At 43.3% G+C, this 72089-nt stretch overlaps 1 protein-coding gene across 2 annotated transcripts; it reads right to left on the bottom strand.

The window, feature by feature from the left end:
- Positions 1-29371: 29371 nt before the first annotated feature.
- GPR20 (G protein-coupled receptor 20) lies at positions 29372-70381 on the bottom strand. Of its 2 annotated transcripts, none has more exons than XM_060771739.2 (2): positions 70285-70381; positions 29372-30967 (listed from the first exon to the last, which is right to left on the bottom strand). In XM_060771739.2, the coding sequence occupies exon 2, from the start codon at positions 30965-30967 to the stop codon at positions 29915-29917; it is 1053 nt and encodes a 350-aa protein (XP_060627722.2). In that variant the 5' UTR covers positions 70285-70381; the 3' UTR covers positions 29372-29914. The 2 variants fall into 2 exon arrangements, with proteins under 2 accessions (XP_060627722.2, XP_060627723.2); XM_060771740.2 differs by lacking the exon at positions 70285-70381 and adding an exon at positions 55055-55144.
- Between the last annotated feature and the right edge of the window lie 1708 nt (positions 70382-72089).

Below are 72089 nucleotides of genomic sequence, written 5' to 3'. Positions count from 1 at the left end.
TACTAATTATGGGGCCTGCTGGTGACACAGCAGGTTAAACTGCTGAGCTGCTGAACTTGCTGATTGAAAGGTTGGCGGTTTGAATCCAGGGAGCAGGGTGAGCTCCTGCTATTAGTCCCAGCTTCTGCCAAGCTAGCCATGCAAATGTGAGTAGATCAGTAGGTACCGCTTCTGTGGGAAGGTAACGATGCTACATGCAGTCATGCTGGCCACGTGACCTTGGAGGTGTCTATGGACATTGCAGGCTCTTTGGCTTAGAAAGAGAGGAGTACCACCCCACAGAGTTGGACATGACTAGACTTAATGTTGGGAGAAACCTTGACCTTTAAGCATCCTCAGAGGTAGTGAGGTCACCTTGCTACCTCTGAGGATGCTTGCCATAGATGCAGAAGAAATGTCAGGAGAAAATGCCTCTAGACCATGGCCATATATCCCGAAAAAACCTACAACAACCCAGTGATTCCGGCCATGAAAGCCTTCGACAATACACTTGACCTTTACCTTTACTACTAGTTATAAGTAGCAGTCCTTTAGTCATGTATTTGATTGCATGTTGTTTAACATGGAATTTCAGCACCAGGATCATGTAGCACAATCAACATGTACGTCTGTGACCGAGATCCTACTTCAGAGTTGCCTAGTATCAATTTCTCCATGTGAGGTTTACATATTGAATAGATGATGCAATCCTTGTGTAGAATGACAATAACAAAATACCATACCAATGAGTTATGGCCAGCCCCTCCTTAACCATAACATGGATGGCAAGGGATCTTGATGTCTTTTTATATTAAGAGTTACGTGGTTGTCTCCTCGAATGCCCCACCTTGGGTTGCAGGGCATTTAGTACCTGTTTGTGGCCATGTGAATTGGTACCACCATTGAATTGAAACTATGAGCTCCTTTTGCTCCTCTATGTGCTTTTTTTGCATAACTGTGAGCAATGCAAAACCAATAAAACCATTAACTAAACGTAAATTGTTGTAATGCGCAAAAAAAAAATCACTTGTAAACATTGGTTATTTGCAAACCTCCAATATGTGACTGGAGTTACTTGGAGTTGTATGATTCAGCAGTTGTATTTCAGTGTATTTATTGACCCAGAATGGGGCCCCATCTTCTTGAATCAAATTAATCCTCACTCATATGGCTGCTCAATGGCTCTCTTGTCTGACTTTCCCCAAAGGCCTCTGCGCTTAACGTCTGCTTGTCTGATGCTTGTTTGACCAGATAATTTGACTTCAGAAGGTGATCCTTGGCTTCAATTAGTATTTCATCTCCAAGTTTTCCCCCTTTTCTCTTCCTCTTTCTCCTCTTTCCCACTGCTGTGTATGTTAGTGTGTGAGAAAAAATGGACACAAATGAATGTGAGGTATATGTGCCTTTTGCAGACTCACCAATATGTCCAAAAACCAGAATGTTATCTGCAGCCTTGAGGTTAAAAACACTTGTTTCCTATTCTAATCAGTGCACATTAAAACACTCAGAATAATGTCTTACATTAGTGTTATGCAGCCTAAAGTGTGGTATTTTTGAATGGCAAAATCAGAATTGCCCATATTGCTGTATACCTGGTTCCCATTGAGGTTATGAAAGTTGAGAGTTTAATAATAATAATAATAATAATCATCATCATCATCATCATCATCAAAGTATGGATCGTCGATTTCGCAATCCCAGGTTAGCAGCAGGATTGAAGAGAGACAACTGGAAAAGCTGACACGATATGAGGATTTAGAGATCGAACTGCACAAGCCAGTAAAGGTGGTCCCAGTGATGATCTGCACACTGGGTGCAGTGGCTAAAGACCTTGGCCTGCACTTAAACACAATCGGCGCTGACAAAATTGCCATCTGCCAGTTGCAGAAGGCCACCTTACTGGGATTGGCACGCATTATTCGCCGATACATCACACAGTCCTAGACACTTGGGAAGTGTCCGATGTGTGATCCAATTCAATAGCCCGCAGAGTGTCTGCTGTGGACTCATCTTGTTGTGCTTCTAATAATAATAATAATAATAATAATAATAATAATAATAATAATTTGGAGCTAGTGGGTTTTCCAATGAACATACACAACAGCAGAAATCTAGAAGATGGGCAACTAGAAAAGGGTTGGAAAGAACTTTCCTGCTTCAATGCATCTCCTCAGTCAATAAGTGTGTGGTGAACTTTTCTTCTTTGGAGTTTTTAAACCAGAGGCTGGATCGCCATCTGTCAGGACTGCTTTGATTGTGTATTCTTGCCTGGTATGAGATTGGATGGTATGCAATGCATCTATGAGTAGTCAATGAATGGAAGTTTTCCATTGCCCAAATGAATGAAACCATTGAGCAAGGTGGTCCTCCTCTTAAGTCCTCCTCTTAAGATAACTGTTGACATTAAGAGTATTCCAGCTTAACCAATTCATTCTTGTTCATATTGTGTGTATATCTAAAACTCTCAGAAAAAAACATTTAAGATGCAAAAGAGTTGCTGGAAATAAGACCTACCATCCCACAAAGCCATTGAAGGACAGAAATGATCCTTGCTGCACTGGGCAGCAAATGTACTTATTTTGCAACCAAATATTTATTGTGTTGGATATGATGCAGACAAGGAGTAAAAGAAGCAGGAGAGATCAGTAGCTTCCAATTAGTGGTGGGATAAATCTGTCCTCAGTTTAATTTCTTGAAAGGCTAGCCAAGGTGCTGAATCTTATTTTTTGCAATAGGTCAGTACCTTGGATAGCTCCATTGCAGTCTGTACAAAATGCAGTATGGATTTGCTGCTTTGCAAACATGGAAGCCTCTAGTCTAGACAGCAATAAAGAAAGGCTTGCAAGGAAACATGTTGGCTTTATTCTCACACAACTGCCACAAAGGATAAATGTGGGGTTAGCTGAGGCTGCTTTTCTATTGTGGACAGAAGAGACTGTTTGCAACTGATCCATCCTTTAGCAAACTGTTGTATCCCAGAGCAGGAACACCTCTGTCTTTAAACACCAGTAAGCAGTTTATTGAAGGATATATGTAAACAAAGCAGTAAAAATGATAAAAACAGTATAGTCCAAGATAGTCCATAAACTTCAAGGCACAAAGGTAAATACACAAGATCCAAGGATGCAAAATCCAGAGAACAAGACAGCATGGAGATCCAATACATGAAACAGGAACCTGGCAAAACTTGAAACATGAAACTAGAAATCCATTTGGAAACAAGACTGTCATGAAGCTCCAACATTGACAAGACTGAGCTAAAACCTTTCCTTTACATCAATATAAAGCTTTTCCTGGCCCAAGAACCAAAAAGAAAGCATCCCGTTTGCTCTTACAACTAGATAAGGATTTCTTATCTTTCTTTTCCATCACATGGATTGACCATCACCAATCCTGAGAACTCTGTCTCAGTTTACAAAAGTCTTGCTTTCTATCTTTACCCTCATTAAATTCTACACCTGACAAATAATCCCCAGAAGACAGTTTCTCAGAGAAGGACTGCTGTGGGCCTCTCCCAGGAATTTGACCTTGTGAATCTGCAGGAGAAGCACTCTGTTCATGAGACACCTCTCAGCAAGGCCTGGGCTTGGCTCAGGCTCAGAAAAGTTCTCATTCCCATTGACATCAGACACAGGCCCAGGAAACCCTTCATTGTTGTGACTCAGCTGGAACCACAGACTGATAGTGTTGAGACTCAGATGGGCTCTCAGTTACTTTGACAAGTATGATGGGATTCAAGTTCACAATCAGGTTCAAAATGTTCCTTTTGTAGACAATAAGGAACAGGGTGTGCAAGTTCAGTTTCCCACAGCAGGGAATGATGTTTTTGATACTGAAACTAGCCAGGTACAAATAGACTCAGAAAAGGAGGACAGTTCTCAGCCTGATAGTAGGCAGGAAGGCAACCAGGCTGACACTAACGAGCAGCCCGACCTTGATGAAATGGGAATCTTAGATCGGGCTGACCATTTGGAATTCAGAGTTCGAAGGAGTGTGAGAATAGCTAATAAGAAGGAGGCCAGAGGCCAAGGTAACGGCTTCATGTATTGCAAAGAGTATTAAGCAGTGTGTTTGAAAACAAACCTTTGTCAGAGCAACTTTGCACTCAACCAAGCAGCTTGTGCTCGTTTGCCTGGATTATCTTGTAGTTCTTGTGTCTATGGTCTTGGGACTTTGTCATGTTCTCATGAGATTTCATTTTGTTGGTGCCTCTTGGAATCCTGCTTTACAGTGCTATGTTGTATTGATCTTTTGTAACATTATTTGCTTTTAAGAACTTTTTATCTTTTACTTTTCAATAAACTACAAAGACTTCAGTCTATGTGCAGTTTGGTGATTTCAGCAAGGTGAATCTACTTTGTGGTGTGACATTCATCCCCATTGACATCAGACACAATCACAGGCTGAACTACAACACAAACATGGAATTTAATTGCTGTTCTGTTGGGAAGAGAAGTCATTCCAGAACTTTGTTTACTGGGCTTCTTTCCCACATAACTCCCTTTGGGGACTTTGGGAAGAAAAGTGGTTTGCAATTGCTAGGAAGCCTGCAGCTCCTCAGAGGGATGTCAGGATTAGGAGATCTGAAACAGTGATATAAGTACTGGCAGAAAAGGCTTCCACCAAAGAACAGAGGTCAGTTCATGTTGGAGTGCTTGGCTACAACATAGAAAGTCAGACTTTTCTCTTTTTTTAGCGGGAGAGTACACACATTTTCTATTTTCAAATATTTTGAATCTGTGGTTTGTTTAATCCATGGATGCAGAACCTGTGGATATGGAAGGCTCTAGTAATAATAATAGTCAGAGGTTTAACTTCTCTGGTCTGTTACAACTGGAATGCCAGAGCTGCAGCTTCGTGATTCAGGGTAAAGATTTTTCTAAGCCGATATGATCTCTGCTTTCTGGCCTATTCCCCTGAATGGATGCCTGTCTGTCTGTTCCCTTTCTCCAGGCCATTTTGCTTAATGAACAGGATTGCATCTGATAGATGGAGCCATGTGATTGTGTAACTGTCCTTGTGAGGATGCACATAGGAGTTGTTTTTGTCGCAATCCCTCTTTGCCTCTTATGCTAGCCTCCGGAGGGAGTTTATTCTGTAGGGATACAGCTGTTGCTGCAAAGGTGGACGGGGACGGCACTTTAATCTCTTAAGACATTTATGAAACATTGGATCATATCAAGATCCGGGATCCGTCATCTGTAAGAAGTTTATTGCTTGATTGGATTGGTGAGGCTGAGCTGAGCCCAGAAAGCAGCCAGACTCTCCCAGAGAGAGAAAGACTGGCTGAGTCAAAGCGTCAATTGATGCCAACAATGTGATGCCAATGGGATTTTGGCCTGCATCAATAGGAGCATAGTGTCTAGATCTAGGGAAGTAATGCTCCCCATGCTCTATTCTGCTTTGGTTAGACCACACCTGGAATATTGTGTCCAATTCTGGGCACCACAATTCAAGAGAGATATTGACAAGCTGGAATGTGTCCAGAGGAGGGCGACTAAAATGATCAAGGGTCTGGAGAACAAGCCCTATGAGGAGCGGCTTAAGGAGCTGGGCATGTTTAGCCTGAAGTAGAGAAGGCTGAGAGGAGATATGATAGCCATGTATAAATATGTGAGAGGAAGCCACAGGGAGGAGGGAGGAAGCTTGTTTTCTGCTTCCCTGGAGAATAGGACGCGAAACAATGGCTTCAAACTACAAGAGAGGAGATTCCATCTCAACATGAGGAAGAACTTCCTGACTGTGAGAGCCGTTCAGCAGTGGAACTCTCTGCCCTGGAGTGTGGTGGAGGCTCCTTCTTTGGAAGCTTTTAAACAGAGGCTGGATAGCCATCTGTCGGGGGTGATTTAAATGCAATATTCCTGCTTCTTGGCAGAATGGGGTTGGACTGGATGGCCCATGAGGTCTCCTCCAACTCTTTGATTCTATGATTCTATGATTCAATTTATGGCAATTCTGTGAATGAAAGGCCTTCAAAAGCTCTTGTCATCCACAGCCAGGCTCAGGTCTTGCAAAGTCAGGGCTGTGCTTTCCTTGATTTAATCAATCTGCCTTTGATAATAACAACAACAACAACAACGACAACAATAATAACAATAATAATAACAACAACTAGACACTTGGAAAGTGTCCGAAGTGTGATCCAATACAACAGCCAGCAGAGTTATCTTGTTTGCTGTGGACTCATCTTGTGTTTCAAATAATAATAATAATAATAATAATAATAATAATAATAATAATACTTTATTTATATTCCACTCTTCTCACCCCGAAGGGGACTCAGGGCAAATCACAGTGCACATTCATTCAATGCCGCTTTGTATAGACAATACACAGGCAGACAGAACAGAAGGAGGTGTGTTGCTTCGACTCAGTGCCCAGCTGTTTTGGAGCCTTGGAGGTTGTGCTTGAATCCAGTCACAGGGGGTGCTGTCGCTCCATCCTCTATGACGAAGAGCCATAAGGACTTCCACCTTCCATTTGATCGCCCAGTATTTTCTGATCTTCTCTCTTTGTGGTGACAAAAAACACCTCCCCTGCTTTTAGCAGTACCCAATTTCTCTAATTACAGCTAAAACTGTTTTCGAACTGCTTAGGTAAACACTGAGCAGGGCTGACAGTTGGGTGCTCATGCTGACCCAGGGCTTCCAACCTTTTGGTTGATACACCTTATAGTTTCTGGTGATTTACCAGCTGTGCTAAACCTCCATATGCAAAAAAAATAATGTTATGGTTGGGGGTCACTGCAACATGAGGAACTGTATTAAGGGGTCATGGCATTAGGAAGGCTGAGAAACACTGGATTAATGAATTCAAATTGCAGGAAAAGAGATGTAAACATTGATGGTCAGAGCTATCCAACTGTGGAATATGCTGGCTGGGGGTGTGGAAGAGTCTCCTTCTTTGGATGCTTTTAAAGAGGGCTGGATGGCCATTTGTCGGGAGTGCTTTGATTGTGTCTTCCTGCATGGCAACATAAGGTTGGGCTGGATGGCCCTTGGGGTCACTTCCCACTCTACGGTTCTATGAAAACAGCACAATGCCTTGGGCATCCACTTGGTCTCAAACCGAACAAGAAGCCAGGCTTAGAGTGAGTAGCTCCTAAGAGCAAGTGCCGCTCTCTGCAGGAAATGCCAGTGATCTCCATGAATCTGGCCTCTTACTTTCCACTTCCTTAGATCTGAATGAGTTACATATCTTTCCGACTGACCTCTATGCTTCGGCTTTTTGCGGCAGGCCCATTTGAGTGCTTTCTTCCTTACAGGTAGCTGTGACATAACCAGCCTTTCTTCCTTCTTTATGTAACAGGGTTATGTTTTGTTGACATCTGTTCTTTTATCCCGACTCATTAGCCAAGGCCTTTCTGTGTTATGGGTGTTCTTTTCTCTCTGCACTGTTTTGTCTTGACTTTGAAAACTATGAGGAAGTAGAAATGTTTGCTTTTTTTCTTTTTATGGTAAGGAAATTACTCCCCTAAAGAGACTCCGGGGTCAGTTACACAACAGATGTAGTTATTAGTTGCTCTGATTCCCCTTCAGGGGAGATAAAGCGGGGTATAATAATAATAACAACAATAATAGCAACAACAACAACAACAACAACAGAGGGCTTCTGCAAGTGAAACAAACGGTAGAAGAAGAGAAACACGCACTGGCAGATTATGTGAAAGGCAGTCAAGAACCACCATTGAAGGAAGTCAATAGTAGAAAACTGCTTCAAGTGCAAAAGACAAAGAGGGAATACCGTAAAAACACAATCCAGAGGAGAAGAGAAAACTGGCAAAAGAAGGCTCTCCACGGACAGTTCCTGGGAAAAATTGGGAGCCAAATTGACAAGGAAAAAACATGGATGTGGCTCACAAATGGAACTTTGAAAAAGGAGACAAAGGAGGGCCTGATTCTGGCAGCCCAAGAACAAGCCATACGAACCAATGCCATCAAAGCCAAAATTGAAAAGTTGACGATCCCAAGTGTAGACTCTGCAAGGATGCAGATGAAACAATAGATCCTCAGCTGCTGCAAGAAGATCGCACAGACAGACTACAAGTAAAGGCACAACACCGTTGCTCAGATTATTCATTGGAACTTGTGCCACAAACACCATCTGCCTGCAACAAAGAACTGGTGGGATCACAAATGAGAAAATGAACACGTCAAACTCTTCTGGGATTTCCGAATTCAGACAGACAGAGTTTTGGAGCGCAATACTCGTGACCTCACAAACGTGTTAAAAAACAATTGTCAATGTCGCAATCCCAGATGACAACAGGATTGAAGAGAAACAACTGGAAAAGCTGACACCATATGTGGATTTAAAGATCGAACTGCAAAGACTCTGGCACAAGCCAGTCAAGGTGGTCCCAGTGTGACTGGCACCCTGGGTGCAGTGCCTAAAGACCTTGGCTTGCACTTAAACACAATTGGTGCTGACAAAATTACAATCTGCCAGCTGCAGAAGGCCACCTTACTGGGATCTGCACGCATTATTCGCCGATACATCACACAGACCTAGACACTTGGGAAGTGTCCGACGTGTGATCCAATACAACAGCCAGCAGAGTGATCTTGTCTGCTGTGGACTTATCTTGTTGTGTTTCAAATAATAATAATAATAATAATAATAATAATAATAATAATAATAGTATCCAAATGAGTGGATCCACAAGCTGGTATATCAATGAGTTTAATTGATTGTAAAACAATGGCAGGATCATAAGAAGAGGCCGTACGTGACATGCCGAGGAAAAGATCTGTCTCTTTAGATTAAGCTCCAGGCTTAATGCAATGTTAAACATATTTCTCTCCTCTAGCACAATAGTGTTATTTACTATTGTGCTAGAGGAGAGAAATACATTTAACGCTACAGAGCTTTGCCCTCCATTGCTTATCAAAGCATTAGCTTACATTTAAACACAGAATACTAGTTCGGCCGAAGGGCAAAAGGAAGCAGGAAATTGTTGTTCGTTACGAAGTCGGCTCTCACTTACAGCAACTCTATGGATGCTAGCTCTGAAAAAACCTTCTCCTGCTTAGGTCTTGCAAATCCATGGACGTCGTTTCAATTCCTAAAGCAACTAAAGCAGTGATTCGCAACCTGGGGGTTGGGACCCCTGGAGGGGTTGCAAGGGGGGTGTCAGAGGGGTCGCCAAAGACCATCAGAAAGCACGGTATTTTCTGTTGGTCAAGGGGGTTCTGTGTGGGAAGATTGGCCCAATCCTATCTGTGACGGCACGAGTGGCACCACCTATGTATAGAACTGTTAGTTGTTAGACTTAAACTGTTGTATCATGTTTAATCCTGCCCCCCTTTTTACATTGCTTGTGTACAGTTGTATGGATTGGTTGCTTGTAGCTGGCAATCAGTACTGTTTGGCTCCACCTCTTCCTGCAAGAGGGGAGAACTTCCTTTCTCTTCATTCTGCCTTCAGAGGTCATACCACATGGACGTGAGTAAAAGACTTCATTCTTAAGGACCCTGATTTAAGTTACCTCTTAGCACCAGTTCTGAGGTTTTTTACCCTGGGGACTCATGCTTTATGTCCAGATCGTCCTGGATAACATTGAGGAGACCCCAGCGCCTTCACACCAGTTCTTTTGACACCAGAGGAAGATTCTGAGTCTTCAAACATAGGCCATCTGAACTGGGGTTGTGGTTTGCTCCGGCATTCACAACCATTGAGGAAAGAGGAAACTTGGTGAGGCTTCTCAGCTTCAAACCTCTTGGACCCAGGACTAATAGAGACTGTAGAATATGTTTTTCTTCACCCCTCTAAGGTTTTCCAGCTCATTGCTTTGAAGAAATGACTTTGTGTTCAATAAAACTTATTTTGAGCAATTTACAGCGTTTTGGGTTTTTGGGAGTTCCAGTTTCCTATAGGAGGGCAAGAAACAATCCCCTGGGGGAAAGATGCCACGTCCATCCCTCCTTTATTGAGGATAATAGCCCCCAGGCGCGACGGCACACTATCATTGGTGGGGTTCAGAATGCTCTTTGATTGTAGGTGAACAATAAATCTTAGCAACTACAACTCCCAAATGCCAAGGTCTATTTCCTCCAAACTCCACCAGTGTTCATGTTTGGGCCTATTGAGTATTTATGCCAAAGTTTTGTCCAGATCTATCACTGTTTGAATCCACAGTGCTCTCAGGGTGTAGGTGAACTACAACTCCCAAACTCAAGGTCAGTAACCACCAAACCCTTCCAGTATTTTCTGTTGGTCATGGGAGTTCTGTGTGCCAAGTTTGGTTCAGTTCCATCGTTGGCGGAGTTCAGAATGCTCTTTGATAGTAGGTGAACTATAAATCCCAGCAACTACAGCTCCCAAATGACAAAACCAACCATCACCCAAATCCCACCAATATTCAAATTTGGGTGTATTGGGTATTTGTGCCAAATGTGGTCCAGTGAATGAAAATACATCCTGCATATCAGATGTTTACATTATGATTCACAACAGTATCAAAATTACAGTAGCAATAAAAATAATTTTATGGTTGGGTGTCACCACAACGTAAGGAATGGTATTAAGGGGTCACAGCATTAGGAAGGTTGAGAAACACTGAACTAAAGGAAGATGTGGTCTTCTCTCCTTACTGCCTATCATCCTAGTTTTTTGTGCATTCAAGTCATTTCCTCCTTATGGTGATTCTAAGGCAGCCTAAAACAAGGTTTTCTTGCCAACATTCAGTCAGAGGTGGCGTGCTTTTGTCTTCTTTTGAGGCTTGTCCAGTGGTTGCCCAGAGGGAAGAGAAGGAGAAGAATTAGGAAAAGGGGAGGAAGAGGAAAAAGAAGAGGAAGGAGAAGTGGGAAGAGAAGGAGAAGAATTAGGAGAAGGGGAAGAAGAGGAAAAAGAAGAGGGAGAAGAGGGAAGAGAAGGAGAAGGAGAAGAAGAAGGAAAAGGGCAAGGGGAATAAGAGGAAAAGAAGAGGAAGGAGAAGAGGGAAGAGAAGGAGAAGGAGAAGAATTAGAAGGAGAGGAAGAGGAAAAAGAAGAGGAAGGAGAAGTGGGAAGAGAAGGAGAAGAATTAGGAGAAGGGGAAGAAGAGGAAAAAGAAGAGGGAGGCAAAGAGGGAAGAGAAGGAGAAGAATTAGGAGAAGGGGAAGAAGAGGAAAAAGAAGAGGGAGGCAAAGAGGGAAGAGAAGGAGAAGAATTAGGAAAATGGGAAGAAGAGGAAAAAAGAATTGGGAGGAGAAGAGAAGGAGAAGAATTCAGAGAAGGTGAAGAAGAGGAAAAAGAAGAGGAAAGAGAAGAGGGAAAAGAAGGAGAAGGAGAAGAAGTGGAAGAAGATGAATAATGAAGGGGGAGGAGAAGAGGAAAGAGAAGAAGAAGGAGAAGGGGAAGAAGAGGAAGGAGAAGAGGGAAGAGAAGGAGAAGAATTGGGAGAAGGGGAAGAAGAAAAAGAAAAGGGAGGCGAAGAGAAGGAAAAGAATTCAGAGAAGGGGAAGAAGACGAAAAAGCAGAGGAAAGAGAAGAGGGAAGAGAAGGAGAAGGAGAAGAGGAAGGGGAAGAAGATGAATAATGAAGAGGGAGGAGAAGAGGGAAGAGAAGGAGAAGAATTCGAAGAAGGGGAAGAAGAGGAAAAAAGAGGAAGGAGAAGAGGGAAGAGAAGGAGAAGAAGAAGGAGAAGGGGAAAAGGGAAAAAAAAAGAAGAGTGAGGAGAAGAGAGAGTAGAAGAAGGGGAAGACTGTTTAGTGACCACACAGGTGCCACTCCCTTCCAAACCAGATTTTCTCTGAAATCTGTCCTGTTGTTTTCAAGGAAGCTCACTTTCAGTTAACGTCTTAGTTGTGTGACATTGCATGTGATTTTGTGATTAGTGATGACTAATACTGAGACATCTGCATCATTTGCCCTGCAGGTGTGGACACCCAGGTGAACTTTCCATCTCTTTTTTCCTTGTTGCCTTTGGCTATTGAGTGGCTGGTATTGACTGCCTGACTACCTGACTGACTGATGTTCCACCCTTCTGGGTTGTTGTAGGTTTTTTCGGGCTATATGGCCATGGTCTAGAGGCATTCTCTCCTGACGTTTCGCCTGCATCTATGGCAAGCATCCTCAGAGGTAGTGAGGTCTGTTGGAACTAGGAAAAAGGGTTAATATATCTGTGGAATGACCAGGGTGGGACAAAGGACTCTTGTCTGCTGGACCTAGGTGTGAATGTTTCAACTGACCACCTTTCTGCTTACATGGAACTCTTGGTGCTCACACCATTGCTTAAAGGCATGAACATCTAACAAGACTTGTATGGATACTGTGCAGTGCTATAAAGAGAACTAGATAAACTCTCCTTGGAAGCCAAGATGACCAAACTGTGGCTGTAGTAATTTGGCTGAAAAGTGGAAATAGGTTGTGGGGAGGGAATCATAATCATGGCAACAACGTCATAATCGTCGCCTCAGTGGCCATCGTCTTAGAGTCGCCATGAGTTGGAAATGAATAATAATAATAATATATTTTTATTTATATTCTACTCTATCTCACCAAGAGGACTCAGAGCGCATTACACAATACATATATAGCAAACATTCAGTGCCATTATACAATTAACAAAGACAGATAATACACAGACAGAGGCAAGGCTTCCCTCATTTCCGGCAACTGGAGGCTGTGCTCGACTCAGCCATGGGAAGTTGCTGTTGTTCCATCTTTCCACACCGATGAACCTGTTGTTCATGGGTGCCTTCCTGATTGTCTTCAGGTGCGCCTTGTACCTGCCCACCTGTACTCAAGATCAGAAAACAGGACAGGAAAAGAGATTTAAAGATGGGCTCAAAGCCAACCTTAAAATGGCATAGACACTGAGAACTGGGAAGCCCTGGCCCATGAGCTCTCCAGCTGGAGGTCAGTTGTGATCAGCAGTGCTGTAGAATTTGAAGAGGCACGAATAGAGGGCGAAAGAGAGGAACATGCCAAGAGGAAGGCGCATCAAGCCAACCCCAACTGGGATCGCCTTCCACCTGGAAACCAATGCCCTCGCTGAGGGAGAACATGCAGATCAAGAATTGGGCTCCACAGTCACCTACAGACCCACCCTCAGGACACCAATCTTGGAATGCAATCCTACTCGGATAACGAGGGATCGCCTAAGAAGAAGAAGAAGAATTATAGAGTTGGAAGACACCTTGTGGGACATCCAGTACAACCCCCACCAAGAAGCATTGTCGTCAGATAGCCAATAATGAGGAATGCTGGGAATTGCAGTCCATAAATATCTGGTTGGCGCCAGTTGAACCCAACTACTCCCATAGAATCAATTCACTGGGAAGGTCTCATTGTTGGGCTCTTGGGAGGAACTCTAGGAGACTGAGAAAGGCAAACATTTCCCACAACTTTGATGCACCAATCCTGATTATCCTCTGTCATTCCACTTTATTAATTACGTTTCATAAGTCCCAGTTTCCTCCCTGCTTTCTCAGCTTACTTCAGTGCTGCAAACTGAGTTCACAATGCTAAAGTAGTTGGAGGGAGAGAATAGGAAAGCATGGCACCTTGCTCTTCCCAGGAGGCTCAGCCAAAACCAAACTGCTGCAGCCTCTCCTTTATTAATAACTACTGCAGGACTGAAGACTGACAGGCTGGAGGTTTGAATCCGGTAGAGCACAGATGAGCTCCCTCTGTCAGCTCCAGCTCCCCATGTGGGGACATGAGCGAAGTCTCCCACAAGGATGGTAAAACATCAAAACATCCGGGCATCCCCTGGGCAACGTCCTTGCAGACGGCCAATTCTCTCACACCAGAAGCGACTTGCAGTTTCTCAAATCGCTCCTGACACACACACACATGCACAAACTTGACCACAGACTGATGTTACTTCTCCTAGTTTTCCATCCCTGAAATGTTGGAAGGTATGTGAGCTACTCTGTTGTGAGGTTATAATGGAAGAGCATGCTAGATGTTGCTTTATAGACTACAGCCTGGGGGATGCCGAGTGTTGTATTCCAAAAACTGCCACTATTGTGGATAGACTCTGGGATGTTTTCCAGGCAATCATATCAGAATATTCTGCAGTTACAGAATATTCTGGACAACAATAAGACATAGCAAGGATGTTTGTTTACATGACCCAGCAAACATTTTCAGAGTCTGGAGTAGAAGCAGGTGCTAGTTGTGAAAATTATTCAGATGGCACCATCTAGTGGTCAAGTGAAGAATAGCAGAGAGGCTTGTAATGCATCCAGAGCTTGTCATTAAGTATGGAAGGAAGAATCAAAGAATCCTGCAGCATTACATTCCTGAAAAAAAAAAAAAATTCCTGAAAAAAATGCCATTCAGTCTTGTTTTAAAGTCCTTCAAAGAAGGAGATTTCTCCACCTTTCATGACAGTCCATTCAACAACTCACCCTTCATACATTGATTGATGGCGTGAAAATGGATCAGAGAGCCAGATAGAGTGTTTTCACCCTCAAAACATTGAAATGTTACTTTTGGGGATTTCAGCTCCCAGCAGCCACATTGCTGGCTGGGGATTCTGGAAGTTGTAGTCGAAAAGGTTACAGTTTTCTGAGCTTCCTTCCATGCATGTCAACGTATCCCAGAGACACGCCCCTTTTATAGAGAAGAGACCACATCGATGTTGTAGAAGTAATGCAGTTTGACACCATTTTAACTGCTGTGGCTCAATGCATTAATATAGAAATGCCTGTTCTTTTGCACTGATGTGTCTAGGAGAACGTAATAAATGGTTGTTGTTGTTGCTATGGCTCATAGTAGATGCACCTGATGTTGCAAGGTGTTGAAAAAGATGGTTAAAAGACCTCACTACCTCTGAGGATGCTTGCCATAGATACAGGCGAAATGTCAGGAGAGAATGCCTCTAGACCATGGCCATATAGCCCCCCAAAACCTACATCAACCCAAAGATGGTTATATTCCTGGAATAATCCCAGTATGTTTTGGTCTAGCAATATTTACTTCTTTAAGAGCTGTTAAAAGAAAGAAAAAGGCTAGAAAAAAATTAGAGCAGGGGGCAATTGCACTTTTCCATATGCACTTTGCCATGGACAACAAGTTAAACATGAGCCAACAATGTGATGCGGCAGCAAAAAAAGCCAATGGGATTTTGGCCTGCATCAATAGGAGCATAGTGTCTAGATCCAGGGAAGTCATGCTCCCCATGCTCTATTCTGCCTTGGTCAGACCACACCAGGAATATTGTGTCCAATTCTGGGTACCATAATTGAAGAGTGATGTCAACAAGCTGGAATGTGTCCAGAGGAGGGCGACTAAAATGATCAAGGGTCTGGAGAACAAGCCCTATGAGGAGTAGCTTCAAGAGCTGTGCATGTTTAGCCTGAAGAAGAGAAGGCTGAGAGGAGACATGATGAGGATAAATAAACCGAAAATGGATTTCCTAAAGTTCCTGCTTGTTATGGAATCAAACCAATGCGGAGCACCTTTTTAGGAGAACTTGATGTCCACTTCATTGTTGTAATTTCATACTTTTCCACCTGAGGAATACTTAATTTTGGAGAACTTGATGTCCATAGCATTCTGTGAATTTCATATTTTTTTCTATTTGAGGAAGACTTAATATAGTTGAAATCGATCTGTGAATTGGAAATCCTCTACCTGAAAATCCTCTGCTAGGAAGTGGAAGCTCCACATATCAGTTTCATTAGAGAATTATCTGTTTATAGATTTTTGGATTGACAAGCTTCTACTTACAAGAGAGTAAGGACTTTACACCCTCAAGGAGAAGTCTTCTTGCAAAGTATATTTGTATTGTCGAAGGCTTTCATGGCCAGAATCACTGGGTTGTTGTAGGTTTTTTTGGGCTATATGGCCATGTTCTAGAGGCATTCTCTCCTGACGTTTCACCTGTATCTATGGCAAGCATCCTCAGAGGTAGTGAGGTGACAGAGGCTGGATGGCCATCTGTTGGGGGTGCTTTGAAGGCAATTTCCTTTCTTTTTGGCAAAATGGAGTTGGACTGAATGGCCCACCAGGTCTCTTTCAACTCTAGGATTCTATGATTCTATGATATCAGATTTGTGCATTATGAGGAAACTAGTCCTAGATACTTGGAAAAGAGTGAAATATAATAACAAGAATCACAATGGTGAAGATGTTGGAATGGAAAAACCAATTTGAACAATTTAGGCTTCATTAGGGCATTCTTAAAGACTATCATATGCTGAAACCTTTCGAGGCCTTTTTCTTAGTATACTTTAAGCTTAGGCTATAAGACGTCCTTTTTGCAATCTATTTACATTTCTGATGTTCCAAATCCGTGATGTCTAATAGCTATGGATTGACTAACCAGTGGTTGTTTTGACCAGTTTCTTCCTCTGAAATATAGCTTAAAGTAGCTGTTATATTCACTGGTGGGTTTCCATCCAAGTACTAACTAGGGCTGATTTGGCTTAGCTTCCAATGTAAAACCATTTTGAAATTTAGACCTAACAGAATATGTATTTTGGATTTTGCTCAATGAACAACAAAGCTAACCCTGCATTTTCTTCTTGAACAACACAGGATTTACAGTTGCTTAAAAAGGGAACTGCATTAATTTGTTTAAGCTAATTTGAGGGACGGAGAAACACAATTGTGCTTCCATTCAGCAGAGGGCACTGATGTACATTTCCTGAGTCTTTTAGCAGCTAATATCTCAAAATTGTGCAAGTCTACAGCCAAGGAAGCCCAGGCTTTCCTGTATCTCTCAACTTCGAAGCATGTCTTTGCTTTTAATTTGTATGTTGCTTGGGTTTGGCCCCATGTAAGCTGCCCCGAGTCCCCTTGGGGAGATGGAGGCAGGGTAGAAAAATAAAGTTGTTGTTGTTGCTGTTGTTCTTCTTCTTCTTCTTCTTCTTCTTCTTCTTCTTCCTCTTCATGGCAAAACTATCTCTGAAAAAAAATTGCCAACAAAAACCTATGATATGAGGGTTATCAGGAAAGTATCATTGTATCATGGTATCATTGCCATGTAGTAGGAAGCCAGCAGAAGCGAACGAGCAGTGCCAGTCGTCAGTAGCTCATCAACTGGCGTTGTGGTGAAGGTTAGAGATGAGCATCCACATTACGTTTCCCGGCAAGTGCGAAGTTCACGCTGTGATATGCTACCTAAATGCTAAGGGCATGAACACCGCTGCGATTCATTGCAAAACCATTTCAGTTTATGGAGAGGATGTAATGTCAAGACAGCATGTGATAAAAGCCCCCAGTGGCGCAGTGGGTTAAACCCCTGTGCCGGCAGGACTGAAGATTGACAGGCTGCAGGTTCAAATCTGGGGAGAGGCAGATGAGCTCCCTCTATCAGCTCCAGCTCCTCATGCGGAGACATGAGAGAAGCCTCCTACAAGGATGGTAAAACATCAAATCATCCAGGTGTCCCCTGGGCAACATCCTTGCAGACGGTCAATTCTCTCACACCAGAAGCAACTTGCAGTTTCTCAAGTTGCTCCTGACACGAGAAAGAAAAAGTGATAAATGTCTACGGAATATATTGTGAGACCATGAAGAAACTTCACAGAGCATCCAAAACAAATGTCATGGGATGTTGATTGCGGGAGTCTGTCTCCTTCATGACAATGCGCATCCACAAACCACTAATGCAACACAAGAGTTGTTAACTTCATTTGGTTGGGATGTTTTAAGCTACCCCTCTCAAATCCTGATCTTGCACCCAGTGGCTACCATCTGTTCACTAAACTGAAGGAACACCTGGGTGGAAAACAGTTTCCCAACAACGATGAGGTGAAAATTGAAGTGATGAACTGGCTGAAAAAGGCGGAGGGAAATTTCTATGACACAGGCAGCAAATACTCATCCCATGGATAACAAAATGTATTGAACAGAATGGTGATTATGTGGAAAAAATAATTTTATGCCGATGCTACAACCTATGTAAGTTTTATTAAAATATGTTCATTCTTTGTAACTTTACTTTCTGGATAACCCTCGTAGATTCACCTTGGGTTGAAATGACTTGAAAGTACACAATGACAACAAGCAAATTTCAATATCTGATAAGAATTACATTACATGCAATGCAAGGGTGTGTAATCTTATTCCATGGGACATTCAGAGTCTATGGAACATACCATTGTTTCCACAATATCTCCCACAATTTGGTTCATGGAGAAGTAACCTTGCCAAGATAGCTTGCAGAGGTGGCTCAGGAAAGGGGATCCTACATTATTAGAGTAGTAAATATGCTCTGTCTATGGAACATACCATTGTTTCCATAATATCTCCATCCATTTGGTTCATGGAGAAGTAACCTTGCCAAAATAGCCTGCAGAGGTGGCTCAGGAAAGGGGATCCTATATTATTAGAGTAGTAAATCCACTCTGCATTTTAGTCCAGACTTCGAAACTCAGGCAAGGTGTAGAACAGGCATGGGCAAACTTGAGCCCTCCTGGTGTTTTGGACTTCAACTCCCACAATTCCTAACTGCCTACCGCCTGAGTTGAAGTCCAAAACACCTGGAAGGCCAAAGTTTGCCCATGCCTGATGTAGAACAGTGGTTCTCAATTTGGGGTCCCCAGATGTTTTTGGCCTTCAACTCCCAGAAATCCTAATAGCTGGTAAACTGGCTAGGATTTCTGGGAGTTGTAGGCCAAAAACATCTGGGGACCCCAGGTTGAGAACCACTGATGTAGAACCTATTGGGGTAGCCTTCAGCACCTTGGATAGCTCCTGACTTGGGATAGTCTTATTGCTTTATTACTATGCATTGTAATAGGCCAGTACTGGGTACATTTTGCATTCCAGTGCAAAGTGGGATAACAAAACCACACACCTTTACTCTGTGTAACAGTTAAGGCTTTTGGCCTGCATCAATAGGAGCATAGTGTCTAGATCTAGGGAAGTAATGCTACCCCTCTATTCCGCTTTGGTTAGACCACACCTGGAATATTGTGTCCAATTCTGGGCACCACAATTCAAGAGAAATATTGACAAGTTGGAATGTGTCCAGAGGAGGGCGACTAAAATGATCAAGGGTCTAGAGAACAAGCCCTATGAGGAGCGGCTTAAGGAGCTGGGCATGTTTAGCCTGAAGAAGAGAAGGCTGAGAGGAGATATGATAGTCATGTATAAATATGTGAGAGGAAGCCACAGAGGGAGCAAGCTTGTTTTCTGCTTCCTTGGAGACTAGGACGCGGAACAATGGCTTCAAACTACAAGAGAGGAGATTCCTTCTGAACATGAGGAAGAACTTCCTGACTGTGAGAGCCGTTCAGCAGTGGAACTCTCTGCCCCAGAGTGTGGTGGAGGCTCCTTCTTTGGAAGCTTTTAAACAGAGGCTGGATGGCCATCTGTCAGGGGTGATTTGAATACAACATTCCTGCTTCTTGTCAGGGGGTTGGACTGGATCGCCCATGAGGTCTCTTCCAACTCTTTGATTCTACGATTCTATGATTCTAAGGCAATATTGCTATGGGAGGATAAGCAAGATGGCCTTCCCTTTTGTGGGACCCCAATTACACTTAAGTGGCTGAGGGGGAAAAGGAAGGGGCATGAGGCTTGTTAGGAGTTGTGGGAATTGAAGTCCAAAACACCCAGAGGGCCCAAGTTTGCCCATGCCTGTATTATAGGCAAAAAGCACCGGCCGGGAACTGTGCAGGACATTCAAGAAGAGATCCGCTGGAACGTTTGTTCTCCTTCTTGTTTCCACTTTCTATAAACTGTTTAGATGATTTTAACACTGTTTAAATTTGCAAACTTACATTCAGATTAATTTCTAAACCAGGGGCGTGGTGTTCAGAGGGCGGCTGCGGATGTTTGACACAGAATCCTTCCCCTGTTAAGGATTTTTCAGGTGAATATATGGATGGAAATCATGAAGCTCTCCCAATGTTGTTGGAATGTATTTCCCAGCATTCCTCAATTATTGGCTACACAAAGAGTCCAACATTCATTAGAGGTTTTCAAATAGAGTTTGGATAATCATTCCTTGGTGGTGATGGTTGTGTTTTAGTTGTAGATAAGCCTACATGGTAGGAGGATTAGACTAGATGACTCTTAAGGTTTCTTCCAGTTCCCCAATAATACGATTCTATGAACCTCTGTATGAATCTGTATTAAGACGGTTGAATGAAAAGTAATACCTCCACCTTCATAACTCCTTAACAGATGGCAGTGCTGGCAGTTATTGTATTTTTAAATATGTTGTAAACCGCAATGAGTCGCCGCACAGGCTGAGATATTAGCGGTATACAAGTGTACTAAATAAATAAATAAATAAATATGCGGCAGGTACTGGCTTGTTCAGTAGACTCTCCTCTACAGTTCCATTTTTGTTGGAAGCCTTAGCATTGAACGGTTGTGTTGTTAAAGTGCGAAGTGTGGAACCCTGCGAAGACGGACAGTTAATGCAACTTAAGCTACGTGCAGTCATTGAATTCTTGACAGCAGAAGGTGTCACCTCAACATCTTTAAACTTACTCGCCCAACGATGCACAGTACTTACATCAACTCAATAACCATAAACTGCTTGCATTATCTGATGAATCTCCTTTGGGGTGACACTTTCTGCTGTCAAGAATTCAATGACTGCACGTTGCTTAAGTCGCATTGACGACCATCTGCGGAGGTTTCCATACTTCACACTTTAACAACACAGCTGTTCAATGCTAAGCCTTCTTGCCAAAATGGAACTGTAGAGGAGAGTCTGCTGAATGAGCCACCACTGCAGCATACCAGTACTGTCATTCTGTTGAGGAGTTACGAAGGTGGAGGCATTACTTTTCATTCAACCCTCGTAAATGCTGGGGATTGTGTCAAATTCTTTGATCAAAGTCTAAGTACAAGTATGGTATCAAAACCATTCTGCATGACTTGTATACATACTAACTCAGCCACAAAGATTCTCAGATAATATTGTATGGATAGTGGAAGAGATGTTTACGTGGTTTACATATCTCTGAAGTCCATCGACTGGCATAAATTGCAATAGGACTGATCTGTTTATGCCATTTGGTCTTTGAAACACAGAGTGAGGCATTGCTTCTGGAGCCCCTTTGTATACAAGAGAAGGCCAAGGGGTTCAGGAGGGGGAGTGCAGACAGGCTTAGTACTTACTTACTTACTTACTTACTTAGGCGATCCCTCGTTGGACGAGTAAGATGGTCTTCCATCATGGGTTTCCTTGTGGGTCCGCATGTGGCTGTGGAGCCCTATTCTTGCTCTGCATCTTCTTCCGCAGTGAGGGCATTGGTTTCCAGGTGGAAGGCGGTCCCGGTCGGGGTTGGCTTGACGCGCCTTCCTCCTGGCACGTTTCTCTCTTTCACCCTCCACTCGTGCCTTCTCGAATTCTGCAGCACTGCTGGTCACAGCTGACCTCCAGCTGGAGCGCTCAAGGGCCAGGGCCTCCCAGTTCTCAGTGTCTATGCCAGAGTTTTTAAGGTTGGCTTTGAGCCCATCAGGCATGTCGTTGCCAGTTAAACAGGACATAACTCAAAGATACTTGGTGCTTTGCAATGTGAGCAAGTCTGGGGTGAAATCTGTCTGAATCCAAGGGCAGGGTGACCTATATCTCTTTTGGGGGTAAGGCATTGCTCGTTTGCAATTTTGTTCTCCAAAGAAGATAAATCTGTTAGAGTCAGAGAGCTGCACACACAAAAAGTGAAGCTCTAAACCAACAGTTACATTTCCCTCCAAGTTCAAGGGTGTCCATTTATACAGTTTGGTTGCAAGAAGGATTGCAAAGTAAAAAAAATTATGATGATGTAGTCATTAGGGTTGTGTGTGGAACTGTTTTCCTTTGGTCCATCAGTTCTTTCGTTACTTTCATTACCTTTGGGAGCACATAATGAGAAGGCCCTTCCCAGTACGAAAATCAGCTCGACACGAAAGCAAGTGAAGCCGATCTCAGCTCCCTACCTGCTTTTTGTGAGGATGTGGCACTCCATGCTTGCTTGCCTTGGAAAGAGTGTGAGTGTGGTGTGCAGGCCCAGGAAGTGCACGTGCATCCTGCAACCAAGTGCCTTCTCTAGAGTAAGAAAGTCAGAAGTTGCCTCCCGTTGGAGTTCAGCCTGTGATTGTGTTTCAGGATCAGGGTGCTTTGGATGTGGGAAGCCAATGAATTTCAAGATGGCAATGGCAATGGCAATGGGGCCAGGTGACCCATGTGCAAAGTGTAGTTTCCTATTAGAATGTCCCTGAAGGGTGTGGGGATGATAGTGTACTCCCTGAATTGCTACCAGAGGGTTCCCAGAATTTGGGGCTTGAAAACAACTGGGCACCTGGTCCAGCTGTGAGATTTAATGAGCAAATAGATAAGTGAGAGGAAATTAATCAAAACAGACAGGCCGAACAGTGCCTTCGGTGTTCTGCCAGGCTCTGACAGAAAAAGATATGGGGATCTCAAGTAAAACGAAACCAATTCCTGAGTGCATGGAATAACTTAACGAGAGGATAAATGTTGCAAGTATGGGAAATATTGTCAGATGAAGCATCGTTGGAATCAAGTGTAGTTCTCGTCCTTTTGTTTCATGGAAACTAACTTGGATTCTTGGAATGTATGAATGCTTGCTCATGCCTTGGATTAATGTTTCCTGTTTTCCTGAATTATATTAGAGAAGTGTGGACTTTGTTTTCATGGACTTTGCTGAACTTTACCTTGGACTATCTTGCTCCTGCTTATCTTCTTACCTTGGATTTAGTTATTTCTTTAAAGTGCTTTTTACTTGCTGCCTTTTAATTATCTTCAGTAAATTGATTGTTTTCCAATCAACGGTGTGGTGTTTACAGTCAGAGGGCTTTTCCTGTTTTGGAGTGCAACATCTCCTTGCCTTGGAGAGGGTGTGTGTGTGGTGTGCAGGCACAGGAGTGAAAGCACGCGTGCCTGCCTGCAGCCAAGCATCTCTCCTCTAGAGTAAAAACAGGTAAGAAGCCTCCTTAAAGCACAAACCTGCCTACAGCTGAGCACCTCTCCTCTAGAGTAAAACAGCTTAAATATCTAAAATAATGGGAAGAGGAGCCTGGAAGCCCCCTCCCCCAGGCATGTAGCCAGGGGGGTGCTAGGGGGGCTTCACCCCCGCCCCCGAAATTCTCATGGTGGTTCGCGAAAAGTCCTTACTGGTGCATTATTTAAACTGTTATGTTTATTCATATCATGATCTGATCACCATACTCAATATATCCCATATGCATGAGGGTATTGGGGTAATGATACAAAAGGTTTGCTAGGGTAGACCCTCTTTCACTCAGACTCAGCCCCCCCCCAAAACTCAGCCCCCCCCCCCCAAAACGAAATCCTGGCTACGGGCCTGCCCTCCCCCATAATGGGCTGATAGAAAACAGATCTATCAGCACCCCAGAGCAAAAACAGATAACTGCCCTCCTTATTTTGGGAGGCTCCTAAAAAATTGATCAGGGCCCCACCGAAAGCCAGGACTTGAAACAAATCAAGGTTTACCCTGAATACATAGGCCTAGTAGTTATGTCTGTATGGCATTTGAGTGTTGGGCTTGGTCTCTGGGAGACTGGTGTTTGGATCTCTACTGGGCAGTGAAGCCCACTGGACAACTTGGCAAGTCACATTTTTCAGTTCCAGATGATAATGGCAAACCTTTCCTGAACAAATCTAGCCAAGAAAACCCTGTGAAAGGCTGGCCCTTGATCAGAAACCACTTGAAGGTACACAGCAATAGTTATGCCTTGTTGTGATACCCAACCATTCTAGTGAATTATGTGCATCTGAATACCAGGCATAGCAGCCTATACACACACACACACACACACACACACATCTCAGGCATGGGCTGGCCCAGCAAGAGATGGATGCACAGTGTTTGTGTGGACTAATTCACAGTTTTATTATTTTTTTTTTGTCATGTCAGGAGTGACTCCTGGTGTGAGAGAATTGGCCGTCTGCAAGGACATTGCCCAGGGGACGCCTGGATGATTTGATGTTTTTATCATCCTTGTGGGAGGTTTCTCCCATGTCCCCGCATGAGGAGCTGGAGCTGATAGAGGGAGCTCATCCGCCTCTCCTCGGATTCGAACCTGCAACCTGTTGGTCTTCAGTCCTACCGGCACAGGGGTTTAACCCACTGTGCCACCGGGGGCTCCACAATTCACACAATGCAAAAAAGTAATACAATATTTAAACTGAACAACAATTTCAACCAGCATTAATTTAACAGCATCTCAGTGGAAGACCACAGGGGCCATCCAGTCCAACCCCCTTCTCCATGCAGGAAAAACACAATCAAAGCACCCCAACAGATGGCCACCCAGCCTTTGTAATAATAATAATAATAATAATAATAATAATAATAATAATAATAATGGCAGAAAACCCAGAGGAGGTGGAGCATCCCTAAAACCCCAGAACACCTCTTGCGGAGCCCCAAGGACTCCCCAGAGCAAAGTTTAAGAACTGCTGACCTAAAGATTACTAGAGAGTAATCTCTAGTAAGAGATTACTCTCTAGAGAGGTGTTTTCTCATTTTTTTAACCTTTTCAGGGCTTCTGTGCCCCTAATCCTTGTGAAAGTGGCTGATCTACTATTTTTACTTAAGTTACCAGCAGAATTCTGTCCAATAAATGCCGAATGGTTACAGCCTTCCAGCCTTCCTTCAATCCCAGTGACATTTTGAGGCAGTTTAAGAAGTTTGTGTGTTTCCTCAAGGTCCCTCGAGATCAGGTGGTGACAGCATCTGCCAACCTAAAGCAGCACTCTCTCACCTGGCCACTTGCCAAACGCCAGTCTTTGACCCACATCTAGAAGCTTATTGCCTCTCACCTCACATGCCCTTCAGTAGGAGATGTCCAGGAGCTGCTTTCAGGGCATGTCTATGAGGGCCAAATAAAATGCTTCAACAGCTGGTTTCACAACAAAAGCAATGTTTCTTGTTGTTAATTCAGCAGAAGTTGAACCTTAATATACTCCAGAACTTCCAGGAAAATCCAGAGCAACCCTGGTTTGTTTTGTGGTTGGAAAATCCACATATCAAAGAAATCCACCTTTGGGTCACTGGTCAAAAGCGGATCCCCAGCAGGGCCTTGTTGGTGATGTCTCCTCTGCTGATCACATGGGTGGCACTCTGTTGTGACCTCATCAGAAGTATGGTTGTCACCAAGGCTCTGCTAGGGAGCTGCTTTTGGACGTCAAAATAGCAGCAGCAACGGCACCAATGTACTGTTGGCCGAGGGAGCTCCTGTTCTGCACAATGTTCTGGATTACTTTGGGAAGTGTCAATGCAGCCTCAGAGACATCCCTATGGAGAGATTCTGTGACATTCAGCAGGTGCTGTTTCTTCCAGGAAAATGGGATGGGGAAGCAACATCTCTTGATGTTTTGTCTGATATACAGCTGTCAAAGGTACCGAAGCCTTGTTAGGAACTAAAGGGTCAGGATCCAGCTTACAAGGGATCACATTTTTTCCATTTTGGGTGGCTTTCCTATTTAAACCTCCAATATATTCCATTTTCCACTGGTTTGAAGCCAAGCTGGCCTAATAGGGTCAGGACAACGAGGGAAGCAGGAGGTCTGCGGAGGCTGACAGTTGTTTAAGTTCCTGCTATTAATGGAGGCTAATACAAACACTGATGGCAAATATTTACCGCTGCATTCCTTCTGTCGAACACTCTGACAGATGATGGACAGACACCCCTCTCCCTTCCCAGTCCTTGGCAGCTGGAATGTTTTCATATGCAGCTTAACAGGACGAGACATTTCCCTTTGGGGAACCAATCCTAAAGTCATCGTACGTCTGACTTATCCTTGATGCTCCGTTTTTGACAGAACACACCTTTGGCAGGAGTATTAACTGCATGATTTTGACAGAATCCTACAATAGAGCTGGGTAACATCCGCAAGTGGACTTGTGTATGGTTGGTGCTATACAACTCTTGTACTGAATAGCAGTGTTGTGCAAGCGAATGCTATACAGCCCTTCTATTGAATGGCAGAGTTGTGCAAGTGTAGTAATAACAACAACAATGATACAAGCCTTGCATTGAGTGGTAGTGTTGTGCAAGTGAATGCTATACAAGCCTTGCATTGAGTGGAAGTGTTGTGCAAGTGAATGCTATACAACCTTTGTACTGAATGGCAGTGTTGTGCAAGCAAATGCTATACAACCTTTGTACTGAATGGCAATGTTGTGCAAGTGAATGCTATACAACCCTTGTATTGAATTGCAGTGTTGTGCAAGTGAATGCTATACAAGCCTTGTATAGAGTGGCAGTGTTGTGGAAGTGAATGCTATACACGCCTTGCATTGAGTGGCAGTGTTGTGCAAATGAATGCTACACAACCCTTGCATTGAGTAGCAGTGTTGTGCAAGTGAATGCTGTACAACCCTTGTATTGAATGGCACTGTTGTGGAAGTGAATGCTATACAACCCTTGTATTGAGTGGCAGTGTTGTGCAAGTGAATGCTATACAACCCTTGCATTGAGTGGCAGTGTTGTGCAAGTGAATACTATACAAGTCTTGTATTGAATGGCAGTGTTGTGCAAGTGAGTGCTGTACAACCCTTCCATTGAGTGGCAGTGTTGTGCAAGTGAGTGCTGTACAACCCTTGTATTGAATGGCAGTGTTGTGCAAGTGAATGCTATACAACCCTTGTATTGAATGGCAGTGTTGTGCAAGTGAATGCTATACAACCCTTGTATTGCATTGCAGTGTTGTGCAAGTGAATGTTATTCAACTCTTGTATTGTATTGCAGTGTTGTGCAAGTGAATGCTATACAACTCTTCCATTTAATGGCAGTGTTGTTCAAGTGAATACACACTCAAACATGCAACTAAATCCAAAACTAAATGTCATTGTGCATGCAAGTATGTTTTCATGTGCTTTCATGCATATAGATTCTACATGTGACAATCTATTTCTGAAATCTTGAACTGAACACAGCAATGAAAATGCCCAACCACATTGCTTGGGAAAATTTGGGTATCCATACCAATAATGAAGATCTGACATTAGAGTTGTGCAACCATGCTACACAACCCTTATCTTGAATGGCAACATTATGCAACTGAACCATGGCACTGAATGAAAATGTAATGCATTATAAATATTACTCCAATCACGCATGTGTCCAGGAAATGTGCAATGCCACTTTCTCAGCCTTGAATTGAATATGTGTGGGTTCCACATCAGACACAAAGCATCCAGTCACATCTGCAAGGGAACTCAGTCAGGTGTAAAATGCCTGTTGCTCTCCATCACTTCTTTATTTAATGAAGATTTTATTGATTTATGAAAATATTCCATAAATTACTTCTCTGTTACCAAGGGGCCTGCTGAGTGGCAATGGCCAACATTTCAAAACAATGCCCTCCAGATCCAAATGGCCAGATAAAAACCGAGCAAAGCATCTTCAAAACAATTAGAAAACAGTGGCAAGGTCTGAAGTAAAACCAGATTTACTCTGTTCCTCACATAGTGATCATTAAACATAACCAATCACGACAATTCCTACGGGGAGCCCAAAGAACAGCTTTTTTAAAAAAGCCCCAAGAAAGCAGGTTTTATCTCCATCAGCACCAGGTCTTTTTGTAAGGCCAAGAAGTCTGAATTATCAGTTCAAGACTAGTCCTTCCCAAATCCTTTAGTTTCTACATTGGATTTGCATAGGGTTAATTTGCCTGTGAACAGTCAGCATGTTCCATTGTAATATGCTAAACTGCTCCTCTTCCTCTCAGCTAAATATTGAGGATGCAGTTGTACTTACTTACAGTTGTACTGTAGATGCTTTTGAACTGTGGTGCTGGAGGAAAGTTCTGAGAGTGCCTTGGACTGCGAGAAGATCCAACCAGTCCATCCTCCAGGAAATAAAGCCCGACTGCTCATTGGAGGGAAGGATACTAGAGACAAAGTTGAAGTACTTTGGCCACATCATGAGGAGACAACAAAGCCTAGAGAAGACAATTATGCTGGGGAAAGTGGAAGGTAAAAGGAAGAGGGGCCAACCAAGGGCAAGATGGATGGATGGCATCCTTGAAGTGACTGGACTGACCTTGAAGGTGGTGACGGCCGACAGGGAGCTCTGGCGAAGAGTCAGAGACGACTGAACGAATGAACAACAACAAGTTGTACTTAAGTTCATAGACTTGGAAGCCCTGGCTGTTGAACGCTCCAGTTGGAGGTCAGCTGTGACCAGCAGTACTGCAGAATTTAAAGAGGCACAAATGGAGGGTGGAAGGGAGAAATGTGCCAAGAGGAAGGTGCATCAAGCCAACCCTGACCAGGACTGCCTTCCACCTGGAAACTGATGTCCTCACTGCAGGAGAACATGTAGATCAAGAGTAGGGCTCCACAGACACTTATGGATCCACCACCAAGACACTACACTTGGAGGACCATCATCCTCGAGCTACGAGGGATCACCTAATTAAGTAAGCACTTAACTTCAAGCAGTGTAACAGTAATAAATTTTGAACCACAGGACATCCTCCTGACAGTCATCCCAAAATGCATACAGATCTGTCAAACTAGCAGTTGTCATTTCCACCTGGAATGAGTCTTTTGTAAGTTAGATGACCCTGGGCAAGTGAATGCTTTCAGCCCTAGAAAGCACTGTGGTGGATTCACCTTAGGCTCGCCATAAGTCCAAAATGTATTGAAGGCACCTAACAACAACAGAGTCCAAGCAGGACAGAGGATTATATAATAAAGTGCACTCTGCACTCTAGAATTAATGCAGTTTGATACCACTTTTACTGCCATGGCTCAATGCTATGCAATGCTGGGAGTTGTAGCTTGGTGAGCCACCAGTATATTTTGGAGGAGAAGGTGAAAGACTTTGTAAAAGTACAACACCCATGATTCCATAGTGTTGAGTTATGGTAGTTAAAGTGGAATCAAACTGCATTGATTCTAATGTGTAGATGCACCTCCAGTCCCTGCTAATGAAAAACTCCTAGGGCTTGAACTCTTTGAGATCCTTGTTCCACTGACGGCACAGTAAGAGATCTCAAGCATTAAGCTCTGGTTGGTAATGGAAGAACTCTATTCCAAAGAAAGAAAATATGTATGTTATCCAATTGGTGCTGTGAGTTTATGACCAATGTATAACCTAACATAACCACAGGTCAAAAAAGCCCAGAGGCTTTGATTCCTTGCTGAAAAATGAACTCTGTTTTCTCCTCTGTATATTTCTGGTTGTGAAGGAACTTGGATATACTTAACATCCTCCAGTTTCAACTTCTGCTGGGCAAGTTCCTTACTCCTTAGCTTAATTAGGTGAGAGGTTTTATCCCTTGACCCCACTCACATCCCACAATTATGGCACACTTATTGTGCAGAACTGGGATACTGGATTTTATTCCCTTTGGCCGCGCGTAAGAGATTGCTCCCCCCAGATCATCCTGGGTTAGTCTTTATAATAAACCATAACATTCTTAAGAAATGTCTTTCTCTATCACAGTATTTCTAAAGTGAAGCTTTTTTTCATGTCAGGAGCGATTTGAGAAACTGCAAGTGAAGCTGAGCAAAGTTTAGTTCTGTTGTTTATTAACCTTGTGATTTTGATATTAGATTTGGGCCAGGCAAGATGTCCCCAAATCCCCATGGTTGTAATTCTCTCCTGTCATTTGCCACTTGCAATACAAAGTTTTTGTTGCATTCCCTTCTGTCCTGCTTGTCACAGTCCACAGTGTCGGCATTTGGAGATCTGAGCAGCCTTTAGTAACGTCAACCCCTGAACACGCCTCTTCTTTGCTTCTTGCTCTCCAAAAAATCACGGCAAAGTAGGTAGAACTGTCAAAAGACGTAGCTGTGTCTATTCTTTCCTCTACCATTCCTTGAAATGCAGAATACATCCTGAGGCACAATTCTGGAAGAGGAAACATCATGACATCATTTCCCACCTGACAAATCCAGCTGCCACGTATATATGGATGGTGTCATGGAAGAACTCAAAGAACTCTGAAGTTTGACATGATGTTCTAAAATGCTCTTATGAAAGAGGATAGTATCACATAGCTTGACAACAATGTACATTTATGAGGAATGTACACTGAACTCTCCCTTCTCCTATGAGCTTGCTGTACTATTAGGGGAAGGCAAGGCCAATGGGTTCCCGATCACATTTGTGAATGCTATGATGGCATTCGAACCTGAGTTCTTGTTGATGCTGATGATATCTCCACTGGTCTGTTCTGGCTCAGACTTCCTGAAGATATTTTTCATGGTGGACTGAAAGTTGTTGGTGACAAAGCAGTAGACAATGGGGTCCATGCAGCTGTTGAGGCTGCTCAATGCAACGGTGACGTGATAGGCAACTAAGCTGATGTTGTTGGACATGCCTGGGTTAATGGAGATAGCCAACTGGCGCACATGGAACGGAGTGAAGCAAATCATGAAGATGATGAGGACTGTGATCAGAAGTTGCACGGCTCTCATCCGCCTCTCCCGACTCTGGTGCATCAGGGTTGGCTTGGAGAGAGCGCACATGATCCTTGTGGTGAAGAAGGTGATGATGATGAGGGGGAAGACATACTCGCAGACCATCAGGGGCAAGATCTGGGCAATGCAGCAGTGGGAGAACTTCATGGCCATGGTGAGGATGGAGAAGGTGACCACTGTGGCAAAGACCCAGATGAAGGCGCAGATGCCCTTGGCATAGTCGGGGTTCCTCCACTTGCGGGAAGCTTCCACCTGGACAATGGCCAGGTAGCGGTCAATGCAGATGCAGGTAAGGAAAAGGATGCTGCAGTACATATTGACAAAGTAGGTGAAGATGTGGATGAGGGCACAGTTCTTACAGTCTGGGGCGCTGTAGTGCATGATGATCCGGATGGGCAAGGAGAAGCCCACCAGCAAGTCTGTAACAATCAGGTTGATTGTGTAGATGACCGAGGTGGTCTTTGTCTTAGTGCGGAAGCAAAAGACGTAGAGAGCCAAAGAGTTTAACACCACTCCTACCAGGAAAATGATGGCGTTGACCACCACCAGGGCTATCCACAGAGTATAAAATGTCTCTGCCAACTCTCCATCCAGGTGAACAAATTTGTGGAACAGATCCGTGATATTGGGTGACGGGGTGGAATTTGGAGAGGGCTCCATGGTCAGAAGCTTTGCAGGCATCTACGAAATAAAAGCAAAGAATCAGATTTAATGCATTCCACAACAGAGTGACACAATACAAATCCTAGTGATTTGCTTTAAGCCTAATTTTAATTTTTGAACACTGACAATGATGATGGCACTCAACGCCTATATGACATTGTTCTTATTTCCAAATAGGTCTAGCTAGTCAGCCATGACATAAATGATACTTTGCACATACTCAGAGTTCCTAGCATCAACACACTCATGGACGAAGCACTGATTTCATATGCCTCCTGGCTTAAACTTAGTTCCATCTGAGATCTGGTTCATCCTACAGTGTGGTATGTACATATTTGGGAGATAGGGTGTGGTATTATTATTATTATTATTAATAATAATAATAATAATAATAATAATAACAAAAACATTTGGTATCCTTTCACATGCATTTCATGTGCATGTCTTTGCTTCTGATCTGGAGTAGAAATCCACATGAAACACCGCAGTTTGCTTCAATGAACAGAAACCCTTTTTGGATTCTGGGGAGTGATTTTTGATAAGGATGTGGTTATTGTTGTGTGCCTTCAAGTTGCTTCAAACTTGTGGTGACTCTAAAGCAGTGGTTCCCAACCTTTTTTTGACCTGGGACCACTTTGACCAGGGACCACATAGCCAAGGACCTCTTCACCATGGACCACTTGACCAGGGACCACTTTGACCAGAAATTAATTTCACCAGGGACCATTTTGACCAGGGACCACTTAACTAAGTACCACTTTGGCCAGGGACTAATTTCACCAGAGACCACTTTGACCAGAGACCACTTGATCAGGGACCACTTGACTAGGGACCACTTCACCATGTACCACTTGACCAGGACCACTGTGACCAGGACCACTTTGACCAGGGACCACTTAACCAAGGACCACTTTGACCAGGGACTAATTTCATCAGGGACCACTTTGACGAGGGACCACTTGACCAGCAACCATTCTCCAACATTAGTTCCAAAAGGGCTACAAATCAGTTTTTGGTCAACTTTAGATTTGGTTTGGTTATTTGGGAGGCTGCATTAGATAGAGCACATCAGCTCTGGTTTCTGATACAGAACATATGCCATCCAGTAGTTGCCATCTGCTTGCCCACAGAAAACCATAGCTAATAATCTAGAGCCATTGACCTTATTTTAGGTCTCGTGGCCCACAGGTTGGGAACCATTGCTCTAAAGTGAACCTATCATATGGTTTCCTGAGGCTGTGAGTGGATTTTCATGACATTGTAGTCCCTTTAATATTCAGAACTGTAGTCCCTTTAATATTCACCATGCTGGGGAGATATTAAACGGAAGGACGATTTCGTTGCTTAGGAGAAAAACCCAAGCAGCACACGTAATTGACCACAGACATTGTTAAGAAATGAATCTCCTAGATCCCACTCCAGCTTTGTTTCTCTTGCTTGAGAAAGATCACAAGCCCAGTGGGTCAACTATTGGAAAAGGAAAATAATAATAATAAGCACACCAACAATCACTTTCATATGTATGCCAAGTATGATGTGGTTTCACATTTTTTGGAATACAATAGACCGTCCACTTTCGCAAGCTAAAACAACAACAAAAAGACAGTTCAAGCAACTATGTGCCACCATGATGTAGTGGTTTGAACATTGGACAGTGAGTTGTTTTAGGTTTTTCGGGCTATATGGCCATGTTCTAGAAGCATTCTCTCCTGATGTTTCACCTGCATATATGACAGGCATCCTCAGAGATTGTGAGGTTGTGAGGTCCTGTGGATGCCTGCCATAGATGCAGGTGAAATGTCAGGAGAGAATTATTATTATTTATTTATTATTTACAGCATTTATATTCCGCCCTTCTCACCCCGCAGGGGACTCAGGGCGGATTACAGTGTACACATATATGGCAAACATTCAATGCCAATTTTGACTTACAACATATACAGACATACACAGAGGCTATTTAACTTTTTCTGGCTGCCAGGGGAGCTGTCGCTTTCATCGTCCATCTGCGATACTGATGAAGTACTTCCGCATTCCCCGCATGCTTTTTTGGTGGAGTGTTTTGCTCGAGTCTTTTTTATGGCCTCATAAATTAGTTAATTTAGCCTCCCCACACTTTAAGGTGGTATCTAAATTTCCTACTTGACAGATGCAACTGTCTTTCGGGTTGCAAAGGTCGACAACAGGCTACAGAATTGGTTGGAAACCCACTCCAACCCGGGCTGGCTTCGAACTCATGACCTTTTGGTCAGAGTGAACTTAATGCAGCTGACACTCAGCCAGCTGCGCCACAATCCCGGTGCTTCTAGAACATGGCCATATAGCCCGAAAAATCTACAACAACCCAGTGATTCCGGTAATAAAAGTCTTCGACAATACATTGGACAATGGCTCTGGAGACCAGGGTTCAAACCCCAGCTCAGCCATGGAAAGCCATTGATCAGTCTCACTTTGTCAGCCTCAGAGGAAGACAAAAATAATCCCTTCTGACCAAATCTTGCCAAGAAAACCCTGTAGTAAGCTTGCTATAAATTGGCAACTACTTGAAGGCACACCACAAAGAGACGCCAAGAGGACACTAGCCATTAACAACAGAACCAAAGCAAACAGAGTTGAGTTTTATGACTCTTAACTGTGCAGTTTCTGATTTATGTCTGCTGAAGATTAACTTGCACTGAACAGAATGGGACTTTCATCCCGGCCATTCCTTTTAGGACTGCAGCTTAAGATGGATCCCCTTTTTAATGAAAAACAGCTCCAGTTTCCCTCCTCTGATTAATCCCAGATGTGTGATGAAATAATAATAATGCCACCGCCCTTTGGTATAAGGAGTTTATCGCCACGTAAATGAAATTACCGATTCTTATCAAAAGTGCATCCGTGAGTGAATCATACTTCTCTCCTTTTTTTCCTTTAAGGAAAGGTCTCTAGCTTTTGTAAGGAATCAAATGCTTTGCCTGTATAAGGCATAAAGACTCAGCCGTTCGCTTGTCCCATTCAAAAGACTCGAGGGAGCGCTCCAAGATTATGGATGAATACAACTGGAAATCAATCTCCAATTGCACAAAAGTGAGCAGGGCTTGGGGAAGTTGCTTTTGGACTACAGATCCCAGACTCCCCACGGTTGGGGATTCTGAGAGATGTAAAGCAAAACTATAACCTTTTCATAGTCGGGAATTGGGATGAATGGAGGAGTGACATTAGAGCGGCTTCTTGCTTTCATTATCCAAGCTTGGGAAAAATTAAATTTGCAGGCTTATGACTCAAGCCTCCAAAACATTAGTTTCCAGACTTCATATTTATTTTCCCCCAAACCTGGATCTTTTCTGGGATGTCCAAGCTTGGGAAACATTTAATTGGGGGGGGGGGGGGGTTATGTCTCCAAAAATCTCCAAAAATTAACTTTCAAGATTACATATTTAATTTTTCCCCAAACTTGTATCTTTTCCAAGAGATGTTCAAATCTGTAGATCAGACACCGAGCAGACACATGTGTCATTTGTAGCCAGATCGTAGGATTTCAGCAGTCCCAGTGAATTGCTACTATGGCTAAAATCTCTGTTACTATATTTAAGGCAGCATTTCTCAATCTGGGGGTTAGAGAAATGAACGAGGGGAGTGTCAGAGGGGTTGCCAAAGACCATCAGAAAATACAAATACAGTGGGAAATTTGGCCTAATTCTGTCATTGGTAGGTGCAGAATGCTCTTTGATTGTAGTTGAACTATAAATCCCAGCAACTACAACTCCCAAATGGCAAGGTCTATTTTCCCCAAACTCTACCAGTGTTCATATTTGGGCATATTGAGTATTTGTGCCAAGTTTGGTCCAGATCCACCATTGTTTGAGCTTGCAGTGCTGTCTGGATGTAGGTGAACTACAACTCCAGAACTCAAGGTCGGTGTCCACCAAACCCTTTGCTCTTTAATTGTCAGTGAACTATAAATCCCAGCAACTACAACTCCCAAATATCAAGGTCTATTTTCCCCAAACTCTACCAGTGTTAATGTATTGTTGAAGGCTTTCATGGCCGGAATAACTGGGTTGTTGTAGGTTTTTTCGGGCTATATGGCCATGGTCTAGAGGCATTCTCTCCTGACGTTTCGCCTGCATCTATGGCAAGCATCCTCAGAGGTTGTGAGGTCTGTTGGAAGTAGGAAAAATGGTTTATATATCTGTGGAATGACCAGGGTGGGACAAAGGACTATTGTCTGCTGGAGCTAGGTGTGAATGTTTCGACTGACCACCTTGATTAGCATATAATGGCCTGACAGTGCCTGGAGCAAACCAGTGTTCATATTTGGGCATATGGAGTATTTGTGCCAAGTTTGGTCCAGATCAATCATTGTTTGAGTCTGTGGTGCTGTCTGGATGTAGGTGAACTACAACTCCAAAACTTAAGGTCGGTGCCCACCAAACCTGTTCTGTGTTAGACCTTGACTTGAATATTTGTGCCAAGTTTGGTCCAGATCCATCATAATTTGAGTCCACAGTGCTCTCTGGATGTAGGTGAACTACAACTCTAAAACTTAAGGTTGGTGCCCACCAAACTCTTTCAGTATTTTTTGTTGGTTGTGGGAGTCCTGTGTGCCAAATTTGGTACAGTTCCATTGTTTGTGGAGTTCAGAATGTTCTTTGCTTGTAGGTGAACTATAAATCCCAGCAACTATGGCAAAATCACACACACACACCCCACCAACTCCACCAGTATTCAAATTTGGGCGTATTAGGTATTTGTGCCAAATTTGGTCTAGTGACTGAAAATACATTCTGCATATCAGATATTTACATTATATTCATAACAGTAGCAAAAATGACAATTATGAAGTAGCAACAAAAATAATGTTATGTTTGGGGGTCACCACAACATGAGGAACTGTTTTAAGGGGTCGTGGCATTAGGAAGGTCAAGAAACACTGATTTAGGGATATCTGAGGAAGCAAAAAACCTGCCTGTGCTGACGTTTTGGCTTTCCGCATCCCCTCCTCCAGATTCGGAGCAGACTGGATGACTGTTGTTATTCCTCTTTCCCTCCTGCACTCCGGAGATCATATACATACACACAGAGAGAGAGAGTATTGGTGTAATTCCACTAAAGCTCTCTGTTTAAACGTTCTCCTAGTGATTTATCATTTTATTTATAAAGGAAGGGTTAAACCTTCCTTTCTTTTCTTTTTCTTTCACGGTCCGCTCTGTCTCTTGGCAGGATCCTGCTCAGCTATGGCTCAGATTGGCCAAATATGGTATTTTGCTTTCAGGGAAAGTTGGGAAGGCTCTCTGTGCATTTTGAGATGGTACTAATAAGCGCCTTGCTTAGGCCCAAAGGCTTTCGCAAAGACTGGAAGAGAGTCTTTACAGAAAGTGAAGCAGCCATGCCAGCCTATCAGTGGCCTATATAATTGATAATGTGGAAAACATCTTCCTTGCTTGACAATACCATTTATTGGGAGGCTACTGGTGGCTCTCTAAGGTAAATCTACACTGGAGAATTAATGTTTCGACAGCTATTGCTCAAGGTTATAGAATTCTGGGAGTCGTAGTTTGGCAAGTTCTGCTGCCTCATTAAACTCCCAGGATTCTGTAGCATTGAGCCATGTTAGTGAAACTGATTTCAAAATGCATTAATTCTGCAGCATAGATGCACCCTTAGAGGTGTTTGGTTCGAACTCTAAGATATATTTTTTTTGTCGTGTCAGGAGCGACCTGAGAAACTGCAAGTCGCTTCTGGTGTGAGAGAATTGGCCGTCTGCAAAGATGTTGCCCAGGGGACGCCCGGATGATTTGATGTTTTTATCATCCTTGTGGGAGGCTTCTCTCATGTCCCTGCATGAGAAGCTGGAGCTGATAGAGGGAGCTCATCCGCCTCTCCCCAGATTTGAACCTGTGACCTGTCGGTCTTCAGTCTTGCCAGCACAGGGGGGCTCTAAGATGACAAGAAGTGACACAATGTCACTTCCAGTCACCATTTGTTTGGGTTGTTGTAGGTTTTTTCGGGCTATATGGCCATGTTCTAGAGACATTCCCTCCTGACGTTTCACTACCTCTGAGGATGCTTGCCACAGATGCAGGTGAAACATCAGGAGAGAATGCCTCTAGAACATGGCCATATAGCCTGAAAAAACCTACAACAACCCAGTGATTCTGGCCATGAAAGCCTTCGACAATACACCGTTTGTTTGTTTGCATACTGTAAGTCACTTCTGATGTGAGAGAATCAGCCATTGCCCAGGGGACACCCGGATGTGTAACTATCCTGTGAGGAGGCTTCTCTAATGTCTCATGTTTTCACCTTAAGGACAGACAAGCATCTCAAGGTCTGAGGATTACCTGTGAAGAAATCCCACTGGAGCATTGCAGCACACCCAAATACCTGGGAGTTACTTTGGACCACATGGAGCTCCCGGTGGCACAATGAATTAAACTCTTGTGCCAGCAGGACTGAAGATTAACAGGTCACAGGTTTGAATCCGGGGAGAGCACAGATGAGCTCCCTCTGTCAGTTCCAGCTCCCCATATGGGGAAATGAGAGAAGCCTCCCACAAGGATGGTAAAATATCAAAACATCCAGATGTTCACTGGGCAACATCCTTGCCAATTCTCTCACACCAGAAGTGTGACTTTCCTCAAGTCGCTCCTGAATTAAAAACAAAACAAAACAACACCTCCCCCAAAAAACCAACAACTTTGGACCATGCTCTGACTTATAAAAGGCACTGCCTGACTATCAAGCAATACGGGGTGCTAGAAATCTATATAAATAAAAATGTAATGTTTGGTGGGTTGTTGTAGGTTTTTTCGGGCTATATGGCCATGGTCTAGAGGCATTCTTTCCTGACGTTTCGCCTGCATCTATGGCAAGCATCTTCAGAGGTAGTGAGGTCTGTTGGAACTAGGCAAAAGGTTTATATATCTGTGGAATGACCAGGGTGGGACAAAGGACTCTTGTCTGCTGGAGCTAGGAGTGAATGTTTCAACTGACCACCTTGATTAGCATACAATGGCCTGACTATGCCTAGAGCAAAGTTTTGTTGAGAGGTAATTAGATGTCCCTGCCTGCTTCCTCCCTGTTGTTGTGCTGTTGCAATTTTAGAGTTTTTTTTTAATACTGGTAGCCAGATTTTGTTGATTTTCATGGTTTCCTCCGTTCTGTTGAAATTGTCCACATGCTTATGGATTTCAATGGCTTCTCTGTGTAGTCTGACATGAGAGAGTTAATCTCTCATCCATTGACCCCCAACCATTACATTATTTGTGTTGCTACTTCATAACTGTAATTTTGCTACTGTTATGAATCATAATATACATATCTGATATGCAGGATGTAATTTCATTCAATTGACCAAATTTGGCACAAATACCCAATATGTCCAAATTTGAATACTGGTGGAGTTGGGGGAGGGTTGAATTTGTCATTTGGGAATTGTAGTTGCTGGGATTTATAGTTCATCTACAATCAAAGAACATTATGAGCTACAGCAACATTGGAATTGAACCAAACGTGGCACACAGAACTCCCACGACCAACGGAAAATACTGGAAGGGTTTGGTGCGCATTGACCTTGAGTTTTGGAGTTGTAGTTTACCTACATCTAGAGATGTCTGTGGACTCAAACAATGATGGATCTGGATCAAACTTGGCACAAATACTCAATATGGCCAAATGTGAACACTGGTGGAGTTTAGGTAAAATAGACCTTGACATTTGGGAGTTGTAATTGCTGGGATTTATAGTTATAGAGCACTCTGAACATGGCACACTACCTATATGGCCAACATTAAATACTTGTGAGGTTGGGGAGGGAGACTGTTTTAAAATTCTGAGAGTTGTAGTCCACCAACACAAAAAATTGTAATTCACCAACACCAAAAAGGAAGAGAAAGAGATCGTCAGCCTTCTATGCTAAAGGGGTTCCTAAGACCATCAGAAATTATGTGTTGTCTGATGGTCTTTGGGGACCCCTCTGAAACCCCCCTCATTACCCCCCCAGGGGTCTTGACCCCCAGCTTAAGAAACACTGACTTAGGATAACAAGTTCATGATAGCATTTGATCCCATTTGATTTTCACAACAATCTTTTGATGTTGATTAGACTCCAAGGGTGCATCTACACACTGTCAATTTAATGCACTTTGACACCGCTTTAACCACCGTACCCTACTGGATCCCGTACAACCCTATACAAAAGAAGCAATTGAATATCCTACCAGATGAAAGCCATACATAATTTCAACAATTAAAAAAAAAAACCATATTGAATAAAGCCACTTTAAAAGCTGTCCCAATTCAAAACCATGTAGATGTGGACTTTGAAATCAACGAGTCCCCAATGGCTTTAATAATAAAAGCCATGTTTTGGCTCTTGCCCAGAAAGAAAGAAAGAAAAACTATGTTCAGAATGTTAAGTAGAGAACATTCCACAACCAGAGAATCACAACCGCAAAAGCCCTCTTGTGTGTCCTCCCCTTTTGTGCTGACCTCCTTGGAATGACACAGAATTGTCTTGAAGGGCAATAAGGTATGGATATGCGGGAATGATGGAGGGCCATCAATGGCAACCTTGCTGAGAGAGAAGAACAGATTATTAATTAATTAATTAAAAATCAATATTTTGTTGAAGGCTTTCAGGGCCGGAATCACTACGTTGCTGTGAGTTTTCGGGGTTGTATGACCAGGTTCCAGAAGCATTCTCTCCTGACCTTTCGCCCACATCTATGGCAGGCATCTTCAGAGGTTGAGGGGTCTGTTGTAAACTAGGCAAGTGAGGTTTATATATCTGTGGAATAATGTCTAGGGTGGGAGAAAGAACTCTTGTCTGCGTAAGGCAACAACAACAACAACAACAACACTATATTTATATTCCATCCTATCTCCCCAAGGGGACTCAGGGAGGATCACAGTACACATACACGACAAACATTCAGTGCTGTTTTGAATAGAAAGGACAGAGACAGACAGAACAGAAAGGAGGTATGTTGTGTCAACATCCAGCTTTTTCTGGCACCTTGGAGGTTGTGCTTGAATCTGGCCACAGGGGGGTGCTGTCGCTCCATTCTCTATGGCGAAGGGCCATCAGGATTTCCTCCTTTCTTTTGGTCTCTGGGCATTTTCTGATCTGCCAAGTGTGAATGTTGCAAATGACCAGGGGCGGCTCAACCCATTATGCAAAGTTGTGCCTTTCTTGATTGAATCCATTGACCAGCCACAAGGTTCTTTTCTTTTCTCACTGCCTTTCACTTAGCTGAGTTATCTTTTCCAATGAGTAATGATATATCAAAAGCATGGCATACTCATCTTAGTCATCTTGGCTTCTACTCATTTGCTCTCAGACCCATTTTTTCTCCCTCTGTACCATTTTTCAGTTATTGAAAAGTCATAAATGACTTTTCAATAACTTTAAAGCATAGGTTCTTTTATTGCAATTTCCATTGTGAGAGGGTATTTCGATTACAGAAAAACATTTAGACAAAGAATGGCATTAGACATAAAGACATATAGATTCTATGCAACTACATTGGATTCACAATGACATTGGTTAACAAACAAAGGGTAGTTACATTTTCACTCAACACTCACACACATGGTCATGCATTCATCCTCATGCACCCAAATATTATTATATCTTTTTCCCCCTCCTTGGAGAAGCACCTGTTAGGCCAGACACTGCTTTCCTGCAGCCTTTCCAACTTATAGTTCCAAAACTTCCATAACTTCAAAATGCCAAAATGCATCCTTTCCCTATGCACAAGGCCAAGGACCAGATCTCTGTTTTCCATACAGCAGAACCTGACTCCCTGCACAAAATCTAAGACTCCAAAAGCGCACTTCTTCCTCTTCCCTTGAGAAAGAAGCCCCAAAGTGACCAGAATCATGCTTTCCCATAGCATATCTGACACTCTCTAGAGGTACACTATCTCTCTTCTTCCCATGGAGCAGAGCATAGCGGGTGAACAGCATCTTTGTCTGTCACACTTTGAGCATTATTAGATTGAGTCTTTTATAGGAATATTCTGCTGATGTAGTCCCAAAGTTGTAAATTAATGATAGACGTCTTGATAAAACTGGGAGTTTGATTCATCTCTTCCTAAACAAGGTAGAGCCTTGGCAACGTGACATGGACCACAGGTTGGGAACCACTACTTTAAACAGACAAGGGTTCTTTCTCCCACCCTGGAATTACACATGTATACATACATCATCTGTGCGCAATCAGAAAAAGATCTACAAGCCACTCTAAACACCTTTGCAGAAGCATACGAGAAGCTCGGCCTGTCAATGAACATTGAAAAAACCAAGGTGCTGTTCCAGCAGACAGCAGCCAACCCCTCTCCAATGCCAGCGATACAGCTTAATGGTGTAACATTAGAAAATGTTGATCATTTCCACTACCTTGGCAGCCACCTATCCACCAAAGTCAACATCGACACTGAAATACAACACCGCCTGAGCTCTGCGAGCGCAGCATTTTTCCAAATGAAGCAGAGAGTGTTTGAGGACAGGGACATCCGTAGGGATACCAAGGTGCTTGTTTACAGAGCTATTGTCCTCCCAACCCTGCTATATGCCTGTGATACGTGGACTGTCTACAGACGTCACATGCAACTCCTGGAACGATTCCTTCAGCACTGCCTCCGGAAAATCCTGCAAATCTTTTGGGAAGACAAGCGGACAAACGTCAGCGTGCTGGAAGAAGCAAAGACCACCAGCATTGAAGCGATGGTCCTCCGCCATCAACTCCGCTGGACCGGCCATGTTGACCGGATGCACGACCACTATCTCCCAAGGCAGTTGCTCTACTCCGAAGTAAAGAATGGGAAACGGAATGTTGGAGGACAGGAAAAGAGATTTAAAGATGGGCTCAAAGCCAACCTTAAAAACTCTGGCATAGACACTGAGAACTCGGAAGCCCTGGCCCTTGACCGATCCAGCTGGAGGTCAGCTGTGACCAGCAATGCTGCAGAATTTGAAGAGGCACGAATGGAGGGCGAAAGGGAGAAGTGTGCCAAGAGGAAAGCGCATCAAGCCAACCCTGACCGAGACCGCCTTCCACCTGGAAACCAATGCCCTCACTGCGGAAGAAGATGCAGAGCAAGAATAGGGCTCCACAGCCACATGCAGACCCACAAGAACACTGGAAGACAATCATCCTCGGAAAACGAGGGATCGCCTAAGTACATACACTCCACTTGCCTCACTGCCAACAGAACTTCTGATGACACCATTAGCCACAGATGCAGGTGAAACATTAGGAGAGATTGCTGCTGGAACATGGCCTTACAGCCCAAAAAATCTCAATAGCAACCCATTGAGAAGTTCTTTCTAATGTTCTCATGGAATCTACCCTGCTATAACTTAAAACCATTAGACCTGGTCCAACCTTTTGGGGTGGTGGAGAATGACCCTGTTCCCTCCTCTCCCTAGTAGCCCTTGAGATATTACAAGAATGTGATCAGTCATCTGCGATCTTGAATCGCTTCATTGACCTCACCATCATTTCTGCAATTTTCCATTTGCTTCTATCAGCCGCCCTGTTTGACAATGTGCACAACCACCCTGGAATTTTATTCTGTAACCCACTGGATTAAATTATGAGACTTGGACTTTGCAGGCAAACAGTGACTGCTTGCTTGAAGTGTGGAATGCAGGAAATAAAATAAAAATAGAACAGCTTTTACCTTTGTGTAATCCATGTTTCATCAAGGATGCATCTACACTGCAGAATGAATACAGTTGGATATCACTTTTTCTGTGCCATAGCCTTCTCTGCCAAAAAGTGCATCTATCTTGACAAACTACAACTCCCTGGGTTCCATAGCTTTGAGCCATGGCAATAAAACAGCATTCATTCTATAATGTAGATGGCTGCATCATGATGACATGATGGCAACAGTCTTGGACAGCAATGGCTCCCAAAGTGACCCATTTAAGGTGGAATCAGGTGTCAGACAGGGATGTGTTATTGCTCCAACCTTATTTTCCATCTTCATCGCTATGATACTTCATCTTGTTGATGGGAAGCTTCCCACCAGAGTGGAAATCATCTGTCAGACAGATTGCAAGCTATTTAACCTCAGCAGACTGAAAGCCAAAACCAAGGTTACAACAACATCTGTTATAGAACTCCAGTATGCTGATGACAACGTCGTCTGTGCACATTCAGAAGAAGACCTACAAGCCACTCTAAACACCTTTGCAGAAGCATACGAGAAGCTCGGCCTGTCATTAAAAATCAGGAAAACCAAAGTCCTCTTCCAGCAGTCACCAGCCAATCCCTCTCCAATGCCAGAGATACAACTTAATGGTGTAACATTAGAAAATGTTGACCATTTTCGCTCCCTTGGCAGCCACCTTTCCACAAAAGTCAATATTGACACTGAAATTCAACACCGCCTGAGCTCTGCGAGTGCAGCCTTTTTCCGAATGAAGCAGAGAATGTTTGAGGACCAGGACATCCGTAGGGAGACCAAGGTGCTTGTTTATAAAGCTATTATCCTTCCAACCCTGCTATACGCCTCTGAGATGTGGACAGTCTACAGACGTCACATGCAACTCCTAGAACGATCCTATCAGCACTGCCTCCGAAAAATCCTGCAAATCTCTTGGGAAGACAAGCAGATAAATGTCAGCGTGCTGGAAGAAGCAAAGACCACCAGCACTGAAGCGATGGTCCTCCGCCATCAACTCCGCTGGACCGGCCATGTTGTCCGGATGCCCGACCACCGTCTCCCAAAGCAGTTCCTCTACTCCCAACTCAAGAATGGAAAACGGAATGTTGTTGGGCAGGAAAAGAGTTTTAAAGATGGGCTCAAAGCCAACCTTAAAATCTCTGGCATAGACACTGAGAACTGGGAAACCCTGGCCCTTGAGCGCTCCAGCTGGAGGTCAGCTGTGACCAGCAGTGCTGCAGAATTTTAAGAGGCATGAATGGAGGGCGAAAGAAAGAAACATGCCAAGAGGAAGGCGCGTCAAGCCAACCCCGACCAGGTCTGCCTTCCACCTAGAAACCAATGCCCTCACTTCGGGAGAAGATGCAGATCAAGAATAGGGCTCTACAGTCCCCTACACACCCACCACCACGATACTACACTTCAAGGACCATCATCCTAAGTAAGTAAGTAAGGTTGTAACCCAAAAAGTTATATATCACGAGATGAAATATTTCATGGATTATCAACACAGGAGGCCTGTGTTAAACCCTGTTTGGTCCCTTCCCTTTCACCAATCACTAGTTGGCGGAAAGATGTGAAGGTCAGAGGAGGGAAGAGGTTGCAATTATCAAACTAGTTGTAGTTTCCTAAAACTAAAGCCACCCTGAGTCCCCTTGTGGGAGAAAAGTGGGGTAGAAATGAAGAACATAAATATATATATATATATAAATGCTCTCTGCATAATGAGTACCTTAAAAACAAAAGAACCAATGAACGAAATCTCACCAAATTTGGCAACAAAACGTCTCACAACACAAGAAGTGACCATCACTCAAAAAATTATGATTTTGTCATTTGGGAGTTGTAGTTGCTGGGATTTATAGTTCACCTCCAACCAAAGAGCATTCTGAACTCCACCAAAAATGGCAGTGAACCAAACTTGGCATACAGAACTCCCATGACCAACAGAAAATCCTGGAGGGGTTTGGTGGGCATTGACCTTGAGTTTGGGAGTTGTAGTTCACCTACACCCAGAGGGCACTGTGGCCTCAAACAATGATGGATCTGGACCATTTATAGTTCACCTACAATCAAATAGCATGATAAAATTGAACCAACTGGGGCATACAGGACTCCCATGACCAACAGAAAATGACCAACAGAAAACACTAGAAGGGTTTGGTAATCATTGACCTTGAGTTTGGGAGTTGTAGTTCACCTACATCCAGAGACTACCATGGACTCAAACAATGATGGATCTGGACCAAACTTGGCATGAATATTCCATATACCCAGATATGAACACAGATGGAGTATTAGGAAAACAGACCTTGACATTTGGGAGTTGTAGTTACTGGGTTTTATAGTTCACCTACAATCAAAGAGCGTTCTGAACCCCACCAACAACATAATTGGGCCAAACTTCCCACCCAGAACCTCCATGATCAACAGAAAATACTCAAGGCCATCCAGTCCAACTCCCTTCACAAGGCAAGAAAATATAATCAAAGCCCTCCTGACAAAGAGCCATCCAGCCATAGATAGAGATAGATATATATGAATCACACACACACACAGATATTGTATCCTAGATTTGAAAGGGACCCTTAAAGAAGGACAATGATATGTTGCATATTCCAGAGTAGGCAAACCAGACACTCTCCACACTGACAAAGAAACAACAAAAAATACTGTTTACCCACAAGCATAAATAAATTACATATATTAGAAACCAAAACTTTCTTATTACTTTATTTACCTCATTACCAAGCAAAGAAAATCAGTGAAGGGGGATTTGCTTTCACTACGAAACATCTTAAAGGCAGGAGATCCTGTTTGTGCTTGGGAACTAAGCCGGGCCAGCCATGGTGAGTACTTGGATGGGAGACCACCTATGACTCCCAAGTGCGGTAAGCTATAGTTCAGAGGTAGGAACTGCAAATTGCATAGAGATGGTGATTCTGAAACCCTCTTGTGCTCTATCGACAAAGTATGGGACCCTTCGGGCTGCCATGTGCTCTTTTATTTTTGTTTCCGATATCTTGAGATTTATATTTTGAGGATAATTTTGTCTCCTGCTCTCACGGTGGCTAAAAATATTTCCCTTGTAATAACATGATTCAAATAACCCTTTTAAGAGAACAAGGTTGGGTGGAATGGGTTCCTTGCTCCTCTCTATATTTATCTAAGCACACACTTGAAAGCCAGTAAAACGCTTTTTATTGGTGAGTCGCTGAGATGGTGATAATGTGCAAGCCTCCTTGGTCCATACTCATAAATCCCTCAGAACTTTGATGGACAAAAAGCTAGTTAGAGACTAATTTCACTGAAATCACAGACTCACAGGCGGCATCTAATGCAATTTCACACCACTTTATCTGTTATGGTTCAATGCTATGGAATAATAGGATTTTTGCAGCTTTGATTGCCTGGAGCAATCTTTTGTTGAGAGGTGATTAGATGTCCTTGTTTGTTTCCTCTCTGTTGTTGTGCTGTTCTAATTTTAGAGTTTTTTAATACTGGTAGCCAGATTTTGTTCATTTTCATGGTTTCCTCCAAATGCTAATAAATCAAATGCCATCAAATGCTAATCAAGGTAGTCAGTAGAAACATTCACACCTAGCACCAACAGACAAGAGTCCTTTGTCCCACCCTGGTCATTCCACAGATATATAAACCCATTTTCCTAGTTCCAACAGACCTCACTACCTCTGAGGATGCTTGCCATAGATGCAGGCAAAACGTCAGGAGAGAATGCCTCTAGACCATGGCCATATTGCCCGAAAAAACCTACAACAACCCATTTTTGCCCCTGTTTAAAACCCGTGATTTAGTGCTGTCTGGAAGCGCCCTTTGAATCACAGACTCATAAAATCCCTTTCTCATCTCTTTCCCCCATATTATCAATTCAGCTGCAAAGCATTTGCATTAGATTGAATTTCCTGCTGGCGTTTGAATGGATTTTCAATATTCAAGGTGACTCCAAGACGTGTTCTAAGGGAGTGAAACCCCTTCCCAAATCTGGTCAACTTGCATGAAATAAAACATACTGATTCCAGATTCATGGCGCTGAACACACATGCTGTAAACATCCTCCTGTCCCGCTAATCCGCAGACAGCTGTAATATTTATATAGAACTGTTAACTGCCTAATAAGGGTGAAATGACATAGGGAAAGATTTAGAGTCCCAAACAGAGCTCACTCACATGCAAAGAAAGTAGAAACGGGCAACCCAAAGGATCTGGAAGAGCTCCCCTTAAAAGAAAGCGGAGACAGTTTGGGGCTTTTAATGGGAAGGGTAGGCCAAGTGCAGCCCCAAAGTCTGGTGTTTGGGCTTTCAACCCTTCAAGGCTCCCTGGACAACCTTTTTTCTGTCATTGTCTCTTTTGACTGGAAAAATAAAATATATACAATCTTTCTATACACATAAATATGTATGTGTGTGTGTGTGTGTAGTGGGATGTTCACTTAGAAAGACAAGCTCCTGCCTCCACAAACAGCTATAGTTCCCACAGCTCAGGAGACACCAATGGCTCTCCCTCCAATAACATTGCATGTTATAGAGAGTGCCATAAACATGCCCAAAAGCCCTGCCAATGTCCTCCACAAATACCAGACTGCCCACCACCCAAGTGAAGGCTTACATACAGGGACCATGTCATCCTAGATTGCATGTGTTTCCTCCACCACAGACATCCAGTATTGTTGACTCTCTCCATTCATGTGGAATTTCATAGAATCATAGAATCAAAGAGTTGGAAGAGACTTCATGGGCCATCCAGTCCAACCCCCTGCCAAGAAGCAGGAATATTGCATTCAAATCACCCCTGGCAGATGGCCATCCACCCTCTGTTTAAAAGCTTCCAAAGAAAGAGCCTCCACCACACTCCAGGGCAGAGAGTTCCACTGCTGAACGGCTCTCACAGTCAGGAAGTTCTTCCTCATGTTCAGATGGAATTTCCTTTCTTGTAGTTTGAAGCCATTGTTCCACATCCTAGTCTCCAGGGCAGCATAAAACAAGCTTGCTCCCTCCTCCTTGTGGCTTCCTGTCACATATTTATGCATGGCTATCATATCTCCAAAGATCCGCATAGTCAAAGCCATGGTATTCCCTGTAGTAACCTATGGATGCGAGAGCTGGACCTTAGGGAAGGCTGAGCGAAGGAAGATAGATGCTTTTGAACTGTGGTGTTGTAGGAAAGTTCTGAGAGTGCCTTGGACTGCGAGAAGATCCAACCAGTCCATCCTCCAGGAAATAAAGCCCAACTGCTCACGGGAGGGAAGGATACTAGAGACCAAGTTGAAGTCCTTTGGCCACATCATGAGGAGACAGCAAAGCCTAGAGAAGACAATGATGCTGGGGAACCTGGAAGGTAAAAGGAAGAGGGGCCGACCAAGGGCAAGATGGATGGATGGCATCCTTGAAGTGACTGGACTGACCTTGAAGGAGCTGGGGGTGGTGACGGCCAACAGGGAGCTCTGGCGTGGGCTGGTCCATGAGGTCATGAAGAGTTGGAGATGACTAAACGAATGAACAACAACAACAATAATCATATCTCCTCTCAGCCTTCTCTTCTTCAGGCTAAACATGCCCAGCTCCTTAAGCCGCTCCTCATAGGGCTTGATCTTCAGACATTTTAGTCACCCTTCTCTGGACACATTCCAGCTTGTCAATATCTCTCTTGAATTGTGGTGCCCAGAATTGGACACAATATTCCAGGTGTGGTCTAACCAAAGCGGAATAGAGGAGTAGCATGACTTCCATAGATCTAGACACTATGCTCCTATTGATGCAGGCCAAAATCCCATTGGTTTTTTTTGCCGCCACATCACATTGTTGGCTCATGCCCACTGCTCCTCCCTTAACCCTTTCCTGTTCTTTTCTATGACACACAGCAGAGGAATTGATCAACAACCGAACATACTAGAGAGTTTTGGGGAGAATTCACCATGATGTTGTGACTCAGCTGGAACCACAGAGTGCCTCTGATGAGGATGATGGGATTCAGGTTCACAATCTGGTTCAAAATGTTCCTGTTGCATTCACTGAAGAGCAGGGTGTAGAAGTTCAGTTTCCCACAGCAAGGAATGAGGTTGTTGATAGTGAAACTAGCTAGGTGCAGGGGAATTGACTCAGAAAAGGAGGACAGCTCTCAGCCTGATAACACTAACTAACAGACTGGCCTTTACGAAACAGGAACTTTAGATCGGGCTGAACGTTTGGAATTCAGAGTTCGTAGGAGTGTGAGAATAGCTAACAAGACAGAGCCCAGAGGCCAAAGAAACGCCTTCATGTTTTGCAAAGGGTATTAAGCTGAATGTTTTGAACCAAATTGTCAGAACAACTTCTCGTTTACACCAAGAGGTTTGCTTTTGTTTGTCTGGATTATCTTGCAGTGCTCATGTTTATGTTCTCACTTGGGACCTAGTTGTGTTCTTATGGAATTTTGCTTTGCTGGTGTGTTTTTGATTCCTGCTTCAAAGTGTTATTTTGTATTGCTCTTTTGGAACTTTACTTTTGCTTTTAAGAACTTTTTATCTTTTACTTTTTAATAAACTATAAAGACTTCTGGCTGTGTGCAGTTTGGTGTTCTCAGCAAGGTGAACCTACTCTGAGGTGCGACACATGATTTGTGGGAGTTGTAGCTACTGGAATGTATAGTTCACCTGCAATCTAAGAACTTCACTCTGAACTCCACCAATGATGGACCTGGAACTAACTTGGCACACAGAATCCCCATGACCAACAACAACAACAAAAACAAAAACTGGAGGGATTTATAGGAGTTGTAATTCATCTACATCCAGAGCATACTATGAACCCAAACAATGATGGATCTGGACCAAACCTGGCATGCATACCCGATATGCCCAAATTTTAATGCTAGGGGTTTTTGAGGGGAATTAGCTTGGAAATTTTGGAGTTGCAAATATTATTATTATTATTATTATTATTATTATTATTATCTTTATTTGTACCCCGCTAGCATCTCCCGAAGGACTCGATGCGGCTTACAAAGGCCAAGGCCTTAATAAAACAACAATATAACAGATACACATAAACCATAAAACAAATCAAAACATGAAAGCAATAACAGTAAACAGTAAAAACAGTACATATAGCACAATAAAACTAAAGCCAGGCCAAGTGTTGAGGGTACAGATTAAAAAGTGCTGAGTATGCTAAATGAAATATAAGGATGTTTGGGTAAGTGCAGTGTGCAGACAATCTTAAAATCTCTAATAAAGTGCTTCTGGGACGTGTTGCTGGAGTTTCCTATTCTGGAAAGGCACACCGGAATAGCCAGGTCTTCAAGCTCTTCCTAAAGACTGCCAACGTAGGGGCTTGTCTGATGTCCTTGGGGAGGGAGTTTCAGAGTCGGGGGGCCACCACAGAGAAGGCCCTGTCCCTCGTCCCCACCAACCGCGCTTGCGACGCAGGTGGGATTGTGAGCAGGGTCGCTCCGGATGAGCGAAGGGAGTGTGCAGGTTCATAAACGGAGATGCAGTCACATAGGTAGGCGGGTCCCAAACCGTTTAGGGCTTTGTAGGTGAGCACCTGCATCTTGAATTGGGACTGGAAAATGAACGGCAGCCAATGGAGCTCCTTAAACAGGAGGGTTGACCTCTCTCTGTAAGGAGCACCAGTTAACAGCCTGGCTGCCACCCGTTGGATTAGCTGAAATTGCCGAGCCGTTTTCAAGGGCAGCCCCATGTAGAGCGCATTACAGTAATCCAATCTAGAGGTAACCAAGGCATGGACTACCCCAGCCAGATCAGCCTTCACGAGGTAAGGTCGCAGTTGGCGCACGAGTCTCAATTGTGCAAAAGCCCTCCCGGACGCCGCCGATGCCTGAGCCTCAAGCGTAAGTGATGAATCCAAGAGGACTCCTAAACTGCAGTACTGGGATTTATAGTTCACCTGCAATCTAAGAGCACCCTGAACTTCAACAACTATGGACCTGGAACTAACTTGGCACACAGAACCCCCATGATCAACAAAAAAATACTGGAGGTCTTTGGAGGGATTTATTTATAGGAGTTGTAGTTCACCAACATCTCCTTGTATGAACCCAAACAAGGATGGATCTGGACCAAACTTGGCATGCATACCCGATATGCCCAAATTTGAATACTGGTGGGTTTTGTGTTGAATTGGCTTGGACTTTTTGGAGTTGTAGGTACTGGGATTTATAGTTCACCTGCAATCAATGAGCACTCTGAACTGCACCAAAGATAGAATTGGACAAACTTGGCACACAAAATCTCCATGACCAGCAAAAAATACTGGAAGGTTTTGGTGGACATTGACCTTGAGTTTTGGAGTTGTAGTTCACCTACATCCAAAGAGCATTGTGTACTCAAACAATGATGGATCTAGACCAAACTTGGCACAAATACTCAATATGGCCAAATGTGAACACTGGTGGAGTTTGGAGGAAAATCGACTTTGGCATTTGGGAGTTGTAATTTCTCGAATGTATAGTCTTTGGGGGAAATTTTACCTTGATTTGGGGGAGTTGTAGTTCACCTACACCCAGAGAGCACTATGAACCCAAACACCGATGCATCTGGACCACACTTGGCACACATACCCAGTACACCAAATTTGAATACTGTAGGGGTTTGGGAGAGATTGACCTTGATTTTTGGGAGTTGTAGTTCACTTGTATCCAGAGATGCTGTGACCACCATTGTTGATGGATCTGGACCAAACTTGGTTCATAGAATGCCCATGACCAACTGGACCAACTGGAGGGGTTTGAGGGGAATGACCCACCATGGTGGGAGCTGTAGTTTACCCTGCAGCCAGAGACCACATGGACCCCATCTGCGATGCATCTAGAGAGAAAACTTGCCTAACATGACAAACTTTAAGCATTGATGGAATTTCAGGGGGTGAGTTGTAGTTCACCCAGAACCTTATGCATTTTGTAAAATAACCCAGGCAACGCCAGATATCCAAGCTAGTAATAAAATAAAAATGCAGTCACTAAATCCTTCGCCATCTCCAAATATCCCACTCTTCTGCAAGGCTTGCTGCAATTTCCTATTCGTTGCTGATGTAGCTTTCTGCGATGCTTCTCCAACACCAGTATGTCTTTAAGAGAGTTCAGAGACAGGAAGAAACACTTGGGAAAAAATCAAGAGGGTTTCACAGATTTACTGCATCCGGGAGGATCTATAATAGTTCGGTAATATCTATGTGGCATGGGAAAGAAGGCAACGCACAGCTGCATCTCATTGCTCTCTGGAGTGCAAATTAAAATTGTTAAAGGCAAGACGTATTAATTAAAATTAATTGCTGACAAGAGGAGCAAAGTACTCTCCCTCCTCTTGGTTTGGACTTTGCACCCTCCTCTCTAACTTTAATGGATTCGAGAGCTCGGCTGAAACTATTAAAATGAATTTCAAAAGGGAGAGATGAAAAAAATTGAAAGCCACAGATATAGGATAGGAGTGACAACAGTCCATTTTTTTTTGTCGTGTCAGGAGCGACTTGAGAAACTGCAAGTCGCTTCTGGTGTGAGAGAATTGGCCATCTGCAAGGATGTTGCCCAGGGGACGCCTGGATGATATGATGTTTTTATCATCCTTGTGGGAGGCTTCTCTCATGTCCCTGCATGAGGAGCTGGAGCTGATAGACGGAGCTCATCCGCCTCTCCCCGGATTTGAACCTGCGACCTGTTGGTCTTCAGTCCTGCCAGCACAGGGGTTTAACCCACTGTGCCACCGGGGGCTCCATGGTGGACACAACAGTCCACGTGAAAGTGATTATTAGTGGATCACATTAGTCAAGAGGGGATGCAGCAGTTAAAAAGGAAAATGAGATTCTAGATATCCAAAGCAGTGTTTCTCAACCTAGGGGTCGGGGACCCTGGGGGGGGGGGGGGTTGTGAGGGGGGTTTCAGAGGGGTCACCAAAGACTATGAGAAAACACATATTTCTGATGGTCTTAGGAACCATTTTGGCAGAGAAGGCTAAAGATCTCCCCACCTGTCCTTCTCTTCTTCCTTGGTGTTGGTGAACTACAACTCTCAGAATTCAAAAACAGTGCCCTCCAACACCACCAGCATCCAATGTTGGCCATGTCGGTAGTGTGTCAAGTTTGTTGGAGATCCATTGTGGGATGGGCTCAGAGTACTCTTTGATTGTAGGTTAACTATAAATCCCAGCAACTACAACTTCCAAATGTCAAAGTAAGTAAGTAAGTAATTTTATTGATTAGCCCTTAGGACTGTCAAGACCTTATCACACTCCACTTAGTAAGTTAAAATACGACACTTATAACAATACAGTAAATAAATATGATAAAACGTGATAAAACTGATAAACTGATCAAGCTGAGTATATACATCATATTTCATTATAACCCCTACAATTTACCCCAATCAGCCCTACATATGTGGTTCTCAGATGTATTGTTTTGCTAAAGTACAGAGCTGTTTTATATGTTATTTTTGGGTCTTGGCCACACATAAAATATGTTGTTCTAATATGAGATTCCCAATACATTGTTCGTTTGATATATGGACCAAGGTGGAAGTCTCTTACCTTTTGATACAATTTGCAATCAAATAATATGTGTGCTATATCCTCAAATGTCAAGGTCTATTTTCCACAAACTCCACCAGTGTTCACATTTGGGCATATTGAGTATCCATGCCAAGTTTGGTCCAGATCTATCATTGTTTGAGTCCACAGTGCTCTCTGGATGTAGGTGAACTACAACTCCAAAACTCAAGGTCAGTGCCGATGAAACCCTTCCAGTACCCTTCCAGAAACCCTTCCAAACCGCGTTGAGTCGCCAGTTAGGCTGAGAAACGGCGGTATACAAGGACAGTAAATAAAATAAATAAAGTATTTTCTGTTGGTCATGGGAGTTCAGTGTGTCAAGTTTGGTTCAATTCCATTGTTGGTGGAGTTCAGAATGCTCTTTGATTATGGATGAACTATAAATCCCAGCAACTACAATCCCAAATGACAAAATCAATCCCCCCAACCCAACTAGTATTCAAATTTGGGCTTATCGGATATTTGTGCCAAATTTGGTCCAGTGAATGAAAATACACCTTGCAGATAAAAAATTTACATTATGATTCATAACAGTGGCAAAATTACAGTTGTGAAGTAGCAACAAAAATAATGTTATGGTTGGTGGTCACCACAACATGAGGAACTGTATTTAGAGATTGCAGAATTTGAAAGGTTGAGCATCATGGATCCAAAGAAATATAGTATCAGGATCAAGGGAAATCATAGTCCCACTCTCTTCTACTTTGGTCAGACTTCACCTAGAGCAGTGGTTCTCAACCTTTCTGATGCCGCGACCCCTTAATACAGTTCTATATGTTGTGCTGACTCCCAACTATGAAATTACTTTCGTTGCTACTTCATAACTGCAATTTTGAGGATGCTTGCCATAGATGCAGGCGAAACGTCAGGAGAAATGCCTCTAGAACATGGCCATATAGCCCCAAAAACCCACAAGAACTTAATTTTGTTACTGTTAGGAATCATCATGTAAATAACTGCTATGTAAGATGTAATTTAATCCAGTGGATCAAATTTGGCACAAATACCCAATATGCCCACATTTGAATACTGGTGGAATGGGGGGAACTGATTTTGTCATTTGGGAGTTGTAGTTGGTGGGATTTATAGTTCACCTACAATCAAAGAGCATTTTGAACTCCACCAGGAATGGAATTGAACCAAATTTGGCACACAGAACTCCCATGCCCAACAGAAAATATTGGAAGGGTTTGGTGGGCATTGACCCTGAGTTTTGGAGTTATAGTTCACCTACATCCATAGAGCACTGTGGGCTCAAACAATAATAGATCTGGACCAAACTTCACACAAATACTCAATATGCCCAAGTGTGAGCACTGGTGGAGTTGGGGAAACTAAAGCTTTGTATTTGGGAGTCGTAGTTGCTGAGATTTATAGTTCACCTACAATCAAAGAGTCCCTTGAACCCCACCAATGATATAATTGGTCCAAGCTTCCAACACAGAACCCCCATGACCAACAGAATGTACTTGGGATGAATTGACAGTGATTTAGGGGAGATGTAGTTCACCTTCCACCTTTCTGATGGGTCTTTGGCGACCCCTCTGACACCCCCTCATGACCCCCCCCCCAGGCATCCTGACCCCCAGGTTGAGAAACGCTGAGCTAGAATTATACTGCATCGAGTTCTGGGCATCACAACTAAAGAAGGACATGGACAAGCTGGAAGATGTCCAGAGAAGGGTGCCCAACATGATAAAAGGTTTGGAAACCATGAATCCCTTTGTGGAGTAGCTTAGGGATCTTAATGTGTTTACCTGTTAGATTCCTGGTTTTTCTCCTTCCCTGTTTCACCACAACTCTCTTCCTTAAGAATAATTGTCTTGCATTTTTCCCCTTAAGAACCCCAAGTAACTAGAAGGGAGAGAATTAAAAAAGACTTACCTTTAATGTGAAAAGAAAGGGCTACAGGAGCCAAAGATTTACTGATGGTATCGATCTGCTTCATTCAAAATGCTTGGAAGTTCTTGTGATGCATGCATACAGCATCAAGCAAAAACCCTTACTTACTCTCCTAAATATAGCCAAAAGGGTGGCCGAGTGGGGAAGAGACACTGGGTGGGAACCAACCCAACCAAAAAAAGAAAAACAAACCGAAACTCCTCTTCTTCCATCCAGCTTCCCAATCCAAATCTGTTTCTGAAGTTGGCTCCCTGCCTGTCATGTCTGTTGGAAATTTATGAAGTGTCAAGGAAGTGGCTGAGCAGCTTAAGCCCCAAAGAGAGCCCTTCTCTATCCATTTCTCCATCTATCTCTTCACTTCCGCCCTTTTCCGTTTGAAGAAAACATTTAAGAGCCATGTAATTACTTTAATTCATTTCTTTATCTTGCTTTCCCTTCAGAGAGTTTGAGAGTTAGATTAGTGGCAAGGGATCAAATCCTCGCTCAGTCGTGGAAACCTACTGGGTGATCTTGGGCAAAATCACACACACCCTCTTAGCCTCAAACTACATTTCCCAGGATTCCACAGCATAGACCCATGGAAGTTAAAGTGGTATCAAACTGCATTATTTCTATGGTGTGGATGCACCCTTAGTCTCTTCTCTACACATACACAAAAGCAAGAGGCATGCCTGTGGAATATCTTGATGACCATCAAAAGGAGTTCAGAAAACTTAACCTTGTAGCATTGGAGTACATAAAGATTCCAAGAGAAACCATGTTAATCAAATCTTCAAAAGTTAATGTATATTCAACTATACTCAGTTGGATGCATGTTGAGTTCTCTAGTCTTGAACTGAAAGCAGACCATTCTGCATTGGACAAAAACGTTCAACCGCTTCCATGGAGGAAACTCTGGAACGTAAACATGAATCAGTTGTATGATGCAGCAGCTACAAAGACCAACTTATAAAAGAATATAGTACCTGGATTGAGGTAAGTAATGCTACCAACCCATCCTGCTTTGGTCACGCATCACCTGGAATCCTGCATCTAGATCTGGACATATTGTCCATCATTCAAGAACAATATGGACAAACCAGAAGATCTTCTTAGAAGGGTCACCAAAGAGTTAAAAAGGTCTCCAAACCAAGAACAATTTAGGAAGCCCAATATGCTTAACTTGGAGAAGACTGAGAGGTGATCTGAAAGTCATGTATCTATATCTGAAGGGCCATCATGTTGGCGATGGCTCAACCTTGTTTTCCCAAATATTGCTGGCTCCAATGGATTCAAATGTCAAGGAAGAAGGTTTCACCTGAATGTTAGGAATAAGAGCTGTTGGATCATGGAATGGGCTTCCTTGGATGGTGGAAGACTGGATGGCCATCTCTTAAAAGTGCTTTAGTCGTGGTTGCCTTCATGGCTGGGGTTGGACTAGATGTCTTTTGTGGGTCCTTTCATCTATCAGCAGAATTCCAGCTGGAATTTCCAAATTCAGTGTTGCTCTCCTTCCAACGACCAGAAGCCAGATGGCACTCATTTCCCTTTCTTGTCTAAATCTCACAGAATCGCCAACTGGAAAAATCATTCTACAATAGTAGTGTCCTTGGTTTAATCTGATGAGGCCACTTTGAAGTTTTCCATCTGGGTTTGGACAGACAGCACAGCGCCTTGGGAATGTTATCGCAGAATTAGTTCCAGTAGCTGCAATTTGACAAATGGATTTCTGTGAGTCGGAACTGGTTGAGTAAATAGTCTCTGTCCTCAACTGCTCCAAAGTAGGTGCCCTTTGTGACACCAATTAAGATGAAGGAGAGCCTGGATGGGTTTCTCCCTTCGCAATATTTAAGTCTCATCATAGTGGAAAACATTCACATTAGGCACCAAAATGCTGACAAATGTTGCAGCGGTGCACAAAGTAACTATCAGCAATGCTTTATGTTGCTGCAATCACTCACTTCTACCCAGTTTTGGCGTTCTACCATTTTGGTTTTTGAAGGACTCAAGGATTGATTTGGAAGTGGAGAAATGTGCAACCTTACTTACTTAGGTGATCCCTCATTGTCCGAGTAGGATTGTCTTCCAAGATCGGTGACCTGGCGGTGGGTATGCAGGTTAGTGTGGAGCCCTATTCTTGATTTGCAGGTTCTCCCGCAGTGAGGGCATCGTTTCCAGGTGGAAGGCAGTCCTGGTCAGGGTTGGTTTGGCACGCCTTCCTCTTGGCACATTTCTCTCTTGCGCCCTCCATTCGTGCCTCTTCAAATTCTATAGCACTGCTGGTCACAGCTGACCTCCAGGGCCAGGGGTTCCCAGTTCTTGGTGTCTATGCCAGAGTTTTTCAGGTATAAAGATGTTCTTTGAGGCATTTTGGGTGCATCTACACTGTAGAATTAATGCAGTTTGTCACCACTTTAACTGTCATGACTCATGCTGGAGAATCCTGGGAGTTGTAACTTTACAAAGCCTTCTCTGCCAAAAATTGCTGGCTCCTCACCAAAATGCAAATCACATGATTTAATAGTGCTTCTTTCTAGTCCAGGATTCTTCTCATTGGAGTTTCTTGACCTTCAGAAAAACATGGTGTTGACTATTTGAATTCTCCTCCTTTCTCCTCCTGCTTCACTTCTGCTTGATCTTCTGAACTCTTTCCCATGTAGCCATAGATCTCAGGTCCTCCCTCCCTCCCTCCCTCCCTTTCTTCATTTCTCAATCATATTTATGCCCCACTTAAGGCTAGGGACATAGTCCTCTTCCTTGGAAGAAAGAGCAACATCTGCTTTTGTTCTTGCTGCTCTCGTGTCCACTAGCAATGATAACTGAGTCAGAAAAGGACCAAAATTGGTTATCTTCCTTTCCTGCTTGCTTCCCCCTTCTTCTGTCAATCACCTAGCCCAAAAATATTATAGACAGATAACATTATCTGTTTCAGTCAGAGTTAATCAAATGGCTGTTGTTAAAAATACCAAAAATGAATTGGCCCTGACTGAAGCCCTGCAATTCTCTCCTTGTCTGCTCCTTGATAGGACGGGACGTGCTGCAACATGCCTCCATCCTTTCTTTCCCTCTTTTAGCATAGTTTAGAAAAAAGCCAGACAATCACTATCCAAAAATATCCATAAAATGTTTCCCTAATAAACCTTCCTCCTGTTGAGGATTCCTGATTTTTTTCTCTGTCTGCAGTTTGGTCCTAAGATGGAAAGCTCTGCTGCGATTGGAGTGAAGGCATTATCAGGTCTTTCCTTCCAATAATGATCTCTCTCTGTCCTTTCCCTCTATCACCCATCACCATTTTATCCTCAGAACAAACTTATGAAGTAAGTCAGTCACAACAGAGCAGTGGTTCTTAAATTGTGGGCCGTGGACCACCAATGGGCTGTGAGGATGAAAATCTGATCCGTGAGCCTCCTTCCTCTTTTTTAAAATTTTATTTTATTTTATTTTATTTTATATTTCCACTCCTTTCGTGCCACCTGCCACTCCTTCCCTATCCCTGATTATGGCAAATGTTCTGTTACAGAAACTAGAGTTGATGTGGTCTATCTAATGCAATTTTCTGAATCAGTACCCTAAATAACCAAACCGAATCTAAAGTTGACCAAAAACTGATTTGTAACCCTTTTGGTAGTAATGTTGGAGAGTAGTCCCTGGTCAAGTAGTCTCTGGTCAAAGTGGTCCCTGGTCGAAGAGGTCCCTGGTCGAAGTGGTCCCTGGTAAAGTGGTCCCTGGTCAAAAAAAGGTCAGGAACCATTGTGATGCGAGAGAGAGAGAGAGAGAGAGATACAAGGAGGGTGACTGGCCCAAAGTGATCCAGTGAGTATTAGGAATCCACTCACTTCAGGGGACTGTCGCACCTCAGAATAGGTTCACCTTGCTCAAACCACCAAACTGCACACAGACAGAAGGCTTTATGGTTTATTAAAAAGTAAAAGATAAAAAGTTCTTAAAAGCAAAAGTAATGTTCCAAAAGATCAATACAAAATAACACTTTGAAGCAAAAAGACACCAGCAAAGCAAAATCCCATGAGAACATGACTGAGTCCTGAAACCATGAACACAAGAACTGCATGATAATCCAGACAAGCAAAATGCAAGCTTCTTGGTTAAACAAAATGTTGCTCTGACAAAGGTTTGGTCCCAAACACACAGCTTAATACCCTTTGCAAAACATGAAGGTGTTTCTTTGGCCTCTGACCTCCTTCTTGTTAGCTATTCTCACACTCCTTCGAACTGAATTCCAAACGGTCAGCTTGATCTAAGGTTCCCATTTCGTCAAGGTCAGTCTGTTCGTTAGTGTTATCCAGTTTGCCTTCCTGCTCATTATAGGCTGAGAACTGTCCTTCTTTTCTGAGTCAATTTGCACCTGCACCTGTGTTTTGTCAAATACATCACAACTGTACTCAGGGTTTGCTCCTGACACAATAAAGTGGAAGACAATAGGAAAATGGGTAGACCATGATACAGGTGGATTGATTGAACAAAGGAAGCCACAAGTTTTTTGCAAGACCTGAGCAAGATGATGGATGATGTGGTGACTGTAGGGTCCTTCACTCAACCTGATGGCAAACCACAACAAAGGAATTGTATAGCTTTTCAGAGGTGGTTGGACTGCATCTTCCAGTATTCTTAGCCACCTTAGCTAATGAGGGTGGCTGGGAGTCCAATAATGTTGGGAAGAGTGCACCATTTCCACTCCTGCTTTAGAAAGAAGTCATGCAACCGATGACAAACAGCTGCAGCATTTCAGGCTGTCGGCTGAGCCTCTGCCAAAGAGCGGCAGGTTTCCCAGGATATCACGCTGCCTCTTTGATGGATGGCAGAGGAAGGACAGCACATGATCTGCCCATGGCTCCCTCAGCCACATGGGAACCACCAAGGAGCTCTCAAAGGGAAGGAACAAACTGCGGCTGGGACATAGTCCGTCGCTAGCAAGAATGCTTTTCTTTCCAGAAGAAATTAGTGGCATTACTTAAAATACATTTCCTCTGCTTACAAAAAAAAAGTACGATTGTTTGAAGCAATATGCTGGGAATATCCTAAGGCCCCAGACACAGAGTTAACATCAGAGAGAGCATGGTGTAATAATCAAAGTGTCAAGGTGAAAACATGAGAGACTTGGGTTTGAATCTTGGATCAACCATGAATAATTGGAATCTGATGAAATAGCATCTCCCTGAATTATATTATATACTAGCAGTTCCCTGCCACGCGTTGCTGAGGCACTGTCTGTGTATATGTGTTTTGTGTGTGTATATGTGTGTGCATATATTTGTGAAAACGTGTATATATGTGTGTTTGTGTATATATGTGGTTTTGCTCATGCGTTGTAATGTAATTTTTGTTTTTTGGCTTTTAAAGTCCATTCCACTGTGTTTTTCAGGGTTTTTATGAGTGATGGTCACTTGTTGGCCTGATAGGTGTATTGCATCCAAATTTGGTGTCAACTCATCCAGTGGTTTTTGAGTTATGTTAATCCCACAAATGAACATTAGATTTTTATTTATATAGATAATATATTATATACTAACCGTCCCCTGCCATGCGTTCAGTGGTTCCCAACCTGTGGTCCTTGGAACACCAGTGGTCTGCAAGAACTAAAATATGGTCCTCAGCCTCACCATTACTACTCTGTTGCAATGAGAGCAGCTGGTCTCACAAAACTTTTATAGTGTTGAGGTTTATTAAACATAGTTTTATGTGGGTGAGCAGATGGTGACTACTGGGTGGCATATACTCTGTATGAGAAACTAGAGCTGATGTCATCTATCCAATACAATTTTCTGAATTAGCACCTGAAATAACTAAACCAAATTTAAAGTTGACCAAAAACTGATTCAAAACCCTTTTGGTACTAATGTTGGAGAGTGGTCCCTGGTTAAAGTGTTCCCTGGTTAAGTGGCCACTGGTCAAAAAAGGTTGGGAACCATTGATTTCGCCTTAGTTAAAAAGCCCTCCAGGAAAGGAGATTCCACTGGACTCCAATGCAGTAGATCCCACTGTCAAAGAGCCATTGCCATCAGGATGTTTAGGTGGAATCTCATTTCCTGTAGTTTGAATCCATTTCTTTGGGTTCTAGTCTCTAGAGCAGGGGGTCCTCAAACTTTTTAAACACAGGGCCAGGTCACAGTCCCTCAAACTGTTGGAGGGCCGTATTATAGTTTGAAAAACCATGAATGAATTCTATGCACACTGCAGATATCTTATTTGTAGTGCAAAAAACACTTAAAAACAAAACAATAATTAAAATGAAGAACAATTTTAACAAATATAAACTTATTAGTATTTCAATGGGAAGCGTGGACCTGCTTTTGGCTGATGAGATAGGATTGTTGTTGTTATGTGCTTTCAAGTCGTTTCAGATTTAGGTTGATCCTGAGTGAGGGCCAAGTAAATGACCCTGGAGGGCCACATCCGGCCCCCTGCAGGACTTTTGCAGCTATTGGCTTAGAAGGTATCTTTTTGGGTTTAGAGACCACCCTTTTTCCCAGGGAAGAGCTCTCCATTTTGGAATCTCCCCTGCCTTTTTAGTTTAGAGAAGGAACTTCAGATGTGCTGGTCGGTCAGGGTAGCTCTGGGAAAATAATTGTAAGTAATACTAAGATATTAAGATATTATGACTATTAAGATACTATAGATAGCTAAGCCTGATTGAGTTATAACTGATTGAGAAATTGAAGATTGAGATATTATAGATAGATATTGAGGATTGAAATTGAGATACTATAGATCAGTGGCTCTCAACCTGGGGGTCGGGACCCCTAGAGGGGTCACAAGGGGGTGTCAGAGGGGTCGCCAAAGACCATCACAGACAGTATTTTCTTTTGGTCATGGGAGTTCTGTGTGGGAAGTTTGGCCTAATTCTATCGTTGGTGGGCTTCAGAATGCTCTTTGGTTGTAGGTGAACTATAAATCCCAGCAACTACAACTCCTAATAACGAGTCATAACAGTAGCAACACTGCAATTATGAAGTAGCAATGAAAATAATTTAATGGCTGGTAGTCACCACAACATGAGGAACTGTATTAAGAGGTCGCGGCATTAGGAACGTTGAGAACCACTGCTATAGATAGAGAAGCTTATTGAGAAACTGAGTTATATAGATATAGAAAGACAGACTTCATTGCTTTATCTCCAGAACTAACCATAAGCATAGATAGGGAAAGACCTGGTCTTTCTAAAAAGTAACAGCTTAGGGTTAGGGTGAAAAGATTCCAGGATATTCTCTGCCTTCTGGGGAAAAGTCAACTCAGTGACTGGAGGAGAAGGGAAAGGAAGAATATCTCTGGGGATTCACTATTGACTGTTCTGTTTGTAACCTCGATAAGCTGTGCCAAGTCTGCAAGGGCTTTGAAGAATAAAGATCCCCTTTTTGATGTTCAAAACCTTTAATAGCCTCCGTTGCTGAATATCTCAAGCTTCTAAAGAAAGACACCCGCAGTTCGCTCAGACATAGAGAGCAGCACATCTTAGTTTGAGTGTAACGGCACAACGCCATACAAATCTTTAGCAAGCATGCAAAGAATGAGGAAGTATTTCATCAGTGTCATAATTGGACGGTGAAGCGACAGCTCCCCTGGTGGCCAGAATACCCTCAAGAAAAGCTGGAATGTTGAATAGCCTCTGTGTGTCTGTGTATATATGTTGTGTGTCTATGGCATTGAATGTTTGCCATGTATATGTACATTGTAATCCACCCTGAGTCCCCTGCAGGGTGAAAATAGCAGAATATAAATACTGTAAATAAATAAATAAGAAATATAGTGCTGAAATTCCAACTTAACTCAAAGATTTAAAAAAATTCAAAAGCTCTAACTTAATTGATAACAAGGTGATTTGAATTATCTAGTTCCTGACACTAGAGTTTGACACCTTAGTATCTCCATATATGCCTTTGGAAGGTGAGTTCACATATGACTGTAGCATTAAGGGACGACTCATGGAAATAGATGTGTCACAATCCCATATCGGAAGCTTTACCCCACAGACAAAACTTCCATTTCTTTGAGCACTCAGCAGCCGATTCAGCTCCAAGAATGTGTTAAGTCACCGTGCTGAGGAGGCTTTTGTGAACCTGCACTTAGTCACAGAATAGAAACATATCACAATGCTGGTCAATGTACATGTGCGTATTTTGGGAATACGCTCATGCCTCTCGCCTGGCTATTTTATTTATTTTTACAACATATTACTCACTCCTCTCTTGCAAGAAGCAACACATCAAAGCAACAATGGAGAGCAGAAACAGGCCCTGGGAGGCAACCAACTGCGTCCTCCCCGTTCTCAAACAAAACAGCGCGATATCTAAATATCTCCAGTGAAACAAACCAGGGCAATTTCTAAATGTCTTCGGTGAAACAAACCAGCTCAATATCTAAATTTCTTCAGTGCCCTATGAAACAACCTTTCCTGAGTTTGCAATAGGTGGCTTGCAAAGACTATATTAGCTCCTCAAATCCTCTCCCAGAGAGTATACTTTCCTATCTTTGTTTTCAATCTGTAAATGGAAAGCATGGAATAGGAAATACAAAACAGAAAGTTTTGTTCACAATCAGACTGAACACAATACAAACAGGGATTTGGTGTTTGTTGTAGAATCTTGCCATTATGGACTTTTACGAAACTGGAAAATCTATCAGGAAACATCATTAACAGTTTACAGGTTTATATTTTCTACACCAGAGCTTTCTGTTTAGCAAAACATATATTTAAACTGTTTTTGATCGATTTGGCTCACTATTGGTTAAGCTGGTTGGGAATTATAGTTCAGAAAACACATGGAGGGCCACCTTTTGTCCCCACTTGATCATCTGCCCAAGGATACAACAGGCTGGAGATGACAAGAATTGCATCTATTGGCCCTTCAACACTGCCATATAAAATCCAGATTATCTGCTTTGGATTATATGGCAGCGTAGACTCATATAATCCAGTTCAGAGCAGATTATTTATTTATTTATTTAGCAGTTTTGTATACCGGTCTTCTCACCTCCGTTCGAGGGACTCAGGCCGGTTTCCAACATCAATATTACAGACAGTCATTAAAACATCCTATTCTAAATCACACTAAAACGTTAAAATAGCAAAATACAATCCTATAATTACAGTGGTCAGTCATCATCAAAAATCATTATTCGTCATCATCCATCCATATCACAGGATCATGGCTCATTCATCGAATGCCAATCCCCAAAGCCAAGTTTTCACCTGTTTCCTGAATGTTAAGATAGAAGGGGCAGTTCTGATCTCCAGTGGAAGGGAGTGCCAGAGTCGAGGGGCCACCACCGAGAAGGCCCTGTCTCTCGTCCCCACCAGCCGCGCCTGTGAGGCCAGTGGGATTGAGAGCAGGGCCCCTCCAGACGATCTTCGCAATCTTGATGGTTCATAGGGGAGGATACGTTAGGACAGGTAAATTGGGCCGGAGTCGTTTAGGGCTTTATAGGTTAAGACCAGCACTTTGAATTGTGCTCGGAAGCTGACAGGCAGCCAGTGGAGCTGGCACAACAGAGGAGTTGTATGCTCCCTGTAACCCGCTCCCGTTAGTAGTCTGGCTGCCGCACGTTGGACTAATTGAAGCTTCCGGGCAGTCTTCAGAGGCAACCCCACGTAGAGAGCGTTGCAGTAATCTAAACGGGATGTAACCAAAGCGTGGACCACCGTGGCCAAGTCAGACTTCCCAAGGTACAGGCGCAGCTGGCGCACAAGTTTTAATTGTGCAAAAGCTCCCCTGACCACCGCTGAGATAATGTGGGTTATTCGCTTTGATAATCAGGATTATATAGCAGTGTAGAAGGAACCTGAGAAATTGGGTCGTTGTAGGTTTTTTGGGCTGTGTGGCCATGTTCTAGAAGCATTCTCTCCTGACGTTTTGCCTGCATCTGTGGCAGGCATCCTCAGAGGTTGTGAGGTTTGTTGTAAACTAGGAAAATGGGGTTTATATATCTGTGGAAGGTCCTGAGTGGGAGAAAGAACTCTTGTCTGTTGGAGCTAGGTATGAATATTTCAACTGGCCACCTTGATAAGCATTTGATGGTCTGATCGTTTTTAGGTGTGACTTGTTACTGCCTGGGACATTCCTTTGCTGAGAGGTGATTAGGTGTTCCTGATTGTTTCTTGTCTGGAGTTCCCCTTTGTTTGAGTTTTGTTTTTGATTTACTTTTAGTATTGGTAGCTTGATTTTGTTCATTTTCATGGTTTCTTCCTTTCTGTTGAAATTGTCGACATGCTTGTGGCTTTCAATGGTTTTTCTGTGTAGCCTGACATGGTAGTTGTTGGAGTGGTCAGCTGAGATCTGAGACATGCCTCACAGAATAATAATAATATACTTTATTAATATTCTACTTTATCTCCCCAAAGGGACTCGGACTGGATTACAGAATACATATACAGCAAACATTCAGTGGTGTTATACAATTAACAAAGACAGACATAAACAGAGGTAAAGGCCTTCAGATGCCATCTTGGGCATGTGAAGGCTGTGCTCGACTCTGTGTGTGTGTGTGTGTGTGTGTGTGTTGTTATTGTTGTTGTTGTTGCTGCTCTATCTTCCATGCCAAAGAGCTTTGTTGTCTTTAGATGCTCTCCCGATCAAATAGTTGGTATGGGCGCCCTTTATTACCTCCTATTTATCTACTCACATTGCTGTTTTCGAACTGCTAGGTGAGCAGAAGTTGGGTTGATGGTTGGGAGCTCACCCCAAACAGGGCTTGAACTGTTGACCTTTTGATTGGCAAGGTTTTCTACAGGTGGTGGTTTAACCTGCTGTGCTACAGCCCGGCCCATAGAAGGATCCCTTCTGAGAAACTCCAATGCCCTGTATAACTCTTCCTCTTTATATCATGCAGAAGTTGATTTACAAAAGGTCAAACTCTTGCTATACTGAACCCAGCTTTGCCTAAGTTGTAAGCTTTCTAAGAGACCTTCCTCATTATTTACTGCCTGGAATCCATACCTTCCAACTGTCCTGAACTTGCCATTGATGATTCCACTTAATGCCACTCTGCCATGCCACTTTTCCAGATGTTTAAATAGGTCCACATTTCTCTCTCTGTCTCTCACTTTCTCCTTGGCTTATTTCAATTTGTGCTGTAGAATCAATGCAGTTGAATATCACTTTAAGTGCCATTCCTCAATGCCATAGAATCCTGGGAGCTGTAGTTTAGCAAGGGCTTTAGTCTTCTTTGCCAAAGAATGACGGAGCCTTGCTAAACATCAGCTCCAAGGATCCCATAACATGGAGCTATAATAGTTAAAGTGGTGTCAAACTGCATTAATTGTTCAATTATAGGAGTCTACACCAGACATGGGCAAACTTTGCCCCTCCAGGTGTTTTGGACTCCAATCCCCACAATTCCTCCAAAACACCTGGAGGACTGAAGTTGGCCCATGCCTGGTCTACACTGACCATATAAGTGTAGATGAAGCCATTGTGAGGTGTTTCATGCCTTCCTCAGCCAGACTTCTCATATTTGCAAGAGTATTTGTGCAAGTTGTACACGATTGCAATCAATGCCATGGCCATTAATGACTATTAATGATAAGTTTAAATGATCAAGGGTCTGGAGAACAAACCCTATGAGGAGTGGCTTAAAGAGTTGGGCATGTTTAGCCTGAAGAAGAGAAGGCTGAGAGGAGACATGATAGCCATGTATAAATATGTGATAGGTAGTCATAGAGAGGAAGGAGCAAACTTGTATTCTGCTTCCCTGGAGACTAGGACGTGGAACAATGGCTTCAAACTACAAGAAAGGAGATTCTATCTGAACATGAGGAAGAACATCCTGACTGTGAGAGCCGTTCAGCAGTGGAACTCTCTGCCCCAGAGTGTGGTAGAGGCTCCTTCTTTGGAAGCTTTGAAACAGAGGCTGGATGGCCATCCGTCGGGGATGCTTTGAATACAATTTTCCTGCTTCTCGGCAGGGGGTTGGACTGAATGGCCCACGAGGTCCCTTCCAAATCTATGATTCTTTTACTCTTTTCTATGGTGCACAAATCACACCTTTTCATCCATCAACCTTATTTATTTTCTCCATCCATCAAGTCACTTTATCCTGTTTTTGCTCTGGCCATGTGTTTCAGTTCACCAAGGAAAAAGAATACAGAAACATTTTTTGTACCAGTTACGGACAACCTTATCAAAAGAAAAACCTTCCTAGTCTCCCGCCAGTGCTGGGAACACTCACCCACTAAATTGAGAAAATATATTTCATCTCTATACTGCTAGAGTTCCCAGATTGCTGGGCCTGGACCTCTTCTTCTCTCATCTGGTTGCAATAGGAGGAATCTTAGGGTGAGAGAGGTGCCTGTTGGTCATGAGAATGCCATGTGCCAAGACTGGTTCCATTCCATCGTTGGTGGAGTTCAGAATGCTCTTTGATTGTAGGTGAAGTATAAATCCCAGCAACTACAACTCCCAAATGACAAAATCAATTCCCTCTCTACCCCACCAGTATTCAAATTTGGGCGTATCGGGTATTTGTGCCAAATTTGTCCACTGAATGAAAACACACCCTGCATATTAGGTATTTACATTACGGTTCATAACAATAGCAGAATTACAGTTATGAAGTAGCAACGAAAATACTATTATCGTTGGGGGTCATCACAACATGAGGAACTGTCTTAAGGGGTTGTGGCATTAGGAAGGTTGAGAACACTGTTCTAGGTATACAGAGGCGTCCCTAGGTAATTTTCAACAGTAAGCAAACAGTATCCCCCCCCCCCAAAAAAAACCCAATCACTGATATATATATATATACATATATATATAGTTCGTCGTGGAAGTTCTGTGTACCATATTTGGTTCAATTCCATCATTGGTGGAGTTCAGCATGCTCTTTGATTGTAGGTGAACTATACATCCCAGTAACTACAATTGGCATATGTCAAGCAGGCCCGTAGCCAGGATTTCGTTTGGGGGGGGGGGGGGGCTGAATTTTTTTCAGGGGGGTTTCGGGGGGGCTGAGTTTCGGGGGGGGGCTGAGTCTGAGTGAAAGAGTGTCTAGCCTAGCAAATCTTTTGTATCATTACCCCAATACCCCCATACATATGGGATATATTGAGTATGGTGATCAGATCATGATATGAATAAACATAACAGTTTAAATAATGCACCAATAAGGCCTTTTCGCGAACCACCATGAAAATTTCGGGGGGGGGGGGCTGACCCCCCCCCCCCCCCCCCGGCTACATGCCTGATGTCAAGGTCTATTTTTCCCCAAGAGCGCCCCTGGGCAAAATAAACTATACTGCAAATGCTTACTTTGCGTAATGGATTGAGCCGCCCCTGTAGGTATATCCAAGTAGCCATTCCATCAGATCTTGCGGCATCTCTTAACATGAACTGATTCAAGAATTAACATGGAAGCAATGCTTGTCTTGTCCTGATACGTTTCTCATCTTTCACCCAATGGAGACTGCTCTTCCACCACTCTCTGGATATTCGATTACTCTTTAAACTCAGCTCCATATAGACACAGAACACTTAATGAATACACACCAACTTTGTTAGTGCATGCCCACCAGTGACTTACATGACCATTTTAATCACATTTCATAGATGTTCGATGCTTGTATGCCTTTAAGTCGCCCATCGACGTATGGCGACCCCATGGATTTCTTAGACAAGGAAGACTCAGAAGTAGGAACATGAAAGGCACTGCAGACTACTTCAACCAGAGAGGTCAGCCATAGCAGAGCACCTGATGAACGAACCTGGACACAGCATATTATTTGAGAACACAGAAATGCTGGGCCACACCAACAACCACCATGTCAGGCTATGCAGAGAAGCCATTGACCTCCACAAGCATGTGGACAATTTCAACAGAAAGGAAGAAACCATGAAAATGAAGAAAATCTGGCTACCAGTACTTCTCGGTTGTTGCCCCCCGCCTATGGAACACACTTCCAAATGAAATATGATCGACCCCATCTCTTCTGGCCATCAGGAAGAAATTAAAATCCTGGTTTTGGGGCCAGGCTTTCGGACAAAGAGCACTGTAGCTGAATATGGACTGGATTAATGTTATGTCTGAGGATAGTGTGATATTGTTTTATGGTTTTAATTATGCTGTATTAACTGTCTGCTATTTGCATTTAAGAAGCCCCCAGTGGCGCAGTGGGTTAAACCCCTGTGCCGGCAGGACTGAAGACCGACAGGTTGCATGTTCGAATCCAGGGAGAAGTGGATGAGCTCCCTCTTCAGCTCCAGCTCCTCATGTGGGGACATGAGAGAAGCCTCCCACAAGGATGATAAAAACATCAAATCATCCGAGTGTCCCCTGGGCAACGTCCTTGCAGGCGGCCAATTCTCTCACACCAGAAGCAACTTACAGTTTCTCAAGTCGCTCCTGACACGACAAAAAAAAATGCATTTAACTGTGATTTTACTATTGTAATTCTTATGGAGCGGCATCGTACCACTACTAAATGTAAGCCGTTCTGAGTCCCTCGTAGAGAAGTGACAGGATAGAAATACCATAAATAAATAAATAAATAAATAAACTCTAAAATTAAAACAGTAAATAAAAAACAAACTCAAACATAGGGGAACTCCAGCGAAGAAACAATCAGGAACTTACTTACTTACTTACTTACTTACTTACTTAGGCGATCGAACAGCTAATCACCTCTCAACAAAGAATTCCCCCAGGTAGTAACAGGGCACACCTAAAAACTGTCAGGCCATCAAATGCTAATCAAGGTGGCCAGTGGAAACATTCACACCTACCTCCAACACCTCTCTCACACCAGAAGCGACTTGCAGTTTCTCAAGTCGCTCCTGACACGGCAAACAAACAAACAAACAAAAAACCTACCTCCAACAGACAAGAGTTTTTTCTCCCACCCTGGACTTTCCATAGACATATAAGCCCAATTTTCCTAGTTTCCAACAAACCTCACAACCTCTGAGGATGCCTGCAATAGATGCAGGCAAAACATCAGGAGGGAATGCTTCTAGAACATGGCCTTACAGCCCGAAAAACCTACAACAACCCAGTGATTCCGACCATGAAAGCCTTCGACAATACTCCGAAGTAGTTTTGCCAGTTCCTTCTCTTGAAATATAGCCCTGGTTTTCATGGGTGGCCTCCCATTCAAGTACCAACCAGGGCTAACCCTACTTAGCTTCCAAAATTTGATGTCTTATGGTAGTGAAAAGATGAAGAAGGAGATATGATGCTCAGGGGAACACCTCTCCTTTGTCCTGTCTGAAGGAAAGACCCATCCTTACCTGCCTCTTCTGCTCAGTTGAGAAAGCCCAGCTTTTGCTTCCAGACCTCCAAATCAGCCGGCTGGCCGTTCTCTTTCTCGGGCAGAGTGCTGCTAACTCTGATGCTCCGGCCGCTGGTTTACTTTGACATTGACGTCAGAGGGCTTTTTCGAGCATCCAAAAGAACTTTGGCAAAAGGCAGGAAGGGAGGTATAAATATGCCGGCTTTAGAACTGCCTTTGTGACGGGGAGAGATGTTGGACCGTGCGCGGGGGCGAATTGCCAGTAAATAGTGTGTGTAATGCCTTGTGCATGGGTTTTATTTCTCTGTTACACACCTCCCTTTCTTCTGGAGGGAAAAGCAAAAGGGCTTTGCTGGGGGCTTGCTTGCTGTGTGCAAGTCTCTCTAGTCCTTTTCTCGCCTTCAAGAATGAATCGTTCTCCTCACTGGGTGGCATTAGAAAAGCTTTTACACATTTTCCATAGTATTTGTGGTTTAATGTTTACGTTATGCAACTTTTTTTGATCCAAAATTCATTTGTGGGAAAATGTTACCACCTGATCCTGCATTAATACCGTAACTGCATCTCTGACAGGATGCAGTGGGTTAAAGCACTGAGCTGCTAAAATTGTTGACCGAAAGGTCGCAGGTTCAAATCCGGGGAGCGGCATAAGCTTCCGCTGTCAGCCCCAGCTTATTTATATTTATTTATTTAGCAATTTTGTATACCGGTCTTTCCCCCTCTATCGGAGGATTCGGGCCGGTTTCCAACAATAAAATCACAAAACAATTATTAAAAACATCATATAACATATTCAATTAAAACGTTATAACAGCAAAATGCAATCACATAATAACAATGGTCAGTCGTCATAGTGAATTTGTTGTCCATCATTCATCGTCATCTATCCGATCACAGAAATATTGATTCACTCGTCGAAAGCCAAACCCCATAGCCAGGTTTTCACCCGTTTTCTGAATGACAGAATGGAGGGGGCAGGTCTGATCTCCAGTGGGAGAGAGTTCCAGAGTCGAGGGGCCACCACCGAGAAGGCCCTGTCCCTCGTCCCCACCAGACGCGCCTGAGAGACCGGTGGGACCAAGAGCAGGGCCCCTCCAGACAATCTTAACAACCTAGATCGTTCATAGGGGAGAAAACATTCGGACAGGTAAACTGGGCCGGAGCTTCTGCCAACCTAGCAGTTTGAAAACATGTAAATGTGAGTAGATCAATAGGTATCGTTCCGGCGGGAAGGTAACGGCGCTCCATGCAGTCATGCTGGCCACATGACCTTGGAGGTGTCTATGGACAACGCCGGCTCTTCAGCTTAGAAATGGAGATGAGCACCACACCCTAGAGTTGGACACAACTGGACTTAATGTCAGGGGAAAACCTTTCCATCTCCGACATGAAACACAACGCTTATGATGAATTCTAAACAGGCACATCAAGATCAATGCTACGGATTCATGGAGCTATACATTTACAATGTTTACAACATTTACAGTTTATCTGCCTGAACGTATTCTCCCCTATGAACCATCAAGACTGCTAACATCTTCCAGAGGGGCCCTGCTCTCAGTCTCACCACTTTCTCAATCGTGGCTGGTGGGAACGAGAGACAGGGCCTTTTCCGTGGTGGCCCCTCTGCTATGGAACTCTCTCCCAAATGAGATCAGATCTGCCCCTTCCCTCCTGACCTTCAGGAAGCTAGTGAAAATCCTGGCTATGGAACGAAGCATTCCCAGAATAATGGCTGAGACCGGCAATAGAACAAAGTTATTGACCACATATGCAGACTGAGTTGGACATGATTTTATCTTG

The sequence above is a fragment of the Anolis sagrei genome, chromosome 4 (assembly GCF_037176765.1).
Source record: "Anolis sagrei isolate rAnoSag1 chromosome 4, rAnoSag1.mat, whole genome shotgun sequence".
Taxonomy (NCBI): domain Eukaryota; kingdom Metazoa; phylum Chordata; class Lepidosauria; order Squamata; family Dactyloidae; genus Anolis; species Anolis sagrei.
This window is presented reverse-complemented; position numbering and strand designations above follow the sequence as displayed.

Excerpts from the sequence above, each read along its gene's own strand:
- GPR20 (XM_060771739.2), bottom strand. The coding sequence starts at position 30,967 with ATGCCTGCAAAGCTTCTGACCATGGAGCCCTCTCCAAATTCCACCCCG.